Source organism: Mirounga angustirostris, unplaced genomic scaffold (genome assembly GCF_029215605.1).
Source record: "Mirounga angustirostris isolate CCGP_5_RB_7025 unplaced genomic scaffold, mMirAng1.0.hap1 SCAF_14, whole genome shotgun sequence".
Lineage (NCBI taxonomy): Eukaryota > Metazoa > Chordata > Mammalia > Carnivora > Phocidae > Mirounga > Mirounga angustirostris.
Genome location: NW_026991722.1, coordinates 78647892 through 78719980, shown reverse-complemented (window position 1 = coordinate 78719980; position 72089 = coordinate 78647892). Strand labels below are relative to the sequence as shown.

Here is a 72089-nt window from a genome sequence, read left to right as displayed (position 1 = left end):
TCATCATGGAATGTGAGTGCGTGCTTTGTTCCAGGCTCTGACTCCCACGATGCTTGCACCCAGGATCGGTCAGCTGCTTGATTTTTCAGAAGTGAGGCTGACCCCGTGGGGCAGAGGAAAAAGCTTGTTTTGACATAGTCATCCCCACGTGGAGACTGTACATATGCCAATATACACAGGATCAATGTGTGAGGTTTGCTGCACGGATCTTTGCTCTACCAGGAAAGGCACTGTAGGTTTGGCGAAGCACAGCCTTTGCTTGCTTTCATGTTCTGCTCTAGGTGTAAGAGGCCTCGAAAGATCTGAGAGGCAAAGCATGGTACCTCCAAGCTCCGATGGGAGAAATGACTTGCCTAAGATAAGGCAGCAAGCAAAGCTGGGACTCATGGCTTCTAATGTATTGTTCTTTCAAATCACACTCTGGCTACACTTTACAGGACAAATAGTTACTCCAGATGCCTTTGCAAGGAAAAATCATCTACATAATAGTAACAATGAGTAACAGTAATATTTCCTGTCTTAGTGACATCCACTCTATGCCAGGCTTAGGCAGAGTAGACCACACATAAACTAAGAGGGCATGTATCCTTTCATGAGTAAGGTATTATTATTATCCCCATCATACAGATGAAGAAATTGAGGCTGAGAAAAGTATAGTGGCTGGATCAGGATAATTTAGCTAGAAAGCAGCAGACGCAGGATTCCAGCCAAGGTCTGGGAGACTTTTAAACTGACCTCCTCAACTACTAATCTAGTGACTCTGGGGGTTTCTGACTCATGTTTGTTTATCATCCATCTGGAACTTTGATCTTGCCTGAGCCCAGGGTGACCCATGGATAGGACTCCGCTTCCTCAACTCTGAGGAAGAACAGGACCAACTTTACCTTCCAAATGGGAGCTGTAGTTACTTGGGCAGAAACCAAGTGTGCATTCAAGAAATGTTCGTTGCGTGAAGGAGGTCAGCTGAGCCCTGCTTGGAAAGTTCTTTCCAGTCCTCTTTGCTTAACCATAACTGTTGAATTTTCTTAGCCCAAACTGCTTTTTGAACAAGAAGAAATATGGAAAAGCATTCCTCGCAGTAAAGAGAAAGGAAGTCTGGTCAGGAACAAGTTTAATGAAAAGGAGACGTTACCCAGTTATTGACCATCTCGTATGTACCAAGTGCTGTGTCGAATGCTAGGGATAGTCAAGGGAACTAACCCGTGCCTCCCTCTTCAATTTCATCTACTGCTGGAATGATCACTTCCTTCATCTTCAGCCACTCTGGTTGCCTTGATTTTCCCTAAACATGCCAAGGTCATTTCTGCCTCAGGGCTTTTGCACACATCTGGTATGATCTGCCCTGAGACCCTTATATGAGACCAACTTCCTATGTTCAGCTCTCAATGTATCCTCCTCAGAGGGGCCTTCCTTGGCACCCAATCTAATTGTCCTTCCTCTTTCCATCACTGTATTGTATCTCACTCTTTTCTTTATTCCGGAGTCCTTACTGCTATCTGAAATCATCTAGTTCACTCTTCTTTATTGTCTGTCTTCCTTGATGAAAATCGAGTAAGTTGTATGAGAGTAGGGACCTTCTTTGTCTCATTCATCCCTTGCTGTGTCCCCAGAATCAGAAATGGTGCACCTAGACTATAGCAGTAAGTCCCCAATAACTCATAATTGGGTGAGTGAATGCAGGATAGTATAGCCAAGTGAGTGACTAAGAGAAGGGATTGGGGCTCAAATCCTGACTCTCACAGTGGCTAGCTGTTAAGATTTTAGCAAAGCGTTTCCCATAACTTTAAAATTGGCATAATGGTATTTATAACCACTAAAAGGATTGAGTGAGGTGATGTAGGCACACATTACTTGGCGTGCAGTGGGCGCTTGGTAATGGGAAAACCCTTGCTCCTTTTATCTGCCCCATCATTATCATCATCATCATCATTATTGTCATCTTCACTGTCACCATCACTCTTGAGATGTGGAGAGAGGACCAGAGAAGATAAAGTCAGGAGCAGGGAGCCTATTACGATGCTATTGTAATTATCTGCTGAGCACCTTCCTTTACTGAGCTCCTTCCACCTGCCAGGCGCTGTGCTAAGTGCTGGGTGTGCAATATCTTGGGTGACATCCTACTCGGAGACGTAGGTACATCAGACGAAAGTGAAAGCAAGCAGAATTCAAAATAGTTTCCCCCACTCCAACCCAAACCCTGCTTCCATTGCTATCTTGAGCCTTATTCTGATACCCCTACTTTGCTGGACATTTGCCCAAACCAGAGAAGATTCTGCACTATGGGAACTTGGATGATGGGCCACTGTGAGTTTCATGGCCTGTGTCCCCAAGGAATAGTGCCAGACAGCTTCCTTCTATGGGATTCTAGTTTCATTACCTTTAATACTGGGGTTGGTGGAGAAAAAACTCATATGTATATTTTAATACCCCTGAGGCCAGGCATAGTCATGTCCACGAGCATGCACACATGAATGGGGGTGAGGCTCATGGCTTTTCCTCATTGGATCAGTTTCTCTTTGTCCACAGTGCAAGTACTTTGGGGAAGCGTCAGCCTCAGCAGATGAGCAAGGTTCAGGATGGACTTATTGCTCCTAAGATGTTGTGTAAAAACCTTCTCAGATCAAGCCACAGTTTCACATGTTCCTTCCAAGGACTTCCGAGAGGCAGATAAATGTTCTTATCAGGCATAACCTGAAAGAAAAATGAGTCATTACCCAGTGGGTAGGACTGAGCTTGGGTCTGTGGAGAAACCTCACATGAGTCCAATGAAGCATCCTTGTCTTATGGTTCTAGGGCAGATTTTACTGATAATTTGGAACTGTCCTCTGAATCACTTTGAGGTCATCCCCAGTTCGTTCTTCCATATTCTTGTGAAGCTTTTATGGGATGAAGGATTCAACCCACTGGAAATGTTAACCCCTAATGATATTCTTTTGAAGACAGCTTAGAGTTTGGCAGAAGGTAAGAGAGTAAAAGTTAACTCTACAAACTTACTTAGGGTGGTGGCGACATGTACAATTGCCCTACATGAATATAGTGCTTGCCCAATATGTAGATCTTTAAAATCTCCTGGTGTAGGAATGACGGAGAAACTTAGAGTTTATCTTTGATCAACTGGCGATGGCTTCCTGAATCTCTGGGTTGAGATGGATCTTGAGACCCTATCTGGAATCAACAGGAAAGAATAACAGGATGGATTAATGCCATCTGCTATGGGTGGGACAGTCAAGAGTTCTGACCTGTAAGCCAAAGGTGCACTTCCCGACCTACGGTGCTATTAGCTCCTTTTCCAGATGGATAAACTGAGTCCCAAGTAAAAGTTCCTTGCCCCAAGTTATGTAACATGCTACATTAGCTCCAGTCTGGTGTCTTGTCCACCACACTGCTTTAAGATTCAGCTCCCATCACCCATGAGAGAAGAGTAAGCTGATTCAAGAAGAAAAAGATTGTGTACATGGTCACAATATGGGTTCTGTTCTATAGCTTCCAGCAATATCTGACATATTGGTGACTTACACAATGTGGTTCATCTTAAAGCCAAGCCCCCCATTTCATTTTCTTTGCAAATGGCCTCAATGCCTCCATTATTTTAATGGGACACTTGGTATCGGTCTTTCACAAACCATGGGAACTTGTTGAATGTATACAGTTGCATTAAAATTATTATGAAACAGGGATAAAGCCTTCACAGGGGACATTCAAGAGACAGGCTTTGCTCACTTGTTATTTTTTGAGCTATGGACCCTCAACTGCCCCTCCCCCTGCCCCACCCCAGGGATATGTTCCATGTCCCTGATCTGTTTTCTTCCATCGTCTCCCCTCCCAGATCTGCCGGCACAGCTGACAAATAAATGCTGGGCATCCCCGGCATGTGGAACGGGGAGTGGGGACAGAGGAATTATATTTATTTTTGATGCACCCTGGAGATTTTGACATTCATGCGTTTCTATCTCTCTTCTCAATTCCATGAGTTGATGCTTAATATTATCTCTGGTTATTGCAAGGGAGGAGGCCAGTGAGAGGAGGTATCTGGGATCCAACCCAGACAAATGGTGGGAAAGCAAATATCTTGACAGATCAGCACAGGAAATTCTCCCTTCTTTAGGAGACAGATCTGTGCTCCTTTGTTTAATCTCCAGCACAGCTGCACGGCTCAGGGCATAGAGACACAGTCAATGAAAATGGATTCTGATTTGGGAATTGTAGTGGCAAATCTAATTTCAGATTACTCCTTTTCCACAGTCTCACCCTGCTGGGGGTTTGAGTCAAAACCTAGGAAGGGGACGTGACCCGAGGCAGAAATCCAATGCCTATCATTGGAGATGCTCAAGAGATGGATGTCCACATCCACTGCCACAGCCCGAAGTGGCCGCCATTCATGGAGCACCTCCTCTGTGCCAGACACTTTGCCCTTCTCACCTTTAGTCTTCCATGGCCCCCTTGCCCTCTGGTTTTCATTTCACAGTTGGGGAAAGTGAGGCTCGAAGACGGGAACGAATTTTCTCAAAGTGACTCTAGGGGGTCATCAGATGTCTTTTCATTTATTCGTTCATTTAGCATGCCCTTCAGTGTGCCAAGGACACCATATACATGCTAAATTAAAGACAACATTTTAGAAGATGAGTTAAAGGAAGAGCCATCCTCGCAGAAAGTTATTGATATGATGTTCCAGTGGAGGGAACAGAGTGTGTGTGTTTGGGTTGCAAGTAATGGAATCCAGAAGCTACCTTACAGGAAGAATAAAGTTCTACATCACACCCCAAAGGCAAGGATGCAGGTGGGTTTGGGAAAGGGGTAGGAATGGGGAGCTGGAAAAATATGACTTACATTTTTCCTCTTCTCTACCCTTTAGTTGAATGGCTTTCCCCCCACCCACAACACAGTGACCAAAGATGACCATCAGTAAACTCTTACATTGAGATTAAGACACTGAAATAGAGTAACTCTCTCTCTCTCTCAACCTCAAGTCCAGATTCCTAGGCAAGAAATACTTTTGGCTTAGCTGGAGTCAAGTGTTTAACTCTGAGCAAACACTAGGGCCTGGGGGTGGGTGTACTCATATTATATAATATGTCTTCTCTCGGCATCCAACCCTGTGGGGGAATGACTCAGTTGGCCTTTAGAAGGGGGACAGATATAGCTAGAAAGATGCTGTCTCACCCAGAAATAGTTGCAGAAATCAGACCCCAGTGAGCCTAACTCGTAACACTACAGTGGCAACCACCTTCTCACCCTGTATCATTTCAAAGTAGCACAAGATTGGCCAAGGGAACCCGTGGACTTGGTGATTTGTGCCTTCCATGTGGTCAACTCTGCATTTCCAGGAAGCCCACTAAGCAGGGGGTGGATGCTCCATGTTGCTACCACATTTTGGTTGTCTTCATATAGTGGAATGGTTAAGAGGACAGGCTCTGGAGTCAGAATATCTGGATCGGAGCCCCAAAACCATCACAGTGTGACCCTGAGAAAGCTAACCACCCTAGTTAAGTGTCTGAGTTTTCTCATCTGTAGATATGCAGATAATAGTAGTTTCTAGCTCAAGGGGTTATTGTGAAGATCAAATGAATTAATACATGGCTTATTTTTTAAAGATTTTATTTATTTATTTGAGAGAGAGACAGAGACAGAGAGAATGAGCATGAGCAAGGCAGAGGGGCAGAAGGAGAGGGAGAAGCAGGCTCCCCGCTGAGCAGGGAGCCTGATACAGGGCTTGATCTGAGGACCCTGGGGTCATGACCTGGGCTGAATGCAGACACTTCACCGACTGAGCCACCCAGGCGGTCCAAATTAATACATGTTTAAAAGACTTATTGAACAATATTCAATAAAGGTAAGTTATTTTGCTCTACCCAAACCAAATACAAGGAAAGACAATGACTTGAGACTGTCCCACATGAGTGATGGTAAGATGTTAGGGCTTGTGATATTCTAGAAGCTCAGCTGCCATCATGAAATGTTGGGCTCAGGGATGGCAAACACAGCTCCTTTGGAATCATGTTCCAAATACCACTTGGGACCATAGACCCAGATGCTGACCAAATCTACTGGCCCAGCTTGACTTCATTAGTCCTGCAAGATCACCCAGACAGATCAAAGAAAACCCATCCTCATCCAGAGATTGCTCAAGAGGCCAGTGACTGTTCCACCAGGGAACAGAATTCCAATTTGCTGGTTAGCTCTGGAGAGGGAGGAGATGGAACTGTGTTCTTTCCTTCAACATGCATTGAGGACTGGCAATATGTCAAGGGAAGAGCGTCCCAAGGTTGCAGAAATGGAGATCCAGTCACAGAATTCAAAGAACTGGACGTCTAGTGGAGGAAGAAATTAAAATCCACAATTAAATAAAACTATTAATTTGTTTATTGTTCTGGTAAGAATTTGATGGGATTATTAAAAAAAAAAGAACAATTAAGTAACATGAACAATTAAGGAAGATTAAATGAGCTAGAAAATATAGGATGAAACAAGGGGGAAAGGAGAGTAGAAGGGGTAAGATGTAGCCAGGAGGTGAAATGAGTGGCTGGAATCGGGAGGCTAGCTTTGGAACCTCTGCCTCTTCCGAACTCATGAGCTTGGGCCAAAGGGTCTACCTTTCTGCATCGCTGCTTCCTCATCTGTAAAATGGAGCTAAGAAAAAGTGCATGGGGATTTTGTGATGAGTGCATGAGAGCAGCACCATGAAATACCTTCCCCATTATAGGTGCTTAGTAAAGGTGAGGGTGAAGTTTCCACCGGAGGCGAATGGTACCAAGCCTGAGACCACAATGTATTGACATTCACCTCTCCTCCCAGAAAGGTTCCTTCCAGAGGAGGCTGTTCACACAGCAAGGAGGAAATAGTGTGTTGCTTTATTAATACACAGTAGTAATTAATAACTGAGCCAGCACTCAAGGACACCAAACACTGAACTTTCTGGCAGAGCTTGACTGGGGCTTCGGATGTAAATGAGCTTCCTGATCCTATACCCTAATAACAAGTCCCCGTCGGACTTGCTTCCTCCTCTTGGATAAGGAAGAATCAGAATAAGAATTTTTTTAAAAAGGAAGAGATCTAGCTAAGGCCACCCTGTAGAAGCTGACCCTCTTCTTATCATGATAGAATATGATAGTCTTATCATATGGAGACAAGGAGGTACAAGAGGGGGCTCATGCAGGTGGGGTAGCACCATACTCTAGTAAATATCACCCAATGAAAAGATCTGGCGATTAGATTATTCAGATGAGAAATTCACACATACAGTTAAGGTGAGTGGTACAGAGGAGTTAATGAGGGTAAGAAGTGAGGAGGAGTGAAGCTCCTGCCCTAAGAGTCAGAGAAAGATACCTAAAACAAGAGGGTGGCATCTCCTATAAGGCCAGCTGGGCAGGTATCGGAGACTGCTGCCTCCCTTCCACATACATGCCTTCTCATCTCTGTCATTCCCATCAGCAGCTCCCTCCTCCCCAAGCATACATCTACACCATTTTCCTCAGACATACACTGACTCACCAAGAATAAACACTCCAGCCACTCTTGCCACGAGGTTTGGCCTTGACTTTTAAGTTTTGGCCAATCGGTCATGAGAACCTTCTCCTAAAGCCCAGACCTTTGTTTGTTTCCTTATTTTGTCCCTTTCACCTTCTTGCTGGCTGGAGGGTGAATAAAATAACTGCCATCCTGGCAGCCGACTGAGATTATGCAAACACAGGCCACCTCCTAGGGAAGGCAGAGGAAAAATCTGGAAGGAGCCTAAGCCCCTTGGGACTTGGAGATGCAGAAGATTCGTATTAGCTCTGGGCTCCTTACTTTCAGATTTGTATGTGAAGGAAAACTACATTTCTACTTAGTCTAAGTCACTGTGAGTTTTGGATTCTGTTACAACTAAACTTAATTCTAAAGCATACAGAAGACTAGGAATATTTTTTTTTTAAGATTTTATTTATTGGACAGAGAGAGACACAGCGAGAGAGGGAACACAAGCAGGGCGAGTGGGAGAGGGAGAAGCAGGCTTCCCGCGGGGCAGGGAGCCCGATGCAGGGCTCAGTCCCAGGACCCTGGGATCATGACCTGAGCCAAAGGCAGACGCTTAACGACTGAACCCCCAGGCGCCCCAGGAATTTTTTTTTACAAAGATTAGGATCAATCATCACTTTTGGAAAGATATATAGATAAGGAAGATGTGTTCCTAGGAGTCTCTGAGCCTCCATGGGGAGTCAGGTACCTGCTGAATGTTACAAAAATCCAGGGATGAGTGAAATGCAGGACCCCTCCCCTTTAAAAAATTTGGGGGATGAGGTAAATGCATAAGGATTTGTTTCATGCATCAGAGGAGGCTTTCAGCTTCAAAGAGGAAATAACATTTGAAATCGACATGAGTATGGGGAGAATCTCAGAGAGAGAGAGAGAGAGAGAGAGAAACTGGGAGAGAGGAAGTAGGACAGGAAATAGTGCTCCGTGGAGAGTTAACAGTAAGACCGGAGGACATGAATGGAAAAGCACTTTTCTCAGTTTCAATATTTCACGTCCTTATTTAATAGAAGAGTCTTCTTGGTTGCTAAATCATGTGGATCTTACTGCCAGTTCCTGTAATCTGTGTGACCTCGCTCAGGTCACTTAACATCTCTGAACCTCTCTTTCCAGTCTGCACAATGGGAATAAGGAAGCCAGCTGAGGCAGAGACTGCAGCGCATGCTCTCCTTGGCTTCCTGGGCACATGGCTGGACTACATTTCCCAGCTTCCCTTGTAGTAAGATGTGTCATGTGACTGAAGTCTAGCCAATGGAATGTGAGCAGCACTGATGCGCGCCATTTCCAGAATGAGGTTCTTATAATAGCGGGTGTATTGCATCTTGGTGTTCTTGCTTTCCCTTTCTGCTGAATAGACTCAGGGTGTGGTGAGGCCTCACACCAGGGCAGAGCCATAATCTGGGTGGAGTCTGGGTGGATAAAAACTGCCAGGAATACGTGATCCGACACTTGTATGAGTGAGAAACCAATATGCTTTGTGTGGGGCCACTCAGACTAAGGGATGGTATTTGTTACAGCATCTGGCACGGCCACACCTCATGTGGTGACCTTAAGTGAGATAATATATTTTAAACTAATGCCAAATATGACACATTGTCACTTCTCCGTAGATGGATGTTGTTCTCGTAGGTGTTAGATATTCAGACCAACCCAGGCAGAAGAGCTACTCTACTAGTAACTAGACCCACTAGTAACTAGTAACTAGACCCACCAGTAACTAGTAACTAGACCCACTAGTAACAGCTTTCTTGTATGCATTTTTTTTCCCACTTGACACATTTGGTTTCCGTGTAAATATAACCCAACACTGTGACCCTCCCCGTTCCCCAGGGCTGCAGGTTATTGTCCAACAGGTTGGGCAGTGAAGGACTCTAGGCAGGGCCCCTGATAGTTTTCAGAGTGATTTGCCACCACCACCCCCACCCCCGCCGGGCTTGTGCAGTGCACAACTGAAACAACCATTCACAGACCCTCTGCTCAGTGCCCCCCATTAGAGAAAAGCTGGAACCAGGAGGGGTGACAAATGTCATTTCATCTTTTTCCTGATCCTCCTCTCCAACTCCAAGAGGGCGGGGTGGTTTGTCTGTTTTATTCATGGCTGTGCTCCCATCGGTCAGCAGGAGGTGCTCCACATGCGGGAAGAATCACTTACAGTGTTACACCTTGCTGCCACCCTGGCAATGCTCAGAAGCTTCTATTTCCCAGCCAGCCGTTGGCACCAGGCCCCTAAAAAAGCCGAGGGAACTCTTAAAATGGGCAGAACGAATGTTCTTGTTCACCTAACACGTTGCCGTGTCTAGTCCCGAGCCCGATGCCCCTGCCATCTGTGGCTCTGGTCTTAGAGGCTTGAAGTGTTAAATCATCACTCGAGGAGGCTGAGGACAGCCTGTGAGGAGAGAACGAGTACACAGTGCTGACGGACCTCCCGTCCGGGGAGAACTGCAACCTGGTTCCATGACAGCAACGTCTCGTGTCCCTGCAGCCTGGGAGGACAGCGCCCAGCATGGAGAGTGTGGCCCAAGACTCTGGCAAATTCCATTCTGTCATGTGCTTCTGCCATCGCGGCCACACGGCTGCCCCCAAGCACTGATGACTGAGTGATGTGTCTCTCTGTCTAGGGGCAGAGAGTCCTTTCCCTTCTATGCGCTAGCAGCCCAGTGATACCCACCATTCCGTGCAAAAAAAAAAAGCTTGCAAGTGAAACTTATACCCACCCACAGGAAAATGGACACCTGACTTTGACCGAGCTCCTGTGCTCTGGTCCAGTCACCTTATCATGCATGACAGGTGTTCTGTCTCCTCCATGCCTCTGAATCAGACAGATTGAGCCCCATTTTAGCTTCGCAAGAGGCTAACACACAGGGAGAACTGATTGCATGCTAGGCTGCTCCTTTTCAAGTGCTTTTCTGGGCTGACTTACCAATTACCAATTACCAATGCGAAGTCAGAAGTCTTGCCGCCGTGCCCATTGTACAGATGGAGAAACAGAGGGGCGGTGATCCAGGCGGTGATATAGCCAGGATTCAAAGTCGGTCAGTCGGCGAGCCGGAGCCCATGAACTTAATCCAGTCCTGAGGCTGGGGCTTGAATCAGCCCCAACTGGCCCCTTTTAGGCCCTGTGCTTGGAGTATAGTTGAACAGTTTTTACAAACTCAAAACTTTCCAGAGATCTGGCATGTAAATGAGTGACACGGGGCTACGAGAATGGGAACTTTCTATTGTCCCTGAGACAGGGGGCCTGTTCAGTGTTCTTGCAGTTGTTCTTTATCAGTTAAAGACATGGATACAAGAAATATTTTATTCTCTTCTTAATTTGGCTCTGAGTGAGCCAGGAATCCCATGTGGATGACACAGAGGCAGAATTTGAATTCAGGGGGCAGCTTCCCTCCCAAACAGTGTGCCTCTGGGAAACACTTGGGGTTTCCACCACCATGCTCAGCATCGCCCATGACCTGTAGTTCTCAAGGTCATAGGCAAGAATGTTAGACACTGTCTTTTAACTTCTCAAGTTTTTGCTTCTTCCGTTAAAAAACGACAACAACAACAAAGGTTAAGAAGATGATAAATAACAGAGAGATACAAAGCTTTTCCAAACATGAGCCTCCCCTTCCAGCAAATGGCCTTCGAAGGCAGATGGGGCGGCTTGCAGGTCTGGCTGTGATTTCAGGTCCTGGCTGGTGTTCTGCAACTGGAATTAAGGAAGCAGACAACATGCCCGAGATTTATGGATTCCATTGCTTTTTATGCTGTTGATTCCTCGCATGTGTTCCCTCAGCCTTGCCCGACAGGGAACACCACATCACAGGGTTTGTGGGAGTTGAAGAAAACTCTCACTGACTTCCTGAAAATGGTCCTGGTGGGACGCACCCTCGGGGAGCGGCTGTCTCCGGCTGACCCCTGCGGTGCCCTTGGCCCTGGACGCCGGAGTGAGGAGGAGATCCAGGCGTGGACTCTCAGAAGGGCGCACCGGGTAGCTCGTATCTGGCACTTTTCAGCAACTGTTTCCTAAGCAATAATCATACACATGTTGATCTAAAAGAGGGGCTCCCACATGTTGCCGTGGCTTATTTCAAACCCACGTTCCTGGCCCTGCTTCCTGACTCTCAATTAAGGAGCGTCTAGCAGAATCCAGTCATCGGTGCCTTCATTCATCTCTCCGAATAATTCCTATTCAGCCACCTTGGTAACTAATCATGACATTCGAAAATCACGGGTCTAACAATAATGATGGTACTGTTCATCGGCGTTTCACGGAGCCTCCTGCAATAATAATGCAAGGTTTTCTTTGACAGTGAACCCCCTAAGGGGGCAACATCACTGCGAGCAAATACAAGCATGCTTTCATCGAAAATGGTCATTCAGTGAGCACTAGCTGTGCGCCAGGCGAGGCACAAAGAACCTCAGATGTGTTACTTCATTTAATCCTTTAACAAATGTATGGGAAGAGTGTCACAAATGCTCTTGTTTCACAAATAAAGTCACTGTGGCTCTCGGGAAACAAGGGCTGCCCGAGATCACACATACACAGCCGGCAGGTGACAGAGCTGGGATTTGGGGCCAGGCTAATTTGGCATCACTTGATCCCTTCTTTGATAGGAACGGGGCAGGAATTATTATTTTCCTATAAAAGGGAACTGAGACTAAAAAAGGGCTATAGGAGGTCTCTAGTAGTTTCCTGGGGCTGCTGGAACAACTCACCACCAACTTGATGCCTTCAAGCAACAGAAATTTGTTTGCTCGCAGTTTTTGGAGGCCAGAAGTCTGAGATCAGTATCCCTGGGCCCACATGGACATGTCAGCAGGGTCACACATCTCGGAAGGCTCTAGGGGAGGATCTGTTCCTTGCTTCTACCAACTTCTGAGGGTTCTGGGCATTCCATGGCTGGTGACAGCATCCTTTCGATCTGTGCTTCTGTCTCGTGTGGCCTTCTCCTTCTTCTCAAACCTCTCCTGCCCATCTCTTACTGGGCTCTTGTCATTGGAATTAGGGCCCACCTGGATAATCCAGGATGATCTTATTGCAAGATCCTAACTTAAATACATCTGCAAAGACCTTTTACCAAATGTCACATTTTCAGATTCTGGGTGAGCATATTTTTACGGGGGGGAACCATCATTTGACCTATGATAATGTCCCATAGCTTGGGAGCAGTAGAGAGGTTACATAACCCCCATCCTACCCTAGTCCAGCGTGTATTGCTCAGGATTCTGTCAATTTTGCATGACGGAAACCGAGCTCAGTTTAAGCTTTGATTATGGGGAGGAAGTAGGTGACGTCTTGTCCCTGTAACTGAAAAGGCCAAAGGTAGATCTTCCTGGGTTTCAAGCATGGCTCATGCTTTGTGGTCAGGGCTTAACCTATCCCTTGGACAGGCTTTCTCTACCCAATAGGCAAGATAACTTCTGACAGTCAACACCCACACCCTTCCAGTGGAAAATAGCATTCCTTTTCATTAACTCAAGAGCTGAGAACATTTCTATTAACAGCCCTGAACACTCTTATTGGCCTAGTCTGAATCACAAAATTACCCCTGAGCCAATCGCTATGGCTGAGAGATTGTTTATTCAACAGTAATAATAAATACATACCGAATACATTCTATGTGTTAGGAACTCTTCAAAGTGTATGGAAATACATCAGTGAACAGAAGACAAATTCCTAAACTCGCAGAGCTTCTATTCTAAAGGAAAATATGTACAATTAATATAAACAGATGAAAAGCTACAATTCCACTTCAGATTGAGATGAGTGCCATGAAACAAATGAATTGGGGCAATGTGCTAAAGAGTGGCCAGAGTGGGGTGAGGGCTCCTTTAGCCAGTATGATCAGTTAAGGCCTCTCTGAAGAGGTGATATAGGAGGTGTAATTCAAATGATGAGAGGGAAGCAGCCACATGAAGATTTGTGGAAAATGCTTCTAAGCAGAAATAGCAGGTGCAAAGGCACTGGGGTAGGAATGAGCTTAGAGGAACAGGAAGCTGGGCAGTATAGCCAGGCCATAGCACCTGAGCAGGAAAGAGTATGAGATAATAGCATGTAAGTGGTGAAGCTAGGATCTCAACCCCAAGAGTTGGATTTCTAAGTCCTCTGCTCTTTACCTCTTCTCTATCCACCCATACGCAGGGGAGGAGTAGCTGGTCACCAAAGACAGATTTCCTGTATACTGTGTCACTCCTCTCACTGCATGGTTCCAAGATTTTCTTTGAGCAACTGCAGTATTTAAAATACCACATCAGGGGGCGCCTGGGTGGCTCAGTCGTTAAGCATCTGCCTTCGGCTCAGGTCTTGACCCCGGGGTCCGGGGATCAAGCCCCGAATCGGGCTCCCTCCTCGGCAGGAAGCCTGCTTCTCCCTCTCCCACTCTGCCTGCTTTTGTTCCCGCTCTCGCTGTGTCTCTCTCTCTGTCAAATAAATAAATAAAATCTTTAAAAATAAATAAATAAATAAATAAAAAGTAAAATACCACATCAGGGGCACCCCGGTCGTTCGGCTGGTGGAGCGTCCTTCTCTTGGTTTCAGCTAGGTCATGATCTCAGGGTCATGGGATTGAACCCTGCATCAGGCTCCACACTCAGTGGGGAGTCTGCTTGAGATCCTCCCTCTCCCTCTGCCCTTCCCCCCCACTCATGTTCTCTCTCTAGTAAATAAATAAATCTTTCAAAATAAAATAAAATACCACATCATCTACCTGGTGGGGGCCTTCTGCTCCTCTGAGAAAAAGAGTGTTCAGGTGCGGAATTAAATTGAGGGGTAACTGACCCTGTAAGGTCCCACTGGATCTTCATGCAAACTCAAACTTAGTCCAAGCAAAAAGCTTTGGCAGATTTTGCTTGGCTGGGAGTGGGGAAGTCGATGAACGATGTTTCCCCTTTTCTTTTTCACTTTCATACGCCTCTGGGCTGGTGGTTCTTGGCCAAGGTCAGAGGTACTAAAATACCACAAGAAAGAAGACCTTTGAAGTGATCGTCTGTTCAGCCAAGGGGGAGGTTGTGTTGCCCAAGGGCTCACCCAGGAATGTAACCTTCTGGAGCTTTAGCTGGAGTGCCTAGGAGGCCCCCAGAGACATGTGGAAGCTTTGGAGTTGGTTTGGAAAAACATCTGAACTCCTGGTTGGGGATCTGAGCCGAGGCTGCCGCCCTCTGGGAGCCTTCATTTGTTCTCAACCGACCAACGGAAGCCGCCTGTTCAAGGTCTGAGCTGGCTGGACCCCTGCCTTCAATTTGGGGACCCTGGGAGAGCAGATGCCAAATTGCTCTTTGAGAATCTACCCTGCAATCTCTTGTTCCCCAGTTCAACGATTTAGACAAAGTTATTTGACCCTGAGAATGACTGATCTGGAACGTGGTCGTTTCATCCGTAAGCTCCACAAGACATTCGCCATTCCAAGTGTGGTTCACGGACCAGAAGCATCCACGTCACCTGGGAGGAGCTTGCAAATGCAGACTTTCAGGTCTCGCCCCAGGTCTACTGAATCCGAATCTGCAGTTTAACAAGATCTCCACTCATTTGCATGCACGTTCAAGTTGAAGAAGAGCAGACAGCTTTGTCCAACACGTACAGTGCTGCCATTCCTCCCTGCTGTGTCTATGGCATACATAATCCATCACAGAGTTGTTCTCTTCTGAGTTCAGAATCCTCCCAAGTCGTTCCAAGCCGCACTGGCTGAAGCTTAAATCTACCGTCTCCATTAATGTCAACCCTCGCAGGGAGCTCTGTGCCACTTTTATTTCCACCCACATCTTTCCAGTGCCGAGCATAGCATTGGGTGTGTCAGAGGTGCCTGATAAATGTTTGTGCAATGAAGGTATCTTCCCCTTGGCTTTTTTTTTTCTTCCTGTGGCATTCACTCTACTTGGGCCCATATCCCCAGAACACTTAGCTTCCATGGGACATTCGGGTGGGCCGGCTTCTCTCCTAGGTGTTGAGCTGTGTTGTTGGCAGTTATGTCTAGGGAAGTTGAAATGAGTTTGTAAAGATGTCGGGACCCCATGGAGACACATGGGAAGCTGGCTGGCTGGCACGTGGACCTCAAACCATATAAGCTTCCTCCGGGACGTGGCCCCTAGTGACCCAGCTCTAAAAGATGGTGGCCATGTGAACCAGGCTGCGTGCAAAGGTGGGGAGTGGGGAACGGATAGGGAAGGAAGGAACAGGCAGGAGGAATGGTCAGACCAACAGGGCTCTAAAGACAGAGCAATAATGATTATAAATAGCATCCTTTTGACGGCCGTTTGATGTACTGTCCAAGGCCAGGTGGAAAATCTTTCCTCCCCTGCCTTTCCCCCACTAATCGCCTTCCCCTCATTTTTCAATAAAGATTCTGAGTCCAGTCGGTTGCCTGTCTGGAGCATTTGTTTTCCATTAGAATACCTTTTGCAATTTCGGTGTGTTATGCTACATAATTGCTTTAATAACAAACTGAGGAAAGACTTTTGAACATTTTAGGAAGTAGGTTTTTTTTTTTCCCCCTTCAGTGAAAAATCTAACAGACACTGACAAAGGACTTAGGAATAGTCAGAAGGGGGTGGAAAAAAGGTTGGTAGGGGAGGGGATGAGGTGCCCGACTTTCTGGGCCAGGAGCCACAGGTAGAGATCAGCAATCAGGGGCCTTCTCCCATTGCACGGACAATGGTCAGGGGCCAGGACGCTCGTGAGCAGAGAGAGGGAGCTTAAAGATTTGTCAGGCTTGGAGTGGGTGAGCATGAAGCCACATCCTTCCTGCAGTTAATCGGGAGAGAACTCCAGAGATATGCATTGGTTTAGGTACACAGATAGGAAGGGTGGGCATCTGGAAGTCCATGTCCCTGCAGAGTTGCCTCATTGTGCCCACTGTCCTGTGTGTGAGTAATTCATTAAAAAAATGCTAACTGGGGATGCTTGGGTGGCTCAGTTGGTTAAGCACCTGTCTTCGGCTCAGGTCATGATGCCAGGGTCCTGGGATCAAGCCCCACACTGGGCTCCTTGCTCAGCAGGGAACCTGCCGCTCCCCCTGCTTGTGCTCTCTCGCTCTCCCACGCCCTCTCTCTCTGATAAATAAGTAAAATCTTAAAAAAAAAATGCTAACTGGCTTGGTCAGGGAAAATAACAATTCTATCTGTTCAGATGCAAGAGCACTCTGTACCGCACTTAAGGTACTTTGTGTCTTTTAATTGCCCCCACAACACTTGGCCAGATGAACAAATCAATAATGGATAACACTTCGAGCGTGCTCACTACTCCATGCTTCACACGGTTCTAAACCTTTTACATATATTCATGTGCATAAACTTTTCAATAAGCCTACAAATAGGTGAGTGTAACTTTTATTTCTGTCTGGCATGGGGAAACTGAGGCTCAGACAGGTCAAGGTCAAGGTTAAAAACGCACGAGAAAGTGGCAAAAACCAACATTTGGATGTTGGCGATCTGACTCCAGGGTCTACATATACTGGTCTCAGTGGTCGTTGAAGAGATGATGGCACTGGGCTACTTTTGCGGCCCTCTGCTGTCCAAATGAAAGCCCTAAGCAGGACTTCCCAGTGCCCTGTGCTAGGGCCATTGTGTGGATCATGAGGTGAGGGCTGGTGATAGCGGGGCTGGTGGGAGCGGGGCTGTTGCTATTGCCCAATGAGCGTTCGTGGTGTTCTGGACCATGCAGTGACGATGCAGACAGGTGACCAGATTCAAAATACGGTAGGATGTAAGCATGGTAGGACTTCGCAATTGATCAGACACTCAGACATGGGGCGTGAACGGAGAGTGATGTGCCCATTTGAGAGAGAAAACAGCAATGCCTGACCTCTGGGGAGGAGGTATTTCAGACCAGACCCCTACTCTGGCAGTCCGAATGGGTTTCGTTTCTTCTGCTAGCTCCAGTAGAATGTAAGCAGCTAGAGGGTGGAGTTTGCTTTTTATCCAACGCCATATTGCACGACCCTTAGAATAGTGCCTGGCACATTTGAGACCCTCAACTGAGAGTTGATGAGTAAAAGATAGGGACCACAAGTCATGAATATGCCCCCATTTCCATGCTTCCTTGGGTTGGAAGCATTGTCACAAGTATTGGACCTGCATCTAGAGATGCCCACCCTTCCTATCTGTGTACCTAAACCATTATTGATTTGTTCATCAGAGGGAAAGAGTATGGGGATCTTGTGGAGGTTGTGGAAAATGCACACTCTGGCGCCACCCCACGCCGCCCCCCGGAGATTTGGATTCAGTGGGTTGGGGGCAGGGCCCAGGGATCTGAATTCTAACAAGCAGCTAGTCTACAGATCACACTTTGAGAAGATCATACATACTATGTAGACGTACGGCCACAACTCACCTGTGATGGCAAAGTCAAGGCTGAGAAAAAGAAGGCTATGGTCTTGGACAAAAACGCCAAGTCCTTAGAATGTCCTGGAGATGAATATGCCCCATTTCCACGCTTCCTTGGGTCTGAAGCCCTGCTTTCTATCACCTGTGGGACCTGAAGAAGCCAAGCCAAGGGATATTTTTTTTTCCCTTCATGATATTGTTATCCAACATGAAGGAGCATTTGGGGAACGGGGGTACATAAAGTAGAGTGGGGCAGGGAGGTCAAGAGGAAGAGGGAGCAGCCCTTCCTGACCGCCTCATGGCCTGTGAAATATGCATGCACATTTGTTCAACTGTCTAATGTCCGCCGCTCAGTAGGGTGGCCGGCGCTGCTTTGTAGCCAGCTGGGTGTGTGTTCTAATCTTGGCTTTGTCCCATGCAGGCCATGTGACCTTGGACGGTAGACTTAAGCATTCTGAACCTCAATGTCCACATCTGCAAAATGGAAGAGTTATAGAACCTACGTCATAGGATTGTTGTGAGGATCGGTTATCCAGAACACAGTTCTCGAGTAACTTCAACAGGCCAGGCATTGTTCTAGGTTCTGGAGACCCAAAGGCAGCCAACACAAGCAACAATCCTGCCCCTCTCCAGACATATTCTAGTAGGTGGGTACAAAGTTCTTGGCATGAGCCGTCTGCAGGCATCATCCTCCCCCATGTCACAGACAGGGACCGTGGGGGTTCAGAAAGTTTACATCACTTACTCCTGGTCACGCAGCTGGTGAGAGTTGAAGCTAAGATTATTTTTTTTAAGGATTTAATTTATTTATTTGAGAGAGAGAGAGAAAGAGCACACAAGCAAGGTGAACAGCAGAGGGAGAGGGAGAAGCAGGCTTCCTGTGGGGCAGGGAGCCCGATGCAGGGCTCAATCCCAGGACTCTGGGATCATGACCTGAGCCGAAGGCAGATGCTTAACCAACTGAACCACCCAGGTGCCCCTCGAAGCTGAGATTTGATTTCAGTCTGCTGCATTCTGAGGCTCCTGGTCTCCAGGCTCTCCTTCAGACTGGGGGACAGGCAGGGAAACCCAGCTCCATAACAGGGGCAGAGCATAGAACTGGCCAAGTACAGAAAAGAGGAGAGTTGTTCTAGAGAGTCCACATGGGGAGAGAAGACAAGCTCAGGCTGGCTTGGCCCATGGTGTTGTTCCTCTAACAAAGCATTTTGTCTCTCCCTTTCCCTGGGAGACTTGGGGTTAATCAAGAAACCCAAACAGGGATGACCCAAGCTTGAACTAGTCTGGCAAGGAATAGTACAAGGAAGAAATCAGCCAAGAGCTGAATCCATTCCAACAAACAAGGGTATTTCTTGGGCATATGCCAGGAGGGCACCAATGCCGAGAGCCTCTAAAGTGTAGTCTGGAGGAGGAAGGAGAGAAACGGGAAACTTATTTTTGACGTTGGCACTCTCAGAGATGAGAAGGAACCTGCCTATTCTTAGCTGCGTCTGGGGGCTCGGCGAAAGCTCTCTTGCTGAATTATAGACAAGGCGAGCATTTATTAACTCTGGCCCCATTGCAGCCTGGCTGCTAGGCAGATTCCAGGAGATGTTATCTGGAAGGTGCATCACTGTGTATAAATATTTCAGAGGTCAGGACCCAACACAGAGTTTGAACTTTCAAGGGCCTGAGTGTGTTTATCAAGGAATGGATATTTAGGCTTCATTTCTGGGTGTTGGGTAATCTGGAAATCACTTTGGATGGCTGCTCAGAGCAAACGCTGATTGCCTTATGAGGCCTGGGATGAGGTCCACGTAGCATTGAAAAAATCTGCTTCCATGGTAGGTTCTGGCTTTGCATCCTTAGGGCATCTTCCACAGGCAGGAGTCCGCAAATCAAGAAGTTCAGGGAACCTTCCGCTTTGTGAGAATCTCCTAATGAAATGCTTGGAGATCTTGTTTAAGGTAAATCTGATTAGGAGACAGCGGTGAGGCCTGAGGACATGGGTAACAAGCTCTCACGTGGTGTTGATCCTGTTGTTCACGCCCACCCTTCCTGCAGCAGGTTTCTAGAGTCTTCCGACCTCTTGGTGCCATATTGCTTTTTATACCATATGGCTGGAAAATCCACTTTGCAGCAGTGAGAAATGTGTTTGGCGGTAAGTAACAGAACATCTAGCCTCAGTGGCTTGGATAGGGGGTTTCAGAGCAAATGCATAAAAAATCTAGGGCAATTCCAATAGCTCACTGCTAGCATCGGTGATCCGGGTCTTCTGTTTTTCCTTCCCTGTTCATTTTCATGCTTGTAACCCCATGCAAAGCACCTCTTGTACCTTCAAGCTGCACATCCGCATTCCAGGGATGTGGGAGCATCCCAGGAAGTATGAGCAAACAGCGAACCATTTCAGAGACCTTCAGCTTATGTCACATTAGTCAGCACTAAGCGACATGGATGCCCCTCGCTTCCTGGAGCCTGAGATCACAAATATTAGTAACCGAGCACCCCACTGCCCTGCAGTTTGGGGGTGGGTATGGGGGGGCAGCCGGTAGCCCCTACCACCGTGCTGTTCAAACTGCTGGGCCCAAATATACACAACTACCATTTGAAGACACAGAGCACCAAGGAGCATTAAAAAAACTAACTCTGATCATCAAGGACTTAGTATGTACTAGGAACTGTGTTAAATGCCTTTTTACACAGATTATTTTGTTTAGTCCCAAAAATTCTTTGGAGTAGAGATTCTTCATATTCTCGGCGACCTTACTTCAATGTCTCAAATGTGTTGTGTTATTCTCCATCACTGTGTCTTTTCACAGGCTTAGCCTACTGCCTAGAACGTTCTAGATCCCTTGGCCCCGTGGCATGCTGGTAGGTGATTACTAACTGGCTCTTCGGGGGAGGGAGGCAAAAACAAAAAGCAAAACCTGATCTGTAGCATTTGCCAGTTTCTGTGGTGTAAACATGGCCACTGTGGCCAATGTCCAGCTATACACATGACGTCACCGAAACATGGGGTCGGGAAGAGAAGCCTCACCAGCTCAACTGGTCATTAAGGAGCATCCCCACCATCTGACTATAACACTCACAAATGATCCTGAGAGCACAGAGGTAGTAGGATAATGAGGACGTGATGAGTTTTGAGAACGTATTACTTTTTTTTTTTAACATAGCATATTTAATTTTATGTATATATAATTTAGTTCTTATTAATGACAGTGCTCAGTGAGCAGCTTGCAAAATTCCTGAGACGAGAACTCTCTCTGCTCACGTGGCGTATGGGCCAGGTCCAGCCCACGGCGACTGCAGCCTCACCAATGCTTCTTCTTCCTCCGGATCCCATTGCAATCACTTTGTAGCAAAGCCCCCCACGGAGCGCCCATCATGGACCCTCACAGCACATAGCTCACCTTCACCAGGTCAGTTAGAATTATGATTTTGTGTTTATTTGTATGAGTCTTTGGATCATGGTTATTCTCTTCCCTGGACAGGATTCGGTTTCTTCCTCATCATTGTATTTGGGGCACCTAAGTGTCTGGCACGTAACAGCTATGTAAAAGTCACTGTCAACGGAATGAGAGCAAAGAGAGTTAAAAAAAATATGCCTGATCACTGAGCTGGGACATATATACTCAGGACTATCCAATTCCAGAGTTGTGTGTAAGTGTGTGTGGGTGTGAGTGTGTAGCTTCAGGATGGCAGTTGGCAGGGTAAGCTGACCTACAGATCGGAAGAAATAGCTCTTGATAATTGAGTAACTTAACATCATGACAGGGTAACATATGTGTTACGATTTAATCTTTAATACATCCTTTGGAATTTTCTTCTCAAGACTAAAAAACTAAAAATCCTGATTAACTCAAGCAGATGATAACCAACCTCTTTCCTGTGATCAATTAGTGGACAGGCACATGGCCCCGTTCTGGCCAATAAAACATGAGGAAAGTCTTGGGTGTCCATGGGAATGCTCTCTTGCTCTTGAAAAGGAACACCGAAAGGACAATAATGAAGCAGTGATATAACACGCAGATTAACGATGAGCTCTCTGGAGTGGGAAGGGAGAGAAATGTGATTGGAGGTGGATACACAGAAAGATCCAGTAGTGTAAGTCCTGTTTCTAACACTGATCAGTAAGTTATATGAACATGAATTTTACTATTCTTGAAACCTACTAGGTACATGATGTGTAAGTAACATATAATTAAATAAAATCATAATATATGTATATGTGTATGTCAGTACTTGTTTATAGGAAATACTTTAAAACAAAAATATGAAAAAAATCCCAACGTGGGGAAAAAATAATCTGTTCTACCTGGACATTATTGTGTCCTGGTGGGAGGCTAAGAAATATGCGAGTATAAGAGGGCCTTAAGCTGGAATCAGATCTACTCTTTTTTTTCTCATCCTTTTAACAAAAGTTCTTTGAGCTCCTATCTACCCAGCATGGAGCTAGCTGTCAAGAATACAATGGTGAGTAACGCCAAGGCTTTTGGTGATGAGTTTGAGCCACTGAATGAGCCAAGGTCGGGATTGCTCTACAGCTGAGTGATCTATTCTGCCAGATTTTATATCTTACAGATGCATATGTATACGAACATTCTGATATTGGACATGAAGTTTAACTTTGCTGCTTGCACCTGAAGTCATCCTAGTAGACACAAGGAATGCAAGCAACATGCTTGCTTGGCTCATGGAGAGATCCCCACACCCCATGTGTTTGGCATATAGTCACACATCAGGTTGAAGCTTGGTCCATGTGAAAGCATCCCTATAGGCTACAAGATAGAGGGACAGGAGGACAATGAAGCCATAGCAGGCTCCAGAAGATGTCCCAGCAGGACGGATTGGAGTCCAAGAGAAACTCTCTCAGGTCATCACTGGGCAGAAATGAATCGATGAGCTCCAGTAACAAAAGTACAGCTTAACGCTGCATGCATCGTGATGGAAATGTTGTGTGACCTCTTGCTTGGTTGGACCTAATGAAACTTTTGTCTGTTAACTAATAAGTTAACAGAATTTGACAGGTAAAGCCACTTGAATGATCAATTATAAAACCGCAAATAAGTGAAATTGCATTAAAAAAAACAAAGCCGAGGCTTCAGGGAGAGCCAGTGGGAGGTTCGTGGAAAGCCTACCTGAGCTGACAGTGAGGGTTTGGTTACACCTGGCCCCTCGTTCTCTATGCTTTTCTGCTAGTAAGTTTCAACTGAAACTTTACTTTGCATGTCCTTACCCAGGTTCTGGGGAAATAAGCTGACCGACCTGACATTTGATGCTCACCTTTAATTTCCAGCTTGAGTGGGTGCTGAAGAAAAGCCATGTATAGTCGGACAGTAACCCTGGGGTCAGTTTGGTGCCTCAGTCCATAAGCATTCATTGAGTGCTACTGCATGCCAGGGCTGTTCTTGGTGCTGGCAATGAATAAGGCACAGTGTCCCTTCCAATAATCATGGATAAGATGTATCGAGCACTTACTCTGTGTTAGGTACCATTCCAGGTGCTTTACATTTATACATGAAACCCTTAGGAGGTAAGTGAAAATTTTATCCCCATATTACAGATAAGAAAACTGAGGTCCAGAGAGGTCAAATAATGTCCTAATATCACCCGACCAGTATACAGAAAGCCAGTAAGGGAAATTAATATGTCCAAATCTGAACCACTGATCTTTTCTGGGACCTGTGTCATGCCCAGCCCAACCCTGCTCTGCGTACCATACAAGGGTTCCTCAACCTCAGGACTGCTGACATTTGGGCTGGATCGTTCTTCACTGTTGCAGAAGGAGGGCTGTCCTGTGCAAGCGTGTTTAACAGTCTTCCTGCCTCTACTCACTAGATGCCCACAGCACTTCCCAGTTCATGGCAACGCAAACCATCTCCCGACACTGCCCAGTGTCCCCTGGGGGCAACATCGCCCATAGTTGGGAACCACTGAGCTACACCTTCCCAACTTGGTTGACAGCTGCTACCTCCTCTGATTGCTCATCCCTTAAATGCTGGACTCACCCCCAGCTTTTCTCTCTCCCCGACCCCCATGCCCATCCATTAGGAATCTGGACCCTGAGGGATCTGCTCCCCATCTTACCCACACCCCTAGTGTCTCTTCCTCCTCCTGTAAGAACGAGTCCTAGAAGCTCAGGGCCCAGTCTTATGACCTCGTTGAAACTTAATTAATTCCTGTCACCATATACAGTTGCATTGGGGGTTAGGACTTCAATATATGGGGTTTGGGGCCACAACTGAGTCCCCAGTACCAGGCATACTCATGTTCTGTTTGCACTGACTATCCCCTGCACCTGGAATGTCTTTCCACCAGTGATCTGTGTGGATCACAGCTTCACTGTTTGCATGTTCTTACTCAAAATTTCCCTTCTCTGCAAAGCCTCGATGGACCACTCCAGTGAAGGGTATTTGTCCCCCTCACACATTCTTCCACACTTGGTCTCTCTCACTGTCTTCTACATCATCATTTCTGCTCAGCACTTACACCTTCTAATTTCCTGCTGAGTTTGCTGATTTATTATACTCACCGGTAACTGTCTTGGGGGGAGTCCCATGAATGCATGGGCCATTGTCTGCCAAGTACAGTACCTGATACAGGATCCATGCCTAACAGTCAGTAAAGAAATGGGTGAGGGGGCGGGTCCAGAATTCAAGCCCAGAAATTGTGGTTCTGGGATCCATGCTCTTAACGTCTAAATGATACTGCCTCGTAGACTGGGGTGGGAAGGAGATAAGTAAATAGATAATGTCAAATCAATGTGATTAATAAAATGACAGAATTATGTGCAAAATGTAAAGGTAGCAGAATGTTATTACCTTCACCTGCCTGGGGCATGTGTGTGCATGTGTGCACGCGCATGTATCTTGCGGAGCGGGATAATATTGGAAAAGAGTTCCCAAAAGAAAACATGAAGACACTTGCTCTATTAAAACATCAAAAGTAACTTTTTATTACAATTACAGAAGAATACATGTTGGCTGTCAAAATACCAGAAACCACAGATAAGCAAAAAGAAAATAAATCACCATCCTCCCATCACTTTTTATTAAGTTCGTATGTATGGTTTCCAGAACAATATTTGTATTTTTTCCCTTTAATATGAAATTGTACTATAAATGCTAGCTTGTATTCTACTTTTTTAACTTACCCATCTGCCAGGGGCATCCTTGGATGGGTCTGGAAGGATGAAGAGGACTTCATCAGGCTGGCAGGACAGAAGCAGAAGTAGAGGGATATGTGAGATATGGACAAGGATGGGACAACTTGAAATATAAGGTGGTGGGAAAACAGGCAGAGGATGTGGCTAGAGAGGTGGGGTAGAAGAGAGGTCAGGAGAACTCTGTGTGCCCCAGCAAGAGCATACCTTTGTCCTGTGGGCAGGCCAATGTTTCCTGAGGTGTGGAACATAAGCCATCAGTGGGATGGCGGACGGTTGTAGGAGGTAAAAGAGCAACACTAAATCATATATAAAGAAAGTTGTTCTCTTTCTCTTTCAGTCCTTCTAATTGAATAGAGCGGGAAGTTTCGGTCAGTGTTAATGTGTCTTTGACTCCTTTCTAGAACCTGCAGTCTCCCTTCTGCAAAACAAGAGAGGAACCTCAGGCTCAGAGCCTTGAACAAGCACCAGTATCTACTCAGAATGTTATAAAATAATTTTGTCTTCTTGCACTTACTTTACTATCATTAGATCATCTATTCAACAATATTGAACATCTACCAGGCACTGTTCTAGGTGTTTCTATTTATGGCAAGTTAGAGTGACTTCTACTTATGGTGATACTGGTATTACGGTATAATATGATTATGGTATGATATTTCTTTGGAACATGTTATGATCGGAACTGTGTCCCTCCCCCACCCCTTCAAAGTCATATGCTGAAGGACTAACCCCGGGTACCTCAGAGTCCAACTGCACTTGGAAATAATGCCCTTAAATAGGTAAGTGAGTTATAAAAGATCATTAGGGTGTGTTCTAATCCAATAGGACTGGTGTCCTTATAAGAAGAGGAGATTAGAACACAGACACATGCAGAAGGAAGGCCACATGAGGACACAGGGAGAAAGAAGGCCGCATCCACCATGAGCACCAGGGAGTGGAAGTGTTCTCCCATTTTTCTTTTCTTTTTTTTTTCTCTGCCTCACTCCCTGTCAAGAATCCAGTTAAAAAAGGACACACCTCCATCACTCCCAGGAGAACAATATTACAAAACTGCAACCAACTCTTAGAAAGAAAAAAAAATCCACCCCCCAGCCCAGCCCTGTCCCTTCAGGAATTATTTCTTAAGCCTGTCTAATTCCCGGTTGGGAGAGGAGATCACAGGTGGTGTTGGGTGAGGAGATCACAGGTACTGTTTGTTCTGGGGGCCTCGAAAGAGGAGGCCACAGACGCCTCTTTGCAGAGAAGGTGCGGGCAACAATTTCATTCTTTAAGGACTGCCTCGTTGCAAGACACATAGCCTAATACCCTGAGATGCCCCACTGTCAGGAAAATAATCGGGTGGCATTTGGAAATGAAAGGACCCCACACTAAGACAGTTGTTTCTTTGGAGGCTTGGTGATGCTGAAGAGATATGGCTGCCACAGACAATGGCCAGACTGACCCTGGACCCCTACCTCATGCACACACACACACACACACACACTGTAAGCGTCACCCACCATAAAACCTGGATCCATCCCTGTTATCCCTAAAACAAGAGCTGATGTTCATGAAACACATTTTGCCATGAACTGTACTCAGAGCTTCACAGGGACTACTGTACTTAAGGACCTTCGTGCCTCTTAGCAGCCAGTAAGTGGGGGAGCTGGGATTTGCAGCCAGGCAGTACAACCCCTAGGGCTTCATCACAAAACTATAGGAAGCATTACAGCATCTTTACCAATTAGAATAGTTTGGGGGACGCCTGGGTGGCTCAGTCAGTTAAGCATCTGCCTTCAGCTCAGGTCATGATCTCTGGGTCCTGGGATTAAGCCCCGCTTTGGGCTTCCTGGATCAGTGCAGAGTTTACTTCTCTCTCTCTCCCTCTGCCCCTCCCCACTGCTTGTTCTCTCTCTCTCTCTCTGTCTCTCAAATAAATAAAATCTTTAAAAAAAATAGAATAGTTTGGGGCACAGAGTAGGCATTTAATAAAGTGATTGAATGTCACCAACAGACACATGAAAAAGTGCTCAACATCGCTCGGCATCAGGGAAATCCAAATCAAAACCTCAATGAGATACCACCTCACACCAGTCAGAATGGCTAAAATTAACAAGTCAGGAAATGACAGATGTTGGCGGGGATGCGGAGAAAGGGGAACCCTCCTACACTGTTGGTGGGAATGCAAGCTGGTGCAGCCACTCTGGAAAACTGTATGGAGGTTCCTCAAACAGTTGAAAATAGAGCTACCATATGATCCAGCAATTGCACTACTGGGTATTTACCCCAAAGATACAAAAGTAGGGATCCGAAAGGGTACGTGCACCCCGATGTTTATAGCAGCAACGTCCACAATAGCCAAACTGTGGAAAGAGCCAAGATGTCCATCGACAGATGAATGGATAAAGAAGAAGTGGTATATATATACAATGGAATATTATGCAGCCATCCAAAGGAATGAGATCTTGCCATTTGCAACGACGTGGATGGAACTGGAGGGTATTATGTTGAGCGAAATAAGTCAAACAGAGAAAGACATGTATCATATGATCTCACTGATATGAGGAATTCTTAATCGCAGGAAACAAACTGAGGGTTGCTGGTGGGGGGTGGGAGGGATGGGGTGACTGGGTGATAGACACTGGGGAGGGTATGTGCTATGGTGAGCGCTGTGAATTGTGCAAGACTGTTGAATCACAGATCTGTACCTCTGAAACAAATAATGCAGTATATGTTAAGGGAAAAAAAAAAAGATAGTAGGAGGGGAAGAATGAAGGGGGGGGAAATCGGAGGGGGAGAGGAACCATGAGAGACGATGGACTCTGAAAAACAAACTGAGGGTTCTGAGGGGGAGGGGGGTGGGAGGATGGGTTAGCCTGGTGATGGGTATTAAAGAGGGCATGTTCTGCATGGAGCACTGGGTGTTACGCACAAACAATGAATCATGGAACACTACATCAAAAACTAATGATGTATGGTGAGTAACATAACAATAAAAAATAAAGTGATTGAATGAACGAATGAATGAATGAATGCATGAATGAATAGCAAGTGTTTAGTTCACATCTCATGTTTTTTGCATCTTTAGATCTCAGAACACCTTTATCAAGATAGAGAAGAATGTCTCTTTACAATGTCTCACTCTGGGCACCCCACACTGTGAAGTGGGTCTTGGGTTCCCATCCCACCCTAGGGAAAGTATGAGTGCCACAGGCTTAATTTAGCTCTGGTTAAGTACTTCTGGTTTCTCCACATTCAATTTCTTGCAGTGGAAGACCTCGTTTGGATGTGGGGGTTGAGGTGATCCAGAATCTGGGAGATCATGTCTAAGAACGGCTTTGGGGCCTGCCCTCTGTGGTTTCAGCCTTCAAGATTCTGGTGCTTTGAAACTACAGGAATCTTGCTGCCTGAGTGTGGGAGAGGGGCCAGACTTGGTTGCTAAATCCTCCTTCCCTTTCACACCTGTCTCCCCACCTCCTCCTCCCCGAGCTCACCTCCTGCCTCAGCTCTGGGGCTCAGGCCTGCTCCTCTCATGCTGGGTATTAAGAGTGAGTGACAGGCTCTTACCACACCTCATACCTCAGAGGCTTAGCACAAGTTCTGAGGTGTTTGTGGAGCCTCTCCAGCATGGATCTCCCCACTCCCTGAATCCCTCCTAAAAGTGACAGGGTGAAAAAAATAGTGTCACTTACCCAAAAGCCTACACATCCTTCTTCCTTGCCAACATGAGCTGATTCTGTAAGGGATGGCGATCCCAAGGTCTGGTGAGAACGAGAGACCCTTCCTGAGCCTTGGAGACGAGTATAATGGGTTCATACTCCCTAATTTTCTAGTGACTGATCCTGGGGTGAATGTGGACTCAGTGCCGGCCAATGAAATGAAAGAGGAAGCCTGGTGCACACAAGAGGCTTCCCTCTCTGGTGCAAAAAAAAAAAAAAAAAAAAAATGAAAGGCAAAATTTTATGCAATGGTTACATAGCCTCTGCCCCTACTTCCTATACTTTGGGGATATTCTACCTGAAGCTGCTGCAGCCATTTTGTGGCCATGAGGCAACAAGAATGATAATGGGAAGCCAATAGTATTAAGGACGGTTGAGCAAAATGGGAAATCAATCTGGGTTCTCGGATGATATTGTGGAGATGCTGAGTCCACCTACCGAGGAAGGGTGCCATGGTAAGCTCCATGAAAGACACAGTGGGTGACCATCTATAGCAGGGCAAACCATGGTCCATGGGTCAAACCTTGTCTTCTGCCTACCTTTGTAGATAAAGTTCTATTGGAGTACAGCCTCACATCCACCCCATATTGTCAGTGGCAGTTTTGCCCAATGACACCAGAGCCCTATAGCTGTCCAGAGCCTACATGGCTGGCAAAGCCAAAAATAGTTCCTATCTGACCCTTCCCATGAGATGTACTGTCCCCTAGTCTTCACGACTGGGACAAAGAGAGACTGGGGAGTGGTGTTGGAGTATATAAAGGTTATGGGCTCTGTATTCAGACCACTGAAGTTCAAGTCCTGACTCTGTCTTTAATAGATGTGTGACTTATAGGCCATTGCTTAACCTCTCTGGGCCTCAGTGTCCTTCTCTGCAGAAAGGAGGCGTCATAATCATCATTCCTCCCTCAGAGGTCTTGTGTGGACATTCAGGGAAAGCCCATATGTAAGTAAATAACTCAGCATAATGGCCAGAGCCGGCACTGTGCAAATGCCCAGGACCCTCAGCTCTGTCACCTTGTGAAGGCATCTTTAAGAGCCTTTAGCTGGACATGACTTAGGGACAAAGCTGCCCAGCTGCACTGAGTGCAACTGAGGACATTCCTGTGATTCTGGGCCCCAAGCCCCTGGCAGTGCCCTTCGCATGAGGCAAGGACACATTCCATCCAATTATCCTTTTCTGCACACCTCAGACCTTTGGTTTTCTAAGGGAATTCTCAGCTTCTGGAAGGTGGTGAGTCACAGTGCTGGGAATGGAAGCAGTTACTCCCTGGCCAAATGTGGCCTTCGCCTGCTGAGCAGGGACAGGGGCTGTACTCCAGGAAAGCCACCCAAGCCGCTGACCCCTCTGTCTTCCTGTGTCCCCCAACCATCTGGGCAGCAGAAGGCTGCTAATTGGGGCTCTCTGGCCCCAGACGTCACTGATGATGCAGCCCAGGGAGTGAGCCCGGGGAGCTGTTGGCATCTTGTCCCAGGGAAGCCACGGGGAAGAAACCCTCCCAAAGATCCGCCTAACACGCCTTGCAGAAAGGCCATGTGCCAGGGACTGTGGCCAGGGTTCTGGCGCCTACCGTCTCAACGTGACCATTTCTAGCAGATGTCTCGGGTGTGACTTCCAGGGGGACCAGAAGACCCACTGGTTGGACTCCCCAAATGTATGAAAATAAAAACTGCGTTTTCTCAGCACAACAGCTCGGATGCATGGTGCCCCCAAGCCGCGTTCTGAGGCTGACCCCGCAATGGTGCACCTACTCCACAGCGTGCATGGCACTGTGTGAGAGCCTGTCCGCTCATCCTCCACCCTACTCAGTTTCCTTTCTCTTTCCTCCAGCCTCAGGGCCTTTGCACTTGCTGCTCCTCCGGACATATCCGCAAGGCCACTCCCCCACTTCCTCGAGGTCTCTGCCCAAATGTCACCTTATCAGAAAGACCTTTCCTGACCACCTGTTGACAACACACCTCTATCTGACCGCCCATCACTCTTTCTCCTGACCTTGCAGTTTTTCTTCTTAGAACTGATTACCACTTGCCATGTTCAACATGTATACCCTTAACTGTTTGTCTGTTTATTGTCTGTTTCCCAAATCTTTCCTTTATGACGTTCCAGGACACCAGGGATCTCATCTGTCATATTTACTGTGCATCCCCAGGTCCTCGGCTGGTGTCTGGCACACAGTAGAATAAATAACTATTTTTTTGGATGGATCAATGCATAGAGCTGATAGTAATCTTCTACGCAAGCACCCCTTACTCTTGGATCTCGCACCAAGTTGCATCGATGCTAACTAAATATTCTGTGGGCATCGCTATTATTATTAACGCTAATAATTCTATTGCTGCAACATGAATTTTATATTAATAACAATGACCGTGGCAGCCACCATTCCAGTTGGCTCTATAAAACACCAGATTAAGATTAAGGCGCAGCACCACAAGATAATGTGTGTTATTATCCCCACTTCAGCAACACATAACTGGGAATCTCTAGGAGAGTTGTTTGAGGCTCTCCAGATGCTAAAATGGCTGAGCTGTGGTTCAGACTCCAATCTGTGTGACTCCGGTTTAGAAAGCATTGCACAAAGGCGAGGTTGCCCCTGTTAGCTTAATTCTCTGGGACCCTGTTCTCTGCTCTGAAAATGCATTACCCTTGAAAGATGGGTCTTTAGGCAGCTGTAAACGTTCAACTCAGTACCACACGCACCATGGCCTGGAATGTGGCAGGCATTGCTCTAGTCACTGATGGAATACTTGCTATTCTGACATTTTTTTTTTTTTTTTAAGATCTTATTTATTTATTTGAGAGAGGGAGAGAGGGAGAGCACGGGCAGGGAAGAGGGGTAAAGGGAGAGAGAGAAGCCGACTCCTGCTGAGTGGGGAGCTCAAGGCAGGGCTCAATCCCAGGAGCCCGGGATCGTGACCTGAACCAAAGGCAGACTCTTCACCGGCTGAGCCACCCAGGTGCCCGCTAGTCTATATTAATGCACATAATGCATGGGGTGCCCAAGTCTCACTGAGCCCCACTGTATGCCTGCGCTGTGCTCAACTTCTTACACACATGTTCTCACTGATCTTTACAACAGACTTTTAACATAGATAGGATATCCCCGCATTTTCCAAGATAGCTGCTAAGACTGAAAGACATCGCAAATCTTGTTTGGCCAAAGTCACACGGTCCGCACGGGGCGAGCGAGCGGTGCCATTGTCTCTCAATGTGGGAAACAGGAAAAAAGTCTTCATTTTCCATTCATGGTCAGGGGTGGTTTAAAAAAAAAAAAAGCAACACATGAAGGGTAATTAATGGAGGTTGAGTACAGCAAGGCATGGGTTTGTCACTCCCCAGAGTCATGCAACTGCCGAATGATCTCTCCTTTGTTTTGTCCCCCTTTTTGTCCATATTATGTATTTAGCATCTGGTTTTATGGTTTAACTGGAGAAATTATTGCCTTCAGCCAGTGTCGCAGAGAATGCCTTCTAACTCCTGGACATGGAAGAGCTCAAGATGGTGGTGGTTGGCGGGGAGCAGAGGGGTGAGAAGCATAGGTTGTTGGCAGCAGCCCCTGACCATTTAGTCTCCTCATGACAGGATGTAGCATTTCACGCTACAGATGGTTCCTTAACTCAAGAGGCTTAATGACCTCCAGTACCCCATTCCCAGTGCGCCCCCACTCTGCCCAGAAAAAACTCCATTCATTGTGTTTGGGACACATCCATACGCATCTCCTCCTCCCCTTGAGGAAATGGCAGGGCTGCCCATCTGTGTGTGCTCAGGCTTCATCTCCTTCTGGAAGATGCATCAATGCTTTCCAAATGGAAAAAACTCAGCAATCGTTTCCAAAAGGAGCATTCTTTGGGGGGGGATGAGTAGGGGAATGTCTTTCTTAGCAGCTTCTTTTCTTTGAGCTAGGAGAGCCTGCAAGGAGGATTCATGTCTTCCAGCTATTGCTCATGCCCTAGCTGGGGATCTGCTTGGTTGTTTGCAGAACATCGGACTTCTCTCTCCAGTTGTGTCAGAATTATTTAAAGGAGGAGACTTTAACTTGATTCCAGAAGCCCTTGAACTCAAGATCCATAACAGTGTTTCATGAATACTCTACTTTGACAGATTGACTGGCTAGCATAAACTATTGTTTCCATCGTGGGAAGCCAGTAGTCTCCAAAATAACCATAGTTATTTTTTAAATACCTGTTTTGTGCCAGATAGCGTGCTGAATACTTTGTAAGCATGCTAGTAAGTCATTATCTGATACCTCGATGACCCTAAGAACTTTTCAACTGTTGATCTCTATCTATTCTAGGTTTTGGACATTCATTTTGGAGATTCATTGATAGAGTAGCCAGGGGACTTTTTATGCAGATTATTCTCATCATGTCATTCCCCCATGCAAAGCCCCCAGTGGATTCCCACAGAGCCCCAGTAGAATCTAAATGCCTTGCCACAATCTGTCCCTGTGTGTTTTGATATCATTCCATGCTCATGCCCCCTCTCACTTTGGTTCACCCTCTCTTGCCTTTTGTAATGCTCCTCTCACAACCCAGGCTTGCTCCCACCTCACAGCTTTTGTGCTTGCTGATCCTTCTGCCTAGAATGCTTTCCTGCGGCTCATACAGGACGTGACTATCACAAGACAAAATGATGTCCATCCCATTTGGGTTTTAGCTTCGATATCCTATCTTCAGAGCTTGCACTTTGCCCAACTTATGGAACACTGAACCCTCAATGCTTAGCGCTCTGTGGATACTCACTTTGTGGAAACTCAATAGGTCATTGCTAATTCATTGGTTACTAAATTCGATGTTAACTTTTAACTTGCAAATAACTGTATATTTCCATCCACTAGACTTGTACTAATACAGTAGCCACTGGCCAAAGGTGGGTATTTAAATTTAACTAAAATTAATTCAAATCAAATAAAAATTTAAAATCCAGTTCATTGGTTACAGCAGCAATATTTCGATAGCTCGGTAGTCACAAGGGGAAAGTGGCTACCATATTGGACAGTGCACGTACAGGACATTTCCATCATCATAGACAATTCTAGTGGATAGTTCTGCACCAGAATGTAAACACCATGAGGACAGGGACTTGGTCCAACTTATGTATTCCAGAATCCTCAATGTTTAGCCCTTAGTTAATACTTAATAAATATTCGTTAATGTATTTATTATTAAATTAAGTGGTAGTTTACAATTTACAAAGTACGACCCATTCAACAACAGCAACTGATATTACAATAATAGTAATAAGTATTTACTGAGCATTTACTCCATGGACTTCTTTTCTTTTTTTCTTTAAGATTTTCTTTCTTTCTTTATTTATTTGAGAGAGACAAACAGCATGAGAGGGGAGAGGGCCAGAGGGAGAAGCAGGCTCTCCGCTGAGCTGGGAGCCCAATGCGGGGCTCAATCCCAGGATTCTGGGATCATGACCTGAGCCGAAGGCAGTCGCTTAGCGAACTGAGCCACCCAGGCGCCCTACTCCATGGACTTCTATAGGGGTTATCTCATTGACTGACCCCTTCACTGAATGAGATCATGCCGATGACAATCCTCCTTTCCATGTGGTTCTTCCACTACCAACAGCACACAGACAACATGGACTTTTTTTTTCTTTGGAAATTGGGAGTCATTCAAAGAAACCAGGTCTCCAGGTGGTATATTTGATAAGGACTTACTCATCTTATAACTGAAGAGTTGGTGCCCTTTGACCAACACTTCCCCTATTTCCTCCAGCCCCCAGCTCCTGGCAACCACTACTCTACTCCCCATTTGATGAATTCAACTTTTTTTTTTTTTTTTTTAGATTCCACATAGAAATGAGATCATACCATTTTCGTCTTTCTCTGTGTGGCTTATTTCACTCAGTGTAATGTCCTCTAGGTTCATCCACGTTGTTGCAAATGGTGGGGTTTCCTTCTTGTTTACCACCGAATAATATGCGCATCTACATATATATGTACACGCACACGTACACATACACACACACAATGGAATATTCTTCAACAGTCAAAAAGAAAGTCAGCATTCTTCCCTTTATGTTATAGGACAATGAAAACTGAAAGGCTAAAAACTCACCCAGCTGGTAAGCAACTGAGCTAGGACTGGAACCAGGTCTCGCCCTGAGGCCCAAACTGGTAAGTGTACCTGTATCCTCATTTGCATACTGGGCATCCCAGGCGTCTTTCAAGGGGGGAATCGGAGGCGGGGGGTGGGAGATGGGATAACCCCACTTCAAGGTGCTCCCTTTTGAGCCCGGTCTGCAGTGAGTGCAGATGGCTCTGGCCCCGTGACAGTGAGTGGAGGTTCTGAAAGTCAAAGGAACAGCATTGCGAAGTAGCAGGTGGGGGTTCCTCTTCGGACACGGTAAAGAGACGGGGAGGAGAGAGGTGCGGGGAGGACAAATGGAAGAAGAGGTGGCAAAATGGGAGCCCTGGAGACATGTACTAATTAAGGGCTTCATCACCAGCTCAGTGATGTGTCAAGATGACAGTCAGTCAAGCAGATAAGGGAGATGAGTTAACATCTCCTGGGGGATGCCCAGGCCTGAGACTGGCTTGGCAGACAAGAGCACAGCAGTGAAAAGGAAGCTGCCAGAAGGTTCTTTGCATGAAATTGCAGTGAAGGATTTGAACTGTGTGACACCCTGGTAGCTTTAACCTTCTCTCAGTTATAAGGTCCAGCAGACCTTGGAATGAATGCATGTCACTGGGCTCTAGAAATACCGTGGGGATAGACACCTGGAGCCATCTAGGGAAGTGTGGAAAGGAAATATGACAAGAATCACAACAGAGACCTTGGAATCCCAGTTCCTCCATGTTTTCCCTTAGGGCACATCGGAGGGTGATTTAACCTTCAGGCATGGCTGGATCCAGCAGCCCAACATGATGCCATCGAAAATGTTTCTCTCTCTCTCTTTCTCTGCACTACCTCTTCTGTGTTGACTGCTTTTTCAGGTAGGTCCTTGCTTTATTGTGTTAGGCTGGGTTCCCTCAGAAGCAGACACCGAGACAGGATTCAAGAAGAGATGATTTATTTGGGAAGTCATCCCTTGAAAACTCTGAAACGGGAATGGGAACATGAGGAGGGAAGGGAAGGGAGGTGCGTTCCTGAGCAGGTTATCACCGTGGGCAATTAATGTTCAATCCCACTGGGACCCCTGTGAGACCATAGAGACCACACCTCACTAGGGACCTCGGGGGTGGGGGCGGCAGGGAGATAGTTCAGAGCACATGCCCTGTTCCAGGGACAAGGGAGATGAGATACTGATTCTCCAGCACCCATCTGTGATTGTGCTGCCCGGGGCACTGACCGCACAGCACCTCTGTCTGCCCCATGCAAGGTCTGAGAGCATTAGAGAAAATCCTCAGATGGAGCATCTCAAGTGCTTGAGGTAGGAAGTGGGGCCAGTCAGTACTGGGAGTGGGGGGATAAGGTCGGGTATCCTCAGAGCCTGCTTCCCCTCTTCCCCTACAATTGTAGCCACTGTTCTGGGACTGAATCTTATTGAACTAACTTGAATCATATGCCCTTCCTTGCATTGAGCACTAGAACCAGCGGAGTGGAGGATGCCAGTTAGCCAAGCTGAAGGGAAGAGAATCAACCTTGCCCAAACCACGTGGACGGAGCGCAAGACGAGGCAGTTCCCCAGAAAAAAAAATTAGACAAAAAGGATCCCCCCCAGAAAAAGCTTTCTCCCCAGAAAGCTGAGAGAATGCTAGTCCTGCAGAAGCAGCAGACGGATTATTGATTTGTCACTCAACAAGTGATAACACTACCTTTGTCACCTTCCACCCCCAATTTAGACCAACACCTTTCCCAGATCAGCCCCACGAGGGACAGATGTAAAAGTATGGTTAGTCTCTTTCAACTGCTCACATTCTCACGAATACACACACACACGTGCACACACACTCATGCACACACGCACATATATATGTATGTACATATGTGTGTGTATATAATATATAATATATATATTTATATTTTATAGATTTATTTATTTTATTTATTTTTTATTATTTTATTTATATATAAATATATGATATATTTTATTACATATATTACATTATTATATATATTAATTTTATTTATTTATATAATATATAATATATATTTATATTGTTATTATTATATTTATATATAAATACACATAAAATATATATTTATATTATATATTTAAATATATATATCTTATATATATATTTATAATGTAAATATATATATATATATTTAACAGAGGTTTGAAGTCTTGTTACCAGTGTTTACATGAGCCTAATGGGGCCAAATCTCATTAACAACTTTGATACTGTTTGAGTTGGCTCTGGGTTCTGCAGAATGGGCAATATAACCACAATTCATGCCCCCATGTGGCACTGTTCAGTGACGGGATCTCAGTAAAGGGAGCTCTGAATCCTCTTTTTCCTCTTCCTAACTTGGCAAGTGACATCTGGGGCTACTTCCTCACAGGGCCCTTTGCATTAATGTAGTTCAAGTACTTTGGAAAGGTGCCTAAGTGATGGCCATTATACAATTTTCTTTTAAAGGTAGAGGAAATGACAATCAAAGAATCAAGGGGAGGGGTGAGGATTGGTGCCTCCCCTTACCCGCTGTAAAAATGTCAGAGGGCCCTTAACCCACGGTAATTGCAAAACAAACAGAGCTACAAAGCGTACAAAGCCCTAGTGCTGCTGGGAGAGAGAGCAAGGTCAGCCAGGAGGGCCTGGCCATCTTGCCTACATATTGTTCCTGGAACTCCAAAGAAATGGAAACATTAACCCCCGGTGAGTTGAATACATTGCCTGTAGCTAACAGAGACCTTGAGAAAGGAGGTTGAAACTGGTGCTGTTAAGAATCCACCATATCAGTTTGGTGCCTCTGGGCCCCTTTTGCTTATCCATATAATGGGAATCATCCTCTTTTTAGGATTCTTATGAGAACTGAATTAGATGGTGCATGCAATATGCATGTCCTGTAGCAAGGATTGCTGGCTGCTTTCTAAAATCCATTTTCACCTTCTTGAATAGCGCTGTATGAGAAGTTCTATCGAAACACACAACTTCCTAGAATAGACATCACACTTTCCAGGCACTTCTGCAACTAAATGTGGTCCTATGACTCAGTTTTGGCCACTTCAGTGTAAAGAGGAGTGCCCAGTAGCAGCTTCCGGGACCCATCCTAAGAGACAGCTGATGCATGGTCTTTGGCCTTTCTTTTCCTTTCCTTCATCACGTGCCCTGGAACATGGAGGCCACCATATTGAAACATGAGATGGATCTGTGGATGAGGGCTGTGCTGGAGGAGCAAAAAGATGGAAGGAACCTGGGTCCCTGACATGATACCACCCACATCTATTCTTCTGGATCCCATTCGTTCCTTTTAACACCACTATTAACTGGGGCTTCCTTTCACTAACAGCCAATCCCCAGCCCTGGTTCATTCACCTAGAATTTGGCAAACTCTACAAAGCTAGGTCTTGTAGACGTGCCTCGAGTCATATTTGGCCCACACTAAAATTCAGCATTTTTATTTTGTCTATTACTAAAATACCTTTCCTCACATCAGTCCCTCTAGGTAATAAGCATACCCCATCTTCCTTGGGTGTTGATTCTAAAGAAACTGCTTAATAGATATCCTTATCCTAAATTCTGTCTTGGAGTCTATTCCCCAGAGAACCCAGCCTGCAATAGAGTCAGCCGCTCCTCTTCCCTTGGTCTTCCTTCCTCCAGGGGCTGTCCAGAGGGAACTGGGACCACGGAAGGAGAGGCTGTCCTGTGGGTGCCGGAGTCATGGAGAAGACAGAGCCACTGCCTCCCCGAGATGCCTCCCAAAACACGGTGTGTCATGGCTCCCCCCTTAATCCCACCCTCCGGTATTTCGCTGGTGTCCCCACCATTGGCTGAAACTAACTGGAAACCAAGGGACACTAATGTGGTTTGCAGGGATCAGCTCCCTGCAATACAGAACAGAGGAGAGAAAGGAATCAGAACAGATGAGAAGACTGGCAGGTTAGTGAGTGGCTGACACGTCACTGTGTTCAATCATGCAAGCGCCAAACCAAGGCACATGTTTGGTATTTCCCACAACGATCTTACTGCCTGATACTTGCCATGGAACTGAGCCCGTATCAGAACACACTGACTAAAACCATCCCCTACACCGATCCCCTATTGTTGGACATTTAAGTTGCTTCTGCTTTTTCCCTTTTGTACTTAGCATGGCAATTTTCTAGATTGGTTTACACAGACTCCTTTCCATTCTCCCCCTAACACACCTCTCCCAGGCTTTGTAGGGCTAGTAGGTCATTGATTTCCCCAAGGAATCATTCACCTGGCAGTGAAAAATGAAACCAGGTAAGTGACTTGGAGTAATGAAAAGCTGGATGCAGTTATTCAAACCCAGGTCCATATGGTACAGACTGGTCTGGGAGTTGGATGGGCAGGCCATGGGGCTGCAGAGTGGGATGCAAGGCAGGCCCTTCTACTGCCTTCTCTCCCTGTGGCCACTGGCGAGACTTTCAGTGCTTGTGAGCTGGGTGACGGTAGCTGATTGCACCCAGCCTGGAGCCTCCTCTCTTACCCTCTCTGCCGCCTTCTTGTTCCTTATAGAAAACCTGGGCGGCCTCAGATGCCAAGTTCTCTTGTGGTATGAGTCAATGGGAAGAAAACCACCCTTAAGTAGGCTGAGCAATGGTATCTTATTCAATAGAAAAGGAAATAAACTCTCACTATGAAAAAATGGCTCAGATAATGCTCTGTGCCTTTCGGGAGTAACTTGGGCTTTCCCTCTGGGTCAGTTGCTTGTCAATATCTGTGTGACTGTTAGAATTCTTTTTTTGGCGGAGGAGATTCTCATGCTGAGATTTTTGTGCCTGGAAAAGGTGCCAAGTCTTTGGGGTTCCATAGGGATGGTGGAGGGTAGAGGAGAGGGGGAGTTTAGCATTTGGGGGGGCTCACGACCTACATCCCTCTCTGCCTGTCTCTAGAACACGGGCATCCAAACCTGGCCTCTGCAGGGGGAAAGATTTCTTCGATCCCTGAAGAAATCCCCACTTGACAAAGAATAGGAGCCACAGCAAGGATAATATTTACAGAATGGCTCATGCCTGGCTTTCCATGGACAGATTCATGACATCCTTACAGCCCTGGAAAGTCAGCTGCCATTATCACCCCCTTTTACAGATGCTGAAGATGATGCACAGGGAAGTTCATTCACTTGTCCAAGCTCCCCCAGCTAGTCATAGCAGAGCCCAAATTTGGACCAAGGCAGTGAGTGAGGCTCCAGAGTCTAGTCTTCTGCCTCCCTAAAACTTCATGCTGTCTGTCTAGTGCAACATCCTTGGACATGCCATGGCTCCACACGGCAGCCTGCGTGTACCTGCTTTGGACACTCAACACGGACTTGGCAGGCAAGCAGACGAAAGGCATCCTTCTACTTCTTCCAGTGGAAGGGGCATTGGCGTGGGAGTCAGAAAACCCAGATTCTTCTCCCCATCTCTTGCCACCTTTAGTTGTGTGGTCTTTGATAGTCTTTAAATCACTCCAACCTCGAGTTTAAGCTCATCTGTATCCAAAATTCAGCAGAGGTCTGTGCTGATCAAAATCCATGGGCTAACTGAAAAAGAGCACCCAATACGATGGAGTGTTTGTTCCCATTTTATAGATGGGAAGAGTGAGGAGAAGAGAGGTCTGGTCACTGTACCACATCACTCTGGAGTGAGGGATCAGGATGGTGCCTGGGAGCCTAGTCTCATAACACCTGCCTGGTTGTTTTTAGTTATACCAGGATGACCCAAGGAAAGGAGGAAACAGTACCCTTCCTCTGAATGACCACCTCACCCAGGGGTTGCTGGTGCTGAGTTTGTTCTGTCTGCCCAGTGACCCCATCTACAGTCAGAATAGACCAGGAAACATCTAGCTGGCTCTGGAGTCCCCAAAGGTGGCAAATCAGAGAAGCTGCACCAGCCTCTGTCTGTCATGGGAGCTGCCCCAGGATTGAAGTTTAGACAAACAGTGTTGATTCAACGGACTCGGGTAGGAGGCCTCTCGATCCGCGTGGTTAGCACCCTTAGACAAAGAAAACGTTTACGCACTGTCCAGGCTTCCGCGTTTCCTTTATTTGTAAATGCCTCCAGCCCAGTTTTAATCCCAGAACATCAACTGGCCGAAGAGTGGATCTGGGAAAACATGTAAGGCATCAAAAGGCAAATTCAATTGCCAGGGGATTGAGTCTGCAATGGGTTTGCCCACGTGGTGGGAGGCTGTGCCCCTTGTGGATCTGATAGGAGCAATGGCCCCCACGCTCTCCTGCATTGCCCCCAACACACACAGGCATGCGCAGCCCTGGGACCCAAAGCCACCTACCCACCTTCCGTGGCCCCAACCCACCTGTTTGTTCAGTTCTAAGTCAGAACACGGAAAGCTCTGGGCAGGGGTGAGAAGATTAGAAAGGGATGGTTCGGAGGGAGCAGCAAGGCTCCCCTTATATACGAGGTTGCTGGTCCCTCCTTTTTAAATCTGGGGTCCACCTTTATTTCCAAATCCCAACTGAGTGCCTTCTGAGAAACAATCATCTCTCTCACTGCCTCCACCTCAGGTCAAGGGCAGGGAAACGGGAGCCCAGGAGCCCATATCCAGGCTTCTGCAAGCTAAGAATGGTTTTTACATTTTTAAATGAACCCCTTTAAACTGGTTAGATCAGTCCCTACACAATAGTCTCCATCTTGCCTCTTGGTCCACAAAGCCTAAAATATTTACTCACTCTCTGCCCTTTGCAGAAAAAGTTTGCTGACCCCCTGATGTAAGTGAATCAATAGGTCATCATATCTGCCACGGAGACGTCTCTTATATTTGCTCATTCAATCTGCGGGGAAGTAACTCCCGATCTCTAAACTTTGGCTTTCAGCTGTAACTGGAGAGAGATGATCTTCCCAATCACACAAAGTTCATGTAAGGCATTAAATGAAACAATGCCTTTGAAGCTGAGCTCCTTTCCCAGCAGGTGTTAGCAGTACCTGTCTGCCGAGGACTGAATGTGTGTGTCCCCCGGCATCTAACGGTGACATCCGAACTCCCCAAGGAGATGGGATTCGGAGGGGGGGCCTTGGGGAGATGATGAGGTCAGGAGCACGGAGCCCTCGTGAATGAGATTAGTGTCCCTAGAAACGGAGTCCGCAGAGAGCTCCCTTGCTCTTTCGGTCACATGATACACCCTGCTGGCACCCCGGTCTCAGGCTTCCAGCCTCCACAACAGGGAGAAATAAATTTATGTTGTTTAGAAGCCCCCCCCCCCCCCCCCAGTCTACGGCGCTTGGTTATAGCAGCCCAAACGGGCTAACATACTATTTCCTGCGGTGCATGGGGCAGCCCCCGCCACGGAGAATCACCCGACCCCAAATGCCACTAGGAGTAGAGAAATCCTACTCTAGAGGGGGCCTATGTGGGGGTGGGGAAGCATGGAACGTTCTCTCAGAGCTGAGGCCCAGACTGGGGAAGGACCCCGAGCCGAGGCCGAGTTGGGTGTCTCAGAGGACAGAAGACAAGCAAGCAAATGCACGAGCAAGGTCTGCGAATGGTGGCCCTGTTCCATGGATGCTCCATGGCCTCTTGGTCACAGCGAGGCCACCTGCAGCTTCAGGGGACCAGTCCCTTTGTGCCAGTGGCATCTTACCTCAAGCACATGCCTCTCTCTGCTTGTCCCTGACCCCTGCTCAGCGTCCCTAACGTGCCCACGACGAATGGGAAATGGTGGCTCAGTGCTCTGGAGCCTCCCAGACTGCCTTCAGCCTCTTATGTGCCTCTAAATGGCTATCCTCCTTCCCTTTCTTTCCCCCATCCTCATCACCCTTCCTGGGGCCCGCCCTCCCAATAAACTACTTGGCCCCCAATCCTTGTCTCAGGGTCCACTTTGGGACGGACCCGAATCCAGGCAGTGCAGTTTTCCTACAAGTCTGACTCTGGCTAGGGCCCCCGGTGGGCAGGCAGGCTGGCACCAGCCTATTCCTGCATGTTTTTGTCCAGAAACCCTCTCTCAAGCGAGGGTCAGCGACCGAGCGGCCTGCTGCTTTCTTGTTTGGATGCCGCCAGGGACCTTCCAGGCCTGTGGATACCGCGGCAGATGGAGAAGTATCTTCCTGCAAGTGGTTCTCGCTTTCTCTGCAAAATGCCCCCAGCTCAGAGAGTGGGTCCTGTCAACTTCACTCTGTCCCCTCCTCGGATCCTCTGCTCCGGGGCGTGTCAGGGGTCAGGAGGGCCCATCTGCTGCCAGAATCGACCAGTGACATCCCAGGCAGAGTTGGCGGGTTTTGCTACAAGACCCAGGCTGGTGATGGGGGGCTCTGTCACCCAGAGCTCCAGGGACACGTTCCATATGGTGCATCCCACCCTCCGCCTCACGCCCTCCGTCGCTAGACCGGCTGGGTCTGCAGTGGGATCCTCCTGTCTGAATTATTCAAGGGCCCAGAGGGAGACGCAGGCCTGGAATCTGAGCAGGGGCGGGAGGCTGCGAGAGAGCGATACGTGCTGGTCGGGCAGGTTGTGCCCGTCGCAGGCCTGAAGACACCGTCGCACAGACTGAGCGCGGTTCTCCCCGGCGGCTCTGGGTGGACGGACAACTGGCAAGGACAGGAAGAGAGGGCGGTCAGGCAGCCCGCGCCGGCCCGGTGGGACGGACGCAGGCCCTGGCGGTGACGAGGCCGATGCCGGGGAGACAGGAGCCCCGGGCTGCCCAGGCCCTGTACTCGGAGGACGGAGGCCCCGACAGAGCTTCCGTGGCGCCCCCGCCCCGTCCAGGTCACACGCGGGTCGTGTTGGTCAGGCTCTTCCCACACCAGCAATCCCTTCCGTCTGCCAACCTCAGCTGTGCAAAAGACACACACCCACGCACCCACGCACACATACCCACGCACCCACACACGCACGCACACAGGCACCCACACACCCACGCACGCGCCCACCCACGCGCGCCCACACACCCACGCGCGCCCGCACACACCCACGCGCGCACGCACACACCCACGCGCGCGCACACACGCGCGCATCCACGCACCCACGCACCCACTCGCATGCACGCACCCACGCGCACACGCACACACGTGCACACCCACGCACCCACACCCACGCGCACACGCACCCACGTGCACACACACGCACACACGCACCCACTCGCATGCACACACCCACGCACACGCGCACACACCCACGCACCCACGCACCCACGTGCACATCCACGCACCCACTCGCATGCACACACCCACGCACCCATGCACCCACGCACCCATACCCACGCACACACGCGCACACGTGCACACCCACGCACCCACGCACCCACTCGCATGCACACACCCACACACCCATGCACCCACGCACCCACACCCACGCGCACACGCACCCACGCGCACACGCACACACCCACGCACACACGCACGCACGCGCACATCCCACTCAGAAGCACAAACTGAAACGCGCACACACGGAACAGCAAACACAAAGCTCACATACCCACGAACACCCACACAGACACACATGAGCACAAACACACACACAAAGAAACACAAACACAAAAGCCTATGGAAAACAGACACGAGCACACAGACGAAACACATGCAAATAACAGGCAGAAATTCAAACATGAGCACAAACTACCCGTATGAACAGGCACCAACACACACACGAATACACACCCAAGCACGGAAGCCCCCCCCACACACAGAGCAACACAAACAAATACACATAGAAACACAAACACGAACACACACACACGGACAAAACACACACAACCGTACACCCCCCCACATGCTCTCAGGCAGAGGGCTCGCCCCGCAGGCCCTGTGGGTGCCATTACTCCCTCGGTGCTGTTCCTTCCTGAACCACAAAGCCCAGGCCCCCGTTTTCCAGCCCCGGGAGCTCGTGGGCCCCGCCGGGCGGAGGAGCACCAGGGTCCGAGCCCCCGCAGCATCTCGCTTCCATGCTCTGCCCCTGAGGGCTGACCTCGGCCTCAGTGTCTCCTCCCATAAAACTGGGGTGGTAACACCGCCTTCTTGGTGACGACTAAGTAGGCGAACATGCACCCTGCCCAGAAGGGGGCTGATGCGGAACAGGTGCTTAATTATTTGCACTGAGTTCCTGCCTGCACAGCTTGGGGGCCCCGTGTTTAGTGTCCCTCAGTTGTTCCGGATTCCCCAGAGGGTGCCTCACACTCCCTCATGGAGAATAATCTGATTTTCCACGGTGATGACCTGCCAGTGAGGGGCTGTTGGCAGGGTCCTGAGGGCTGGTCTCACACAGCCCGGATGCTGGGGTCCACCAGAAAAACGCCAACCCTACACTGGTACTGTTTCTTGGTCCTCCCCAAGCTGCCAGCCCCTTGACGTGCCGAACGATGCTGCGTCAGCTGGGGACCCTCATCAGAGCTCCGCTCCGCTGGGCTGGGCAAAGCTGGGAGCCTCCCTGCCCTTCCCTGGCTCCCTCTGATGCCTGGACTCCTATCGGTGCTGTTTGTCCTTCTCACAGCGTCCTTAGGAAAACATGTCTCCTCCTGTCCCCTTCTCTTCCCTCCCCTCTCCTTCCTCTCCCCCTCCCTGGGTCCCTTCCTCCTTCTCCCTCCCTCCCCTCCCTCCTTCCCTCCTTCTGCACAGACGCCCTCCTGCCTGCCCTCTCTCCCTAGCCTTCCCACCTCTTCCCTGGAAGCTCACCTCAAGCTATTTTCTCTCTTCAGGTGAAAGACATTTCCTCAGCAGACACTTGAGGGCACTTCCTGAGAGCAAGTGTTGATGAGGAGCAGAAGGCACGAGAACACTGGGAAGAAGCGAGGTGCCACCCCATAGAAAGAGACCCCAGCGTGGAGCCAGACAGACCCGGAGTCAAGTCCCGTATCTGCCACTTGCCTGCTCAGGGTGACAACCTAGAAGGTGCCACCATGTAAAGGAGGGACATGGCCAGAGGACCCTGCCTGGTACCCTAGGATGCCCAGTACCTTCCCCTCCAGAGGCTGTCAGAAGCTGTTTCCACATCGCCCACCTCCCCCCTGAAGCCCTGAGAGAGGAGGGACAGACAGATGGGCTTAGCGGTGAGCCCCAGAAAATTCAGAAATGGGGCCATAACCTGGGTCAGCTGACCCTTCAACCACCACACCGAGGCAACCCAAAGGTGCCTGGACTATCACTCAGGGGACCTTTATGGGAAAAGAAAAACTCTAGAACTCTTCTGAACACCTTCCTACCTCCCCGCGCCTGTTACTCTGTTGGTTATGGCTTTGGAGACAGGCAGAACTGACTCCGAGATGCGGTTCTAGAACTTCCTAGGTGTCTCCTCATGTTCTTCAACCTCCCCGAACTTCAGCTTCCCCAGTCGTAGGATGGGTGCCATGATGTCTCTCGGACAGGGTGTCCTCAGGGATCCCACTCAGCACAGAGTAGGTGGCTGTCCTTTTGATGGTGGTGGTGTTATGATGAGGAGCGGGAGGAAGAAGGGGACACACCGCTGAGGGAGAAGGCAGGCTGGGTGCCACAATGGCACGCTGCATGGCCACCACTCCCTGGCAGAGCTGCTCCTTGGGTTAACTTCCTCCTGTCTCCCTCTGCCCCGCTGCTCCCGCCCACCCCTTCCTCCCCATCCTGCAAGGGTGAAGTTAGCGTACCACTGGGGTTAGCAGAAGGTACAAACTGGATTAGATGTTAAATCAATTTGGCCTTCCTCCCCTGGGATGGCACAAGCAGGTTCCATATGAATAATGATTTGTCTGAGGCAGCAAACTGGATTATTTGATCAAAAAGGGGAAAAAACAACTCATGTTCATTTTTTAATAATGGCTTTTGCATCCAGTCTCCGAGCTTGGCTGAGAGGGGAGGGCAGGGGTGGCTGGCGGATGAGCTGGAAGAGAGACAATAACAAAACGGTCTTTCCTCTGAGAGCCTCTGTTCCCACCTCAGACTCCAGTGGGGGCTGCCAAATCCGGCCCCGAAGAGGGGGTTTCTGTTCCTACATCGCTGAATTAAAATGGGAAGAATAAGAGCATTTATCCCAGGCATGCCCTGCTCTGTCCCTTCGCATTTTCATAGCTTGTTTCATCTTACCCTGGCGTAGGCTCTAAAACTCAATTCGGTAGATGAAGAAATGGAAGCTTCTAGAACGGAGTTTCTCAAACTCGGTGCTGTTGACGTTGGGGGCTGGACAGTTCTTGGGCGTGGGGGCCATCCTGTGTGCTGTGGGATGCTGAGTAGCACCGCTGACCCCTACCCAGCAGATGTACCCTCCCCCCAAGTTGTGACAACCAAAACTCTCTCCAGCCGAGCGTCGCCCGTGGGACAGAATCCGTGCTGGTTAACAGTTTCTGTTCTAAATTGGTGAAGTGAGTAGTAGATCGCACAAGGAATGATGAGTTTACCTGGGATTCAGACTCAGGAAGTCCCCCTCCCCCCCATGTCTGCTCCTGACTGCTTACCCATATGAGCGAGCTCCGACCCTATGAGGGAGGCGTTCAAGTGCCAAAGAGAGACACCGCCGGTGTTCTGGCAAGTTCCCAAGAGGGACAGGCAGTGTTTCAGGAGAGCAAGGCAAGGCTTTGTAGAATGAGGCTGGCTTTCTACCACGATATCAGGAAACACTCACACTGTACCCCATTCGTACCAATTGTTAACCAACTCAGAAAGAATTCCTCTCTTCTCCTTAGCAGGCCTGTATTACCATAGGACCACCACCACGAGCAAACAAACACCACTCAGTTAGTAGGATTGATTGAAATTTGTCAACAAAATCATGGTGCGATGGTTTCCCATTGTGGAAAATGTGTGTTTTGTTTTTCTTTTTTCTGTGTATTTACACGGTAATACGCTCCGTTGGAGCTCTTGCGCACAAAGTCGGACTTTTCTGATCCTGTGCTAGGGAATCCACTGTGGAAACTGCTTGCTTATCCACTAGGAGAGCTGTTCTCTGAGGAGGAGCTGCTAGATGCTTCTGGAGGTTGAGCACAGACTGCAGAGCTATGGGGCCTGGGTTCGAATCCCAGCCCTGCCTCTTATTGGCTGTGTGACCTTGGGTGTGTTACTTAACCTCTCTTTGCCTTGGTGTGTTCATTTGTAAAATAAAAAATAGCGAAAATAAATGAATAATTGTACCTACCTTAGCAAGCACTGACAGTTCATTCGCATAAAGGAATTAACATAAATGTGAAGGTCTCAGAACAGGGGGGACTTACAGGAAGTGCTACTTAAATGTTAGCTGTTGTTGCTATTGTTTTTATCATGTCCATCAGCATCATTATCCTTGCCTTTTGGAAAAGCCCACTTCAAGATACAGTTAAGCAGAGCTAAGCCAGGCCTGGGGCCTATTAGCTGCCCTTTCTCACGCTTCTCTGTGGGGTTGGCCACGTTTCTGTTCTCTCTCCAGCTCCTGGTTTGGGACTTTTGCTCTTCTGCAGTGATAAAATCACTGGGCTCCTCAAGGCCTTTCTGAGGGTGGCCAGATCTAGGATGAGACTCTGTAAATACTTGATTGCATTTGAGCAAGGAATGTCATGGGTTGGACCTTCTCTTGGCCCTCCAAGCATTCATAAAGTCTTAGGTCATATTTAATAAGTTTGTCCAGAAATGCAGTGGAAGGTGCGTGGGTTCCGTTCCTCATCGGGCCCTACTTCATGCTTCTCGGAGCCTTCCCATTTCCCCCCGCCATGCTCATCAGACAGTCCTGGAGTTGGAGCTCCCACAGAGAGAGGATCCTTCTGCTCCCACAGCAAAGGGTCTTCCTAGAAAAAGTCTTGAGCTGATCTCCCAAGGGTCACCCGGAGGACTGATGTCTACACCTCAGAGTAGGGTGTTTGGGTCTGGAAACATCAGGCAATCAATGAAAGTAGGACACCGAAGACTTACGCTCATCGGCATTAATTGAGCGCTTACTCAGTCCCGAACGCTGTGCTGAATTCTTTGTACGTATTTTCTATTTAAATTCTGGCCGCCCAGTGGCTAGGTTCTACTATTAGCAGTTTTACAGATGACAAAATTAAGGCTCAGAGGAGTTAAGTGACATGCCCAGGGATCCACAGCTGGGAAGAGGCAGAGCCAAGCTCCCTGGCTTTTTTTTTTTTTTTTTAAGATTTTATTTATTTATTTAAGAGAGAATGAGATAGAGAGCATGAGAGGGGAGAGGGTCAGAGGGAGAAGCAGGCTCCCTGCTGAGCAGGGAGCCCGATGCGGGACTCGATGCGGGACTCGATCCCGGGACTCCAGGATCATGACCTGAGCTGAAGGCAGTCGCTTAACCAACTGAGCCACCCAGGCGCCCCTAAGCTCCCTGGCTTTAACATCGCTCTGTAAATCGATGTAGACTGATTTGATGCATGTCAAAAGGTCACAGGTGAGGCTGACACGGTAAAGGCTACGTGGAACTCTTTGTCCTATTTTTGCCACTGCTCTAATTATTTCAATATGAGAAGTTTAAACAATTAATAAAAAAAATACATATACATCCATTGAACACAGCACATCTGCTGTGTGCCCCGCCCTCGGCTCCACCCTTAGGAATCCAATGAAAATAAAGTGGTCATAAGCTCTGATGGCATGGGAATTTAGCTCACACAGTGGTCAGCGAGCGGCTGCCCCCGGGGCAGGGGAGGGGGCCAGGTCCAAGCAGCTGCCTGTTCTGTAAGTCAAGGCTCCCTGGACTGTTGCCATGCCCACTCGCTAACGAGTTGTCTGCTTTCACAAACTACAGCAGAGCTGAGTCCTTGCGACAGACACCATACGGCTGGCAAAGCTGAAAATACTGACTATCCGGTCCTTTTTTACAAAAAAGGAGTTTGCTGGCACTTGAATGAGTGCTCGAGCTGCCATGACAAAGCTCCATAGCCCCGGGCATCTTACACCACCGAAATGTCTTCTCTCCCAGCTCTGGAGGGGCTGAAGTCTGCGATCAAGGTGTGGGCAGGACTGGTTTCTTCTGAAGCCTCGTTCCGTGGCTTGTGGATGGCTGTCTTCTCCCTGAGGCTTCCCTTGGTCATCCCCTGTGTGGGCACCTGTGTCCTCACCTCCTCCTCTTAGACACCTGTCCTACTGGATCAGGGCTCACCCTAATGACTGCATTCTAACTCAGTACTTCTTGAAAGACCCTATCTCCAAATATCGTCACTTTCTGAAGTATGGGGACATTGGGATTTCAACCTATGAATTTCTGGGGAGACACAATTCAGGCCATCACACCCCTGGTTTAGTAGGAATGGGGACAACTAAAAATGGCACGATGGGAGGAAAGACCAAGATGTATCAGGCTTCATGGTGGGGGTGGTGTTTTCACTGACTCCTGGGATGAACTCAGGTGTACCCAGCAGAAGATGATCAGACATCCTGCAGCACCATGACCCAAGTTCAGAGAGGTGGGGGCATGTAGGAAACCTACCCAGCTGGACCTACTATGTGCCAGAGTTCAGAACAGTAGGGCCGCAGGACGACTCAACGTCCTGAGTCTGGACGTTGGGAAGACGTCAACATTTGTTCTGCCTCTAGACTCCAAATTGCCAGTTAGCCTCCTCTGAAGGAAAATGCCATCCCAGGAAACCCCGGGGGAAGACCGCAAGGAATTACTTCTCCAGAGGCAAATGCTTTTCGAGAAGCTGGTCCGAGAGGCCGGGCAAGCAGAGGCAGGTCTGAGAATTAGGAAGTCAGAATTTCTCCCCCAGCCACGGCTCCATCAGACCGAGCCTTGAATTCCAGCCCCCTCTGGCTTCTGGGACTCCCATGATCCTCCCTGAAAGGCTTCCAGTTCTGACAACCGGCATGGCTGGGAGTACAGGGCCAGGGATGCTACAGAACAGAGTGGGCTCTGCCAGGGAGCTGTTTCTCGTTGCTCCCAGGAACCCATCAGATGGCTCAGCTCCAGGAAAGAGGCAAAGAGTAAATTCTCTTCCATTTCTCCCAGCCTGACCTCCCAGCATCCGGGGCCCTTGCAGGCCACTCGCCATGCCCCTTTGCCACCCCCAAGAGATCAGACATCTTTTTTCCTGAGGACGGCTTCTTTCCTTCTTTCCACAGTGCCTCCTACCCCACTGGGCTGGGGTTGGGTCAGTGACAGGACTGTAATATTCTGTGGCCAGGTTCTTGTTTTTTTTTGTTTTGTTTTGTTTTTGGTTTTCGTGTTTTTTGTTTGTTTGTTTTTTTAACAAATCAGGCAAAGATTTTGTCAGCTAAGTGGAAAAAATATTTCATTCCTACTTCAGACACGCCAATAAAGACCTGACAGCTGATGGGATTCTGTTTGGGGAAAATCATGCCCCACCTGATGTATTTAATCAAACACATCGTGGACCCCAGAGTATCTCTTTCCGCCATTTGGGGATTAAGGCTTTCTTCATGTCTCTCGTTCACACTGTCTATATCTCATCCAAGAGACGGCACAGCCCCATAAATCAGGCTGCAGAGGACAGTCAAGGTCATGAATCTCCTTCAACTTCACCTCATGCCCCGCTTCCCAACCACGGCCACCTGGGGCCACGTTCATGCCGATCTCACAGACGGTGACCTGGGGAAAGCATCCGGAGGCAGAAAACTGATTCCCTCCTGCTCAGTCAGCCCCAGCAGCTTTCTTAACCAGCGGTAGAGCAGGATGGGGAATGGGCATTTACTGAACACCTACTTTGTTCCAGGCATGGGGTCAGGCACTTTACACGTGACTCAGTGAGCCTGTGAGACAGGTACTGCTGTCCGTCCCCTTTTGCAGAGGAGGAGCCTGAATTCAGAAAGCTAAGCTAAGTATGTTGGAGTTGGCCTTGGTGTCCCAAAGGCCATAATGTCACAAATTAATTTATCCTTCCCTCGTCTGTCCTTCCTTCCTTCCTTCCTTCCTTCCTTCCTTCCTTCCTTCCTTCCCTCCTCCCTCCCTCCCTCTCTTCCTTCCTTCCTCCCTCCCTCCCTCTCTGCCTCCTTCCTTCCTTCTTGTCTCCTTCCTTCCCTCCTTCCTTCCTTCATCCCTTCCTCCATCCATTCAATGAAGGTTTGATTACTGAGTGTCCACTGTGTACCAGGAACCACACTCAGACATGATGCTACTTAAAGAGAATGAGTCACACATGGTTTTAACCTGCATGGAGCTTACATCCTGGAGAATCCCCTGTCCTCACCAGGCTGCCTTCTGAGGGCATCCTATGAGACAGTGATGCCCTAGCTCTGATGCATGGTCTGGGTATAAAAATACTACTAATGATGGGGGCGCCTGGGTGGCTCAGTCTGTTAAAGGTCAGATTCGATTTCAGCTCACGTCATGATCTCAGGGTCGTGAGATTGAGCCTTGCGAGGGGGATCTGAGCTGGGCGAGGAGTCTGCTTAGGGTTCTCTCTCCCCCTCTGGCCCTCCCCCCACCCACAAGCTCTTTTTCTCTCTTAAAAAAAAAATACTACTAATGATGATAATACAGAAGATAAATAATAAAATTAATGAGGAGGAGATTCTTCATTAGCAAATAATGGAAATAATACCCATTTTATTGACATTTATGCTCATTTAAAAGTCTCTGGACACAGGGTGCATTATAATCAATGTTGTTACGAGATTAAGTTCCTTGTAGGTTTGTTGTGCAGATCTAACTAGTTCATGTCTGTCACAGGCACAGCATCTGCTCTATCAGCATTAGCTATATTTTGCCTGTTGACTCTCTGGGAGTTGAGGTCTTCCCAAGTCCTAGAGCTGGTGAAGGGTCCTGGGCACTTTAATTTCTCATTCTTCTCTTCCAGCATGTCTCAAAGCAGACACTGTGCCATCCTGGCATGATCCATAGGATTCTCCCACATTTCTCTCTGGCCTGCTTGATGCCAGAGACCCCCAAAATACTTCCCCAGGTACGAGAGGCAGTGCCCACTGGGACCTACTTGACTGAAGGACCACTTATCTAAGAGGGTGAAGAGACTAGAGTTCTAGCTTGGTTCCCTCATGTGATCTTGGGCAAGTCACACGATGTCTCTCAGGGTCTTGGCAACAACAAAGGACACAGCAGGTCAGGATCATTTGGGGAGACTTTAATAAAGAGCCTATCTGCAAAGATGTTTGCAGGAAGTAGGGAAGATAACAGAGGCGGGGCAGAACCCCTGCAGGGGACTTGTTGGGAGGTGACATTACCATGCCCAGACCTGAAGGGTCAAAGAAGGGAGCAGGTGCACAACCTGGAGCCAGGGGCTGTGCCCAGAGGGTCACCCAGCAGGATCATTTTTTTGGGGGGAACTAGAGGTCTGAGATGACCCAGCAAGAAGGGAGAAGGGGGACAAAATACACAGACCTTTCTCTCCTTCCCGCATCCACCTCTCTCTGATCTGCCAGGGCTGCCATTGGCCACATCCAGACAGAAACCAGAAAACGCAGGAGATCGCTGATGGCGTTTCCACAAGTAAATATGGACATTTCTCAGGGCAAAAAGCTCAGTGGAGAAGGGTGAACAGTAGATCCGGGGAGGGGGAGCACACAGAAGATATCTTACATAAATATCTCTCTGATCCCCAATGTCCACCTCAACCTACAGAGCAGGCTCAACACAGAACATATAAAATCAGCCCACCCCACTTCAATGCGAGTGGCAGGCCAAGATCCCCACTGCTGAGCATCTCCCTCAGCCCTTGAGGAAAGCCCTTGGGCTCACATGGACATGAGCCCAATGTTCTTGGGACACTGCAGGACTCCCAGTAGCCCCCTCCTCAAAAGATTTCCTCCACTGAACTTCCCCACGTATCTGAAGTCCCCTTGTCACTTTCTGACTTTGAGTCGAGTTCATAATCCTGAGTTATCAGTCGTATGTAATCCTATTAGCCTCAATAAGGTTTAGACCAGGAAATCAAGGCCCAGGTTCCATTGTGTTCAACAGAGGTGCCACCAAAGGAACATAGGTAACGTTACCTCATGCTGGGACTACCCATTACTTCTTGCCCTCTGGAGCTCTCACTTCTGCTTGTTTTTTTCCCTCGGTTTCTCTTTGGGATTTGCACCTGTTCTCTCTCTCTCTCTCAATCTCTCTCTCTCTCTCTCCTCTCTTTAGAAATGACTATATAAGTATATGCACTAAAACTCACACCATCTCTCACTGGCTGTTGTACACATCTTATTTCTGGTCCAACTGTCCCAGGCATTTTAGCCCGGTGGTTAAAAGCATGGACCTTGGCATCAGAGTGGCTTTGTTGTAAGAATGAAATAAGATAATGCACATAAAATACTCGACACAGTTCCTGGCAAGTGGTAAGCACTCAAAGCAATTTGGTTATTATTACTTTCCAAAGTGTAATATACACTCTGTCTCCAGAGCTTCAGGCCCTAGTCACGACTGCGTTCTCAAATCTAGCGTTCCTTTCCACTAAATCTGGGCCTTCCCATTAAAGTAAATAAATGAACCTGATGAAAAGAAATATCGAACACTTCCTATATGCTGGATCCAAAAACTAAGGCTGAAAACTAAAAGACATCATGGCACGCTTCCTATAGTATTCCAGAGAAGACTCACAATCCAGGAATACAGAAGGACCTGGGAGAAGGCAAGGGACAGAGCACTTCTCTCTCTTCCCGAGAGAATCAGAGCACTTCACAGGAGGGATGCCAAACTGTTCAATGTTAAGGATGTCTCGGTTAAAAGCTTACAGGACAGGCAAGGGAACATTCCAGACAGGGGACCTCATGCATGCAGTGCATTCCGGTCACCCTCCCAGGATCCAAAGGTGAGTGGAGAAGGGCAGAGAATGGTCTTAGAGCACATGTGTTCATGCATTCATTCAAAAATTAAAAACTTTTATTTTTATTTTTTTTTAAGATTTTAGTTATTTTTATTTTTTTTAATTTTTTAATTTTTTATTTTTTTAAAAGATTTTATTTATTTATTCATGAGAGACAGAGAGAGAGAGAGAGAGAGGCAGAGGGAGAAGCAGGCTCCCAAGGAGCAGGGAGCCTGATGTGGGACTCCATCCCAGGACCCTGGGATCGTGACCTGAGCCGAAGGCAGTCGCTTAACCATCTGAGCCACCCAGGCGCCCAGATTTTAGTTATTTTTAGTTATTGATTTGAGAGAGAGAGAGCGAGAGAAAACGAGCAGGGGGAGAGGCAGAGGGACAAGCAGACTCCCCACTGAGTGGGGAGTCCGATGTGTGTCTGGATCCCAGGACCCTGAGATCATGACCTGAGCCGAAGTCAGATGCTTAACCACTTAATTGACTGAGCCACCCAGGCGCCCCCACCCCGCAAAATTAAATATTTTTTGAGGAACTGCTATGTGGCAAGCACTGTTACAGGCTCTGGGTGGGAATAAAGCAATGAACCAATCAGACAAAGATGTCCTGCGCTCTTGAAGCTTATGTTGTACTTGTCAGAAACAGACAGTGATCAAAGTCATCAAATTTGACGGTCAGATGGTGTAATGGTCCCAATCATAACCCCGAAAGATGTCCACATGCTAGTGCCTGGAATCGGAATTCACTAAGCTACGTGGCAACAGGCGGATTAAGTTGCAGATGGAGTTGCATTTGCTAAGCAGCTGACCTTAGAACAGGGAGGTTCTTCTGGATGGTCTGGGTGGGCTGGCCCAATGTACTCAATGGGGTCCTTAAAAGTGGAAAGTGGAGGCAGGGATAAAAGGGCTCAGAGGGAAATGTGACCACAGAAGGGTGGGCAGAGAGATGTGACACTGTGGCTTTGAAGATGGAGGAGGGACCGCGAGATACGGAAGACAAGCAGCCCCAGAATCTTCCTGGAAAAGGCGGAGGGGACAGATTCTCACTTGCAGCTGTCTGAAGGCACACAGCCTGAGCCACACTTTGATTTTACCCCACTAAAGATCCTTGCCACATTTCTGAACTAGAGAACTGTAAGACAACACATTTGTATCTTTTGAACTGCTACACTTAACGGTAATTTGTTACAGTAGCGGAAACTAACAGGGATGGTGGTTAAGTGCTGATGGAAAAATAAAGGCAGAAGAAGTGCTAGCTCCACAGGGCATGTAGGTGAGCTGGGGCGGGGGGCGGGGGGAAGAACTCAGTGTAAATAGAGTGGTCCAGAAAGGCCTCCCCCGGAATGTGCTATTTGAACAAAGAGCTGAAGAAAGGGACATTGAAAGCCATGTTGCTGTCTGGAGGAAGAGCCCTCCAGGAAGACTCAACAGCAGGTGGCTCAGAGGTGGAAATGGGTCTGGTGCCGGCCAGGAACAGCAGGAAGCCTGGTGTGCTGGGAACAGAGGTGGCGATGGAGAGAGTAGTGGGGGGTGATTCCAGGGGACTGATTGGTGCCCAGATCAGGAAGGACTTTGACTATGATGGAAGCCATTGGAGGACTCCGTGCAGAAGAGAGACACACTGTGATTTACCCATGATGGAACTTCTCTGGTTGTTGTATTAAAACTAGACTGGACAGGAGGTGTTACTTAAGGCTGTCACAATGCCACAGGTAAGAGGTGATGGTGGCCTGCACCCGGTAAGACGTGGCAGGCACCAGGGGCGCATTAGCATGCCTGACCCATAGTGGCCAAGGAGGGAGGGAGCGGTGGCAGAATTTGACACCTGATGACAACATGTAGCTTGAATTCTTTACGATCTGGGCAACTGAGATCATCTCAAAACTTCCCTCACCTCCTTTTCATGCATGACTCAATCCCTCTCATCTCTCCCTAAACTCATTTAGGTTTTCCACCTGCAGCCTTTCTCGGGGTCTCAGAGGTGGGCTGTCCACTGGGCACGGTTGTGCATCACACCATAGCAAGTGGGGTTCAGGTGGATTGAGCAGAGCCAGGTCCCCGTCCATGCCTGATGTTCCCATGTAGTAAAACGCAAAGAAGCCCACGTATTTATAACTCTCCCAGCTTGCTGGTCCGCATCTTCCCAGGGCCGTGTATCTGTCTGCACTCTACACTGCAGGAAACTACATCAAGAAAATGCTTTAAGAAGAATCAGCAGGAGGCAAGGGTACTGCTGCTTAGGCTCCCTCCCTCTCAATTATTTATTGCTCATAATTTCCAGCAAATCACTGGCTGTTTATTGGTGATCATCCATTATTGAAACACTTCCTAGGGCCTGGGCCAGGTTTTCGGGAGCTAGATAGAGCCGGGGCATACTCTTGAAAGCTGTTAGACAAGCCCCAGGGACAGCGGGGTCTCCAGAGTGGCTGGTCATCCACCGAGGATACACCTTTTAATTGTTGGCTTTTGTGGGAGCCTGGGATTGGTCAAGATCCAGTGTGTGGTTTACCATCAGTAATTGACAGGGCCCTGACGATTTAGGAGTCTGTGTGTGTGTTAAGTTGCCTCGTCTGTGGGGATGACCGTGGACCCCCGATGGTTGTCAGCTCTTTGCTGTTCACAAGAGCTTGGTGTGCCATCCTTGGCCTGGGTTCCTTCTGATTCAGCTACTACCAATAAACAAATGTTGCTCTTCCCAACATTCTCTGGGCCAAGAATTTGGCAATCAAGTCAAAAGGATTGGCAATTATAGGCCAATATATTCACCAGAGGGTTTCCCCATATCCAAGTGAACAATACTGTTGTCATCCAGCCAGAAATCTGCGGGTTACCCTTTATCTCCCACTTTTTTTCTTTTCCTACAATCTATCCCAGTGTCCTCCAATCCATCAACAAATCCTCTTTGCTCTACCTCCAACACAAAAATACATATAGATATGTTTCACATTTTTGCCGTGTCTTTACCTCTCTGTCACCATTATTTTACTCTAAGACACCACCACCCTGTCCCATTTGGGTGACTGCCACTTCCTCCTTCCTGATCTACTTGTTCCTCTTGCCCCCTTCTAATCCATTCTGGACCCATTAGCTGTAGGTGTCTTCTAAAAACCTAAATAATGCTCCTTCTCTAAAACCCTTAAATATCTTTCTATTGTAATTGGCATCAAATGTTTTGGCTTGTGTTCAAATAACCTCTTCAAGAATGTCCCTCTCTCATGACTCCAACCTCACTGGCTTTTGGTCAATTGCTTGAGCAAGCTTTTCCTGCATGTGTCTTTGCATAAGTTCTTCCCTCTTGCAGGGGTGCTATTCCTCCAGATCCTCCCATGGCTGGCCCCTTCTCATAATTCAAGCCTCAGCTTTAAATGTCACTTGCATGGAGTGCTTCCCTGACCGCCTTATCCTAAACAGGTTGTCTCTCATGTCCTGCTATTCTCCCCTGCTATTCTCCATCTGGATTCTAGTTTCTTTCTTTGTAGCTCTTCTAGAATTTGCCAATGGTTTATTTATTTTGTTTACTTGTTTCATTTTAAAATTCAGACTCCAGGGGCACCTAGCTAGCTCAGTCAGTAGAGCATGCAAGTCTTGATCTCTGGGTTGTAAATTCAAGCCCCATGTTGGGTGTAGAAATTACTTGAAAATAAAAATTAAAAAAAAGAAATTCAGACTCCATCCCTAGGTTGTAAACTCTTCAAGATTTTCACCACTGCCTAGCATAACGCTTAATGCTCAGTAGGTGCTCAATAAACATGTTAATAAATGAATAAGGCCTCTCTCTCTCTCTCATTCTCTCTCTTTCAAATAAATAAATAAATAATAAATTTAAAAATCTTAAAAAAGGGGGGGGCAGGGGGCACCTGGGTGGCTCAGTTGGTTAAGCGACTGCCTTTGGCTCAGGTCATGATCCTAGAGTCCCGGGATAGAGTCCCGCATTGGGCTCCCTGCTCAGCAGGGAGTCTGCTTCTCCCTCTGACCCTCCCCCCTCTCATGTGCTCTCTCTCTCTCATTCTCTCTCTTTCAAATAAATAAATAAAAAATAAATAAAAATAAAAAAATCTTTAAAAAAAATAAATGAATAAGGCAACCATTTGCAATGTCAAAATTGTGCCCATGAATCCAAAAGGTATGTACTGTTCCCAACCATACTCCCAACTTCTAATGACCAGAAATTCTGTCATCATTATCATACCAAAGGATCCTCCCATAGTACAGGATCTTAGGTTGAAGGCATCCAAGCGATCATTCCTAATGGAATACGGACCCCAAAGCAACAAGCCTGGTAGGCGATCGCCCCTCTCCTGCTTGAACACTGTCAAGCCATGGACAAGTCTGACCCTGGCCTGCAGGCATCCCACTGTGGGACAACCTTGGCTATTGGAAAAGTCTTTCTTATAATAACTCAGATCCTGCCTTCCTCAAGACATCCACCATTTTATTTAATTTTCACAGTTCAGTTAAGAATGTGGACTCCAGGGTTGGCTAGACTTGAGTCTGAATTCTGGCTCCACCACTCACTTAGCTATGCAACTTTGGATAAGTGGCTAAGCCTCTCTGAACCTCAGTGCTGTTATTTGTAAAAGAGAGATAACCATATTATTGTCACACCAGGGGCATGCATGAGACCATGTTTGTCAAGTGCTTAGCACAGTGCTTGGCACATAATAATCCCTCAGAACTATTAATAGCTATTTTATTTATTTATTTTTTTTTTAAGATTTTATTTATTTTTTAGAGAGTGAGCGAGAGAGAAACAGCATGAGAGGGGAGAGGGTCAGAGGGAGAGGCAGGCTCCCCGCCGAGCCGGGAGCCCGATGTGGGACTCGATCCCAGGATCCTGGGATCACAACCTGAGCCAAAGGCAGACGCCCAACCATCTGAGCCACGCAGGTGCCCCCCAATAGCTATTTTAAAAATGAGGCCGAAGAGAGGCACCTGGATGGCTCAGTTGATTAAGCGTCTGCCTTTAGCTCAAATCATGATCCCAGCATCCTGGGATCGAGCCCCACGTCAGGCTCCCTGCTCAGAGGGGAGCATGCTTCTCCCCCTCTTCCCCACTCATGCTATATCTGTCACTGTCTCTATCTCTCTCTCTCAAATAAATAAATAAAATCTTAAAAAAAAATGAGGCAGAAGAGAGAATTAAAAGCACATGGTAGGGCACCTGGGTGGCTCAGTTGGTTGAGCATCTGGCTCTTGGTTTCGGCTCAGGTCATGATCTCAAGGTTGTCGGGCTCCCTGATCAGCTTGGAGTTGGCTTGAGATTCTCTCTCTCTCCCTCCTCCTCTGCCCCTCTCCCCACTCACACATGTGCGCACCCTCTCTCTCTCAAAATAAATAAATAAACAAAATCTTAAACAAAACAAAAAAAAGAAAGAAAGAAAGAAAAGAAAGGAAAGGCACATGGTCTGGGACCAGATGTTTCGACTCTAGCATAGTCTTCACTCACCGGGGATGCCAGGTAAGTGGCTTAATCTCTCCGTGACTCAGTTTCCCCATCTCTGAAATAGATATCCTAACAATACCCACCCAACCATCAGATGGCTCGAAGAATTAAGTGGTCCCACACCCGTGAATTATTTAGAACAGCAACCAGCATGTAGTGTGTGCTCAGTAAATGTTAGCTGTTCTTACCCTCAGGACTATGGCTCCCACTCTCCCACCCATCTTGAATTTTTTTGTCCTCGACTTTGCTATCCTCTTCGGAGGAATCCAAAAGAATTAACAAGAGCCAAATACATAATAACCAGGAAGAAACACCCATGATGTCGCACAGCCACTTTCTTGCTAAGCTTTGCAGGCCCAGAATATCAATTGATGTGACCTGGAATCTGTGTTTGGAAATTCCCGAATGGCTGTGATTTGTTCTTTTCCTGATGAGTTCATGGTGACTGGGGTATTCCACGGAGCATCCTGCCTAACTGCTTTCTCCGGAAAAAAGAAAAGCTTTGTTTACGTGAGGTGTGTGTGTGTGTGTGTTCAGCGTGTTTGAGAAATCTTGATTTAACCAAGTAAAACAGTCATCTTGCTGCAGGATTTCTTAGGGGCATTAATAAGGAAATCTCTGGGGCCAAGGCACAGTGTGCACGGATTCCTGAATGATTTGGATGTGGATCATTTGTGTTTTTGGAACATCTATTAAACATCTATTAATGACTCATCAAATTAGATCTTTGCAGGGCAGAGTTGGAGAAAGCCTGTTGTGGATCCAACCCACTGCCTAAAAAGGGGCAGGGGCAGCAAATACTCCAACGCTCATTACCGAATTCAATTCAGGGACACCTAACAGCTCACCTGAAGTTTTCCTTAGGGAACAGGCTGAATTGGTCCAGGACCCCAGACTATTTTGATATCAGAGGGGCCTGGCTTCACCAGCATGACAGAGGCACATTCCTTCACTTCCAGACCGAGGGGTCCCGTGGCATTCACTGGGATCTCAAAAATACACTTCTGGGGTAAAAGAATAAAGAAATGATCCATGGCCACTGATTCCCTCTTCAATGTTTTCCTTCTCCCTGGATCATATGAGCTCCTTCCAGGCAAAAATAAAAATCTAATTATTTCAATGTGTCTGTGCTTCAGACACATCTGTAAAATAAAAGTGTTAAGTACGACATTTCCCTAAGAGCCTTCCAAACCTCATCTTCGAAGAACGTTTCAAAGGCCCAAATCATAGCTCGCATAATGATTCAAAATGTTCACCCTCATTTTTCTCATTCATATCAGAGAAAATTTTGCTAAACAGAGCGAGGATGGTTGAGTAAGTCCAAGAGTAATTAACTCCCTAGAATACTCCTATTGTTTTAGAGATCTTTTTAATGTCCATATAATTTAATGAAAAACACAAACTCCATTAGCCAGATTACATTCTACGATTAGGGCCAGGCCAGAAAGAAAACTAATGACATTTTTCCTTGAGATTCTTCTATCGAATTCCCCGCCATGTTGAAGTGAGAATTTACATGTTGATTGCAAGGTTAGTGTCTTAAGGTTTTGTTGGGTCTGTGTCTAGTTACACTCACTACCTGATATAAAACTGGCCATGGAAATTCAGACACAGCTTTATTTATCACTGGACAAGATAGCTTTATCCTAGATCAGAAAATATACCCTGCCACGCACACAGAAAGTCAGCATTGATAGTTGATAGGGAAAAGGAATGCTAATTCAAGAATTAACTAATTGCTTTCTTTTTTTCCCAATTAGCTGATCTTTATTCATTGACTGGAATCCTACTAAGTTGCCACTTAATCATGTATTAATGGCAGATGATGTACTAAGCGGCCGAACTCATTGCTAAGAGACCTTTGGTAGGAGCCCTACCTACACTCCCATAAATCCCAAGGAAAGCCCCTTGTGCCTTGAGAAACGTAAAAGGAAATGAGCATTTCGGAGTTTTCCAAATATACACAAATGAGTAAACTGGGGACACTGGGTTGTATTTGATCATGGAGCCAAACACGAAAGCGTAGGGACTCCATTCCCAAGCACTAATGCTAAGTCCTCACATCTTCCATTGTGGTTTTCTAGTATTTCTGTGATGAACATTCCCGGAGTTTATCTCATTCTCTTCAACATGTTCAGGAAGTTTGTTTGCGCTGACCTATGACTCAGAGCCCTGCTCATTCCCTCCCAAAGCAAGTGCCCCAGGCTGAGTCAAAGACCTAAGGAAGACTAGAAGGCACAGGGTCCATCCAAATGCTCAGCTGTGTTCAAAGACTTCTCTGAGTCCAGTGTCTTGACTGTCATGGCCCAGTGGGTTGATGGAAGAACTCGCTTGCTCGTGTCTGAGCATCTCTTCCCCATGGTCCTGGGGTCACTCCATCTTGGCCCTGCCCAGGTACCTGTGTGGATGCCTTGTTCCTTTATTAAGTCTCCATCCCCAAACCCATCCATCACCCATTAGCTCAGTTGTCTGCTTAACTCTCTTGGGAGGCTCCAACCAGATGCCATGTTATGGTGGATATGGTCACTGGCTGTGAAATCTGATGCCCTGGTTTGGATTGACTTACTATCTGTGAGAGGCAGGGATATCAGACTTAAAATCAAACCTGTGGTTACAAAGCATGAGCTGTAGTTAAGGCTATGGGAAAGGATGCGTTTAGGAGAACAGTGTATCCATGTCTGCAACTTACAAGGAAGTGTAACAAAGAAACAAGGTGGGTTGGTGGAGGATGGAAAGTATGGAGGAAGGGGAGGGATGTATGATAAAGCAAATGTGGCAAAATGTCAGCTGTAGCATCCAGGCTGTGGGCGTGCAGATGCTCACTGACAATTCTTCCCACTTTCCTGTGTGTTTGAAAATTCTCGTGATAAAGTTTTCGGGATAGAAAACTGTGCCACTCAACTGATTAAAACAAAAATAAATACATACATGTTCTCATCCATCCCTGAGGGAATAAATAAATAATCTGGTCTATTTATTCACCTGCTAAAAAACTCTTGCCTGAATTCCAATCCCCTCCAGGGAGACCGTGATGCTCTTCACCGAGCCCCGCTTGGGCAGAGTTCTTTCCACCTTCTCTGAATTACGTCTCCTCACTTCCTGCCTCTTGACACATCAAAAATACGTGATTCCTCTCAGCCCTACTTGTGTGTTGCTTCACACCTATGTTGTTTTGTTCATGCTAGGTCCTCCGACTGGGACGACCCCCTTCGCCTTGCCAACTTGTTCTCATCCCTTAAAAACCATCTTTGGCCTTGGAATTTCGCATTGGGCATTTCCAGTGTCAAGACTTCCTCAACTTCACTTAACTCAGTTTCTTGTTTCCTCCGCTTGCCATTCTGATCTGTCTTCCAAATGGCTGGATAGTTCTCTCAACTTTTGGTCACTGGGAAATATAATGAACAGGTGTATTCTGTTTCAACCAACCCATAGGTAACATCAGCAGGCAAGGCTGTGGATGGAGCCCGTGGTCCAGATTCACAACCATCTTTCTGACTATCTCTGATCCATCAACCCATCACCATTGGGTTGTCATGATCCAATTTGCTAGGAAGCCCACAGATTGGTTCAGACATATAGCCCACCTTCAGCCATCTTTTCCAAAAAACACGTTATGAAAACCCTTGCCCAATATCCAGTTAAAACTAAGGCAGACAGCCTTAGTTCCTTGATCCAAAAAACAAGCAACGGGGCCACTTTAGCAGGATGTAGGCAACCCCTATGACCCCTGCTAATCACGGCTTCATTTTCCAGGACCTCACACTCTGGATAGCTTTCATGCGCCTCCCCACCCTTCTGCACTCTGCTGTCTATCCCAGGAGGCTGACCCATGCGGACTATCTCAGCAGGTCCCTTGCTTCCTGGTGTCAGCTTGAGTTTGGGCAATGGGAGTCCCTGGCAGGAGAAGAATGAGATTGGCTATTTATTCCATGTTTCCTCCTTGCCAGGATGCTGGGGCTTGTCTGTCTCCCTTTTCTGGAGCCCCTGGCTCTGTAAGATGCTAGTCTCTCCATTCAGTTCTCTCTCCTCTAGATTCCCTAGGGATTATAACAGCCTCCTGTTCATGCAGACATAATGACATGTATAAATGCAAATAGATATGATCCTCTGAGTCCTAGTTATTGGTGCACAGATGGATACAAGATCTAATTTGGGCCATTGAAAGAATGAATCCCAAAACTTGTACAGGAGCTACCTGAAGGGAGTCTCTCTTTTTGGGTGGTACAGGGTGAATATATGAGGTCTACAACTGCTAGAACTACTCTACTTCAGTTAAAGGGAGATCTAAGAGTTACCGTGGGGTTGTTGGGTGCTGTCTGATACACAAAGTGGAGAGAAACTGGGCTTGAGCTGCTGGATCAAGCCTTACTTGAAGCCCTTATGTATATTGACTTCTCGGTTACACAAGTTGAGGTATTTCTTTGCTGGTTATTGCTATTTACTACTAAAGTATTCTAAACTAATAAAGTCAGGCCAGACCCTTCCTCATGGAATAGAAACATGGAATATGAAGGGGTGATGAAGCACCTATCGTTCTAGCCACAGAGGGCAGCAAAAGAGAGTTTTGATGAGGAAAAAAAGGAAAATCAGAACTCAAGCCAAGTTCTGGTGTCTTCTCTCCCCTTTGTGGCAACTTGACCTTTCTTCCCTAAGCAGTAGGGAACCATAGAAGATTCTGCACAGGAGAGTACCATGAGCAGTGTTGCATTTCGGTGGTGCTTTGGCAGATGGTTTGGCAGACTTCTTCCTCCTACCATGTTTTTCTCCCTTCAGTGAGCCACATAACCACCTTACTCACAAGAAAAAGGCTATTAAAAATGTATTTTATCGATTATCCTTGGCCTACAAAACCTTGCTCCAAGAAGAAACGACTTCCCAGCCAAGCCCTTGCCTGCGGGCCTGCCAAGCCTCTCTTTTCTCAGGAAGAGGTTGGGGTGACACGCCAGGTATCAAAAGGGTGCTTTCTCATTTACGGGGTCTAAAGAGAGATGGGAGGCCCACATGAGTGCCCTTTCTGAGATTGCTTTTCCCATCCAGCAGCGTGCGGTGGTTTCCTGTTCTAAATATTTAACGTGATGCCTTCGGTGTGTCCTCTGGAGAACGGGAACTTACAAGCTGATGTTTATGAAGGGGGAGGGCCATGAATACCAAAAGACACACACTCAAACAAATCCAACCAAACAGCCCTAATCCCACCCCCACTCCCAGGACCGGAGGAGCGCTCGTGATTTATGGCTCTGCTTGCAGAAGAAAAAAAAAAAAGCTCTCCATTTTCCTAAGAGGGGTTGCAACTAAAAGAAGCAGCTTTACCCGGGCTCCCTTTGAAACCAGAAACCCCACTCCCTTTGCCCTGACGGCTTCTGAGCAGAGCCAGAAAGAATGCTACATGTACACTTTTAACCTTCCTCCCCTCCCCAAGAAAGGGCTCTGGAAATTCTCTAAGTGGATTCGCTTCGTGCGGAGAAGGGAAGGGGCGATGGTCGGGTATCTGCTTTGGGGGGGTGGGGTGGTCCTGGGCAGGGTGTGTGTGTGTGTTCATGTGTGTGTGCTCATGCACGCTTGAATATCAAGGTCAAATAGCAATATGGGAACAGCGGCACTGTGCCGGGACCTCTGGCTTATCACAAACCTCTCCTCCCAGGCACATTTTCTGGGACCAGGGGAGACAAACCAAAGTCACTGGTTAGTATGAGAAACAAGTTGAAAGCAGATCCAGAGTCTGAGCTGAATGGAGGGTCCCCAAGAGAAGGGCTCAGGCATGATGACGCTGATCTACAGCAAGAAGAGGAGGAAAGGGATGGGTTTTGAGAGAGGACAGGCTTGAGAAATAAGGAGTGGTTGGCGGAAGCGATATTCAAAATATTTAGCAAGCAGTAGGGTACAGACAGGCCAATGGGAACACATGTCAGCCGTAAAGCATCAGTCCAGCTATACCTGCGCATGCCAACTGGGACCAGCACTGGATGTGGGATGTATCTACATGCAGAAGAGACAGCAGTAGTGTTGAGACTCAAATGATTCTGGAATAATGTCCTATCGACATGATTGCAAAAAAAAAATCACTTATGAGCTATTAGCTGAGAAAACGTCCTAACAGAAGAAGTCCTCAGGGTGATTTCATAGGGGAAAAAAACAAAACTCAACAGGATGTCTTAGGGGTTTTTTGGTCAAGTGAGTTTGGAGAGAGCCTTGGGGTCCACACAGATGAACTTTTTTATTTTTTTTCAACTGCAGGACTTCTCAGAGCCTTTGACATGACAATGGGCATTACAGATATCTCTAAGGAAGGGAAGTGGTTAGAGCTTAGGACATTGCACAGGCTTATATGAATACAGATCTCTTTTCTTGAGGAGCATCTTCTGGAAGCAGTGATACCTGGTCAACACTGAGGAACAGTGCTCAGAATCACTGCTATGTTTCTCGAGAGGGATTGGGCTTGCTAATGAGGTGGTGAGTTCAGAGTCAGTGGAGGTGGTAAGTTGAGAGTAGACAGGACCACTGGGGCTTTCTCACGGGGCATCTCTGAGGGCTGGCTGTTGGATAAGGTGAATTCCAGAGCCCATCCCAGCTCCGGGAGTCTGGGCCTCTGCACTACAACCTCAACTGGACACATGAGGAAAGTCAAACCCTCAAGCGTTTAAGTGTTGCACTATTATCCAGCAGAAGGTATTCACCTTCATTCTCAACACGCATTGGTCCACCACTCATGGTTATCAATATTATTATTGGTGATAGTCAACATTTATAAAGGGCTTACCACATGCTGGGCACCATGCCAAGGGTACATACTTTCCCTCATTTAGTATTTTCAACAATGTGACAAAGTGACTTATTTTCCCCACATTACACTTGATGCCCAGAGAGGTCACATGACTTGATCAAGGGCACACACACACAGTTAATAAGTAAGAGATCCAAGAAACAAATCCAATTACCTTCTCTGGACCTCAGTTTACTTTGCCAGCAGAGGAACCAACCAAAACCAATTTGTTGCTCTTGGGTCGCATCAAAAGAGGTATAAGGGACTAGAATAAGGGACATATATTCATTCATTTATTCATCCACTTATGACTTACCTATCCATGAATTCAATACCACCCCTGAACACTTAATCTTATTGCGATTTATGGAAATCTCTGATGCATATGAAGCACTGTATGTTTCATTAGATGATGGGGAGGTTTTTTTTTTTTTTGCTTTTGTTTTTGTTTTTTGCTTTCTGAACATGGAGTCCAGGTCCATCTCCAACTCTACAAAAACTCACTCTGTGACAAGTCACTTCTCAGCACCCAGTGGGTGCCATGAATCACCCACATCAGAATCATCTGAGATGTTTATTAAATGAATATTTCTTATTTTTCCCTTTTTTAAAAAGGACTTATTTATTTATTTATTTATTTGAAAGAGAGAGCAGGGGGAGAAGCAGAGGGAGAAGGACAAGCAGGCTCTATGCTGAGCATGGAGCCCAACATGGGGATCAATCCCATGACCCTGAGATCATGCCCTAAGCCAAAATCAAGAGTTAGACGCTTAACCGACTGAGCCACCCAGGCGCCCCAAATGAATATTTCTGAGCTTTACCCAAGACCTGCCCAATTTTAACATGTGAGGTGGGAATCTGCATTTTTAACAAGCTCTCCAGTTAATTCATACACCCAAAATTTGAAAGAATTGTTCTAAATTAGTAATTCAAGGACAGTATTTCTCAAAGTATCTTTGTCAAAAAACAATTCCTTTGCTCTACAAAAGGGGGTCCTAAGGCCCAACATGAGTTGGGGAGAAGTTAATCATCTAAATCCCTTTTAGAAATTTTCCATGTACATTAGCATATCAGAGACTTTAAAGGTTCTAGAGTAGAGAAATCTGTTGGAGAAAATTTAATCAAGTGTTTTCCCTGGCGTGTCTTGCACTTGACGATGGAAATTTTCTCTTTTTATGCATAATGCCAGCCTACTTCCACCCATCCCCACCTCGTCACCCCCAACCACCTATGAAGCATGCTGGAAAGTTAGTGTTCTGCAGAACACATCTGGAGAAAAATAAATCTAGGTGATTAATATAAAAGACGTCTGTGGGGGCTCAGAGTTAGATCTCAATAAATAGTCATTGGTTGGTTGCCCAATATAGGAAATGAAAACTAACCAGGACCTATCTTGAAAGATGTGTTGGGGAGTTCACGGGGACCCACACACCTCCGTTGGAAACCTCGGAGGGAGCACTTAGGAACTCCCCAAAATAGCACACTTAATCCCTTACACCTGACTCAGGCAAGGGAAAGCAATGGCCTGCGTGATTCAGCCTTTTGCTCCCTGTTGAAACTGTTGACTTTGTCATGTAACCTTTTTGATGGTGCTAAAGTCTGGGCTTTGCTCATCTCTTAGGCACCCAGGTTGAAAGAGCTCAGAATTAGCTCCATGACTCATGAGTTTACCCCGCCACTTACATGTATTATTCTAGAACACAACCCAGGCTGGCTGCACCATGTGTGAAATTCCTCCATGCTACCCAGAGCCGGCCCTCAGGCCCAAAGTAAGCTTCCCATATGGATCCTGAAGCTTGCAGCCAGTGTGGACACTGGCTGGCCCAAGTCACTGAGATGCAACACCAGCTTCCTCCTTCCCCCTTATGCCCTCCTTCTTTGTCAGTCCCACGAGGCAGATTTCTCAATTCAGAGTTCCTTGATAGGGGACCTGAGTCAACTACCAGAGCTTCGGGCAGCACCTAGCTCCTAAGCCCTGCAACGTATCCAGAATCTCTCAGGGAGCAGGAGGCAAAAAAGCTGCCTCTTGCCACATCGGAATTTCTCAAATGTTATTGAGGATGAATGCAGGTGGTTAATGACTAAAGAATTAACCCAGAAAGGGTGAATCCCCTCTTAGGGGATGTAGGCATCAGGTTGAAAGTTGTAAGCTAGACACTTTCAACTTTTCTTTCCAGGTCATTAATCCACGTATCTAAACCAGAATGCAGACTCTGAGTGGAATGCAAGGCTCTGGAATGTGGAAACCTTTTTTGTTTTGCTCATCAGCATATTCCCCAGGGCTTGCATCAGTGTCTGGCACAGAGTAGATGCTCAACAGATAAATGTTTGTTGAATGAATTCAACTCACATTTTGGTAGATTAAAGCTGTGCGTAAATTATTTGACACCCCTCGCGTTAAGCGGTCATGTCTTTGTTCCTTCCCTTGAATCTGAGCTCTGCAATGGATCAATAGAATGTGGTAGCTGGACTTCATATATGGTGGCTCAGGGGTCCAAGAAACCCAGAAAAAAGCAGCAAGGATTCTCACGATCTAGCCTTGGAAACCCTAGGACATTATACCCAGCATTCTATTGGTCAGGGAGTCTTTGGAGCTATCCCAGATTCAAGGGGTGGAGAAAGAGGCTCCACCTGTCAATGATGCAAATAGTATGAGTCCCATTCCCCAAGGATTTGACCGGTTCCTCCATGGGAGGAGAAGCAAAGGATTTGCTGCCATCTTTAATCTACCTTTCAGAGTTGTTAAGAGGATTAAATATCATGATTTATACAAAGTGCCTGGTGTGTTTTTGCACATTACGAAAGAGATCCCTTCCTCTGGGTAGATATGGCCATTTGGCCAGCAAAGATCATGCTGTCTCAGCCAAATGGCCTTGAGCAAGACACAGACCACACGACTGTACCAGGCAGCCCCGCAGACACATGGAAAGATCCAATAAATTTGATCTATTGTGAAAAACAGCTGATACCATCACTGCAGTGGGCATCAGCTGTTCGGGGCCAATCCGGTATCTATTTCCTTCCCTTCTCATCTCAGCCTCCTGGTTTTCCCATCTGGAAACCATCCCCACCCACTCCCATGGGATGCAGTCCCAATGGATCAGGCACTCCAACCCTCCTTGCCTTTAGCCGAGAGGCCATGTGCCCCACGCTGAGCTAATCAGACATTTCCTTCCTGGAATCTGTATCTTAAGCAGAGTTACTCACAGACCAAATATTATTGGTGTTCGTTCACTTTCAAAGCAGCTCCTGGGAGGGACTGCCCATCGCTTCCTGCCACTCGGATCCCACACTTGACAAGTTCCCTGTCCCTTTCTGACAGCTGGTCCTGCTACTTTGTGTGAGATTTGTTTCTCTTCCAGTGAAACCAATTTTTTTGCACATGGCAGCCAGAATGGGTTTCTGTTGCTTACAATCACATAACCTGATAAAGATTCTTATCATTGGTGTCTTTGTCCTCATCAGAGGACTCAAACCATCAGCCAGTGGCTCCGTGTGTAGATGGTAGAGTCAGTTCAAATCAGTTTTAAATTCAAGCCGTGACCTTGTTAAGCTCACCAATCATTCAAGTCTCCGTTTATTTATCTTTGGAATGAGAATAAAACCTGATTCGCAGTACATGTGGGGGTCCTTCTATCCATCATGAGGGTCTCTTGTCTGCCCAGCCCTGAGCTAGGCACTGAGAATGTTATAGAAGTATTTAAGGCAGAAACCCCACCCTCGGCAGGGGGGTTTAATTGTGACAGGCAAGACAAAGACACACAAGGAGATCTACAACCACAATGTGGCGAGTGGACTGGGAGCAGAGCAGTAATCCCATAGATCTCATAATTAGTATCTTCCACCTGCCACCATCTCTGTGCTGAATGCCTTATACACACCACACCGATGTGGAAACCACAGCGCCACGTCATACAGCTAGGATTTGTCGGACTCCAAACCCCTGTTCTTCACCGGCATACTCTACTACAAAACAGCACTCATGCTGCCTGTGTTCTCCCTCTCTCCCCCCTAGGACAGCAACCCTGCCCTGAGGGACCTGGAGAAACAAACACCCTAACGTCGTGTCCCCCCCACTTTCTGATTTCCTGCCAATGCTCTCCTCCTGTTAGGCCCACCTGGAACCCACAGGGCACGGGGGCCCTCAACAAAACCACGCAGCTCAGCCTCCCAGAGCACAGAGCCCAGCGGAGACAGGCGGGACCCAGAAAACACCCAGCACTCCACACAGCCATCGTTTCTGCTGTGGGAGGAGAAGGAAAGACCAGGCGGAATGATAGTCCGGTCGAGGCCAGTCTGACCCCTTCAGAGAGGCGCAAAGGGGAGCGCCACTGTCCAGGTCACAGAGCCAACAAGCGGCAAGTTCTCATTCCAGAACGTTCTGGGACCCAGGCCTTCTGATTCCAAAGTCCCTGCATTTGCCAGTGTACCCCACTGTTATTCCTCCTCCAGATGGGGGTGCGCTGAGACCATGGGTAAAGGATTTGTGTCTTAGCTGGGAAAGAGGAAAGCCCACCGAAGGGGCCTGTCATACAGGCCATTTTAATCCATCCACGTATTCAACATTTATTGAGTACGTACTAAGTTATGATGCATATAGCAATGAGTCCCATCCCTTAGGATTTGACTTTGGTGGAGGAGACAGACACCTAAGCACGGGTATACATTTTAAATGAACAATCACTGTGGTACAAATGTGGGCAGTGTATAGTGGGGCAAACCGAAGAGGAGGGGCAGACGCTCCAACCTGGAGATCAGAAAGAGCTTCCTGGAGATGATGCTCAAACTGAGTGCAGACCCAAGTGGAGCCACCCTCAAGGGGACATGGTCAGGAAGGGCATCCAGACAGAGGGAGTCCCACGGGCAACCACATGGAGGTTTGAAATACCTAGATCCATTTGGGGGTGTAAGGGGAGTTCAATGCTGCTGGAGTGGAAGGTGCTAGATGGCGACACAACCGGAGAAAGAAATGAGGCTTGAAACTTCAGACAGAGTCACCTCCTGGAGATGCTCTTGAGTCATGTAAAGGAGTTCGGGCTTTATCCTAAAAGTGACGGGAGGTGTGGCAGGCGTCCGTCACCACCCATGCCACATCCCCAGGATCCAGGGTCCACACCCCATGCCCACCCTGCATCACCCCGTCTCTGCTGTGCATTCTCCAAAGCTGCAGAAGGTTTGCTCAGCCAGGCACAGGCACAACCCAGAAGGACAGATGAGTGAACACCCTTGGAGGTGACTCTAAACAAAGGATGAGAAACTTCTGCGGCCGGAAGCCCGTTCTACACCCATCCCCTGAGCTCCCCAGGGACCGAGCCCCAGGTACCCACAGGAGTAACCAGCCCTGCCTCTCCTCCCTTCTCTGGCTCGCTGTTCCGTCCCCTCCCTCCGCCTTCCTGCTAGCCTCTCTCAGATAAAATACCTGCCTTCAAATCCCCATCCCCAGATCTGCTCAGGAGGAGGCACTCAAGGACAGACGGCTGCTGGAAGATTTTAAGGCAGGGCCCAGAAATAATGATTAGCATTGCACCATGGTCAGATCAGAGGCTCAGAAAGGTCATCCCAGGGGTGGCTGGCACAG

General features: G+C 47.5%; 1 long non-coding RNA gene across 1 annotated transcript; it reads left to right on the top strand.

Annotated features, from left to right (window-relative positions):
* Nucleotides 1-18436: 18436 nt before the first annotated feature.
* Nucleotides 18437-47800, top strand: LOC135362452 (uncharacterized). Its single transcript, XR_010407186.1, has 6 exons — nucleotides 18437-18452; nucleotides 34683-34772; nucleotides 35466-35591; nucleotides 35882-36028; nucleotides 38364-38471; nucleotides 45349-47800. It is a non-coding gene; the product is annotated as an uncharacterized LOC135362452 (long non-coding RNA).
* Nucleotides 47801-72089: the final 24289 nt, after the last annotated feature.